General features: G+C 39.5%; 2 protein-coding genes across 6 annotated transcripts in view; both read right to left on the bottom strand.

The window, feature by feature from the left end:
- Positions 1–3,170, bottom strand: part of cbfb (core-binding factor subunit beta) — an 18,145-nt gene extending 14,975 nt beyond the window's left edge. Inside the window, exons 1-2 of one of the 2 annotated variants that reach the window (XM_085914594.1) lie at positions 2,741–3,170; positions 2,198–2,284 (exon numbers count right to left, since the gene is read on the bottom strand). In XM_085914594.1, coding sequence (XP_085770720.1) covers positions 2,198–2,284; positions 2,741–2,818 — 165 coding nt within the window. In that variant the 5' untranslated portion in view covers positions 2,819–3,170. The remainder of the gene's footprint in view (positions 1–2,197; positions 2,285–2,740) is intronic. The other variant, XM_085914593.1, reaches the window with a different exon arrangement.
- Positions 3,171–17,594: 14,424 nt separating this feature from the next.
- Positions 17,595–71,314, bottom strand: LOC147056043 (guanine nucleotide-binding protein G(o) subunit alpha). 4 transcript variants are annotated; one of them, XM_085913568.1, is made up of 9 exons: positions 71,150–71,300; positions 70,726–70,845; positions 70,172–70,214; positions 59,603–59,744; positions 38,590–38,750; positions 31,960–32,088; positions 29,642–29,771; positions 18,902–19,055; positions 17,595–18,047 (listed from the first exon to the last, which is right to left on the bottom strand). In XM_085913568.1, exons 2-9 carry the CDS (start codon positions 70,841–70,843, stop codon positions 17,860–17,862), a joined length of 1,065 nt encoding a protein of 354 aa, XP_085769694.1. In that variant the 5' UTR covers positions 70,844–70,845; positions 71,150–71,300; the 3' UTR covers positions 17,595–17,859. The 4 variants fall into 4 exon arrangements, with proteins under 4 accessions (XP_085769694.1, XP_085769698.1, XP_085769696.1 ...); XM_085913572.1 differs by lacking the exon at positions 18,902–19,055 and adding an exon at positions 24,230–24,383 and having other exon boundaries at positions 70,726–71,314; XM_085913569.1 differs by lacking the exons at positions 17,595–18,047; positions 18,902–19,055 and adding exons at positions 20,807–22,987; positions 24,230–24,383 and having other exon boundaries at positions 70,726–71,314.
- Positions 71,315–72,089: the final 775 nt, after the last annotated feature.

The raw sequence follows: 72,089 nt of genomic DNA, 5'->3' as shown, positions 1-72,089 counted from the left end.
GAAAGTCTGAATTTAAAAGACAGGGTGAACATGTCATGAAAACATTGAAAATAAAATCATAAAGAATGACACACAAACGCACACACAAGCGTCACACACGTGAGGGTGCGCACACACACACATTTAGAGAATCTAAGAGCACCCAAGTCCTAATTTCTACCCTATTGGATTACAACATCTGACAGTAATTTGCTGCCTACTACTGCGAGAGACAAGGAGGCAAAGGAGTGACTGCTTGAGACCAAAGAGAGGGAGGGAAAGACAGATGGAGTGGGTAGAAGGAGGAACAGAGAGAAAGATGAGAAAGAAAAATGGAGGGAACATGGGCAACGGCAGCAAGGAGGAAGAAAGACAAGTTCAACGGAAAAAGGAAGCGAAATGGAAATAAGATGGCAAGCACGGCATGAAAGTCAATAGTTGTTTAAACGCTTACTGAATGTAACTTTGAATAACTGGAATAATAACTTCCCGTCTATCGGGACCATCAACATTTTAAGATTTCTTATCGCATTCAAGCTTGGTATATGTACCTTTATGGCAAAAGGCGACGAGACTTATTATTCGTTCGAATACATCAAATGTAGTAATATGAGACTTTGAGACACAGTACTTCATTTTTTGTCTTCAATATATTTGACATTGTTTTTTAACTGAAACAATACAATGCAATTGCCTTTTATTTTAAATGTTAACCTTTTGATATGCTCCTTGTATTGGATATACTTGGTTGGTTGTGCCTAGTGTAACTAAACAATTGGCCAGTGGGTGTTCTTCAAAAGCATCCACTTGATGAAGATCTAGCTGTGTCTTTGTATCTGCTAGTTGTTCACACTGATCGTGAAAATAGCAGGGAGTCTTTTAGAGATATAGATATAACAAATCAGCCACATGATGTCACGGCTGCCGTTGACTAAAACGTCGCCGTCAATTTTCACAGCAATGAGGGCGTTTATAAATACAGCGAGGACAGACAGCCAGACGCATCCGTGGATGAGGAAAGATGGCAAAACTAGACGGGCTCTTTTACTCTCTCCCTGTTGTGATGATGATGTGAAAATACAGAGGGAATGTCATCGTGTGGTTTTGCCAAACTTCACAACATTTTTAGGACATAATTGATTGGACATGATTTTAACAGGCTCAATCAGACTGGTGGCATAACAAAATGAATGAATGTGAGTGTTATAAAGTTATAAACCTATGGAAAGCCACATTTATGTTTTAAGAGGTTGTTCTTTTCCCTTCATGAAATGATCCATATGATTACACTTAGATTTGACTAATTAACAGTGATACAGTTTGAAACTGTTTGGTGTTACCATTCCAATTTTTAATTATCCTCACTTCTTTATTTAGACCATGTGCAAGCAGTAGCTGTTTTTCAGCTTCTTCCAGACTACAAGTGAAAAATATAATAATAATAATAATAACCATGACAACAAATTTGTCAAACCATGACTGGCAAAAGCAGCACACATTACAAAAATCATCCTCAATCATTGAACTGTGTGAGCTCACACACTTTTGCACTTTCCAATACAACACACACAAAAGCAACTGCAGATTTGAGTCAGGTCTTCAACACTAAAATTTCAATATTAACAATGGTGTTTTGCATAGTGTTTTTTTTGGGGGGGTCAGGTGTATTTATGCCAATCTGCAGATTGTTCACTCTTCCACAAAAAACTTTAAAATTTAGAGTACCTACAAAAGTGATACAAAGTTAATCAAATGAGATTTCAAATGGAAAAATATAATTAATTCCAAATCAGGGAACCAATTTCAAACTCTGTAAGAAGATGTATATATTTTTATACAGCAAACGAATGCTTCTTTTCCTGTTACCGTGTTTACAAAGACATAACACGATACTTATTAAGAGCAATATTAGTCCAATTTGTTGCCCAGACAGTGTGATGCAACCATAATCTGTCGGAGTAATCACGTGTTTGATGTCTGGGTGTGCTTTTGCACAAAGCTGACACCCTCATGATTGCTGGGAGAAATAATGTAGCAAGAAGTAGCTGTCAAACCTGATGACATGATGGACAACTTGACTACTTCCTGGTGCAACACTATGCAATTATTCTCAAAATAGTTGGACTTTTTTGGTACATTTATCATGACATTCCATTAATTCTTAACAAATACAAACAAACAAAGAACATCAGACTGTGTTTTGATTTGTGCTACTTACTACTTCTGACCGTCCATCTCTGCAGGCGTTCTGGAATCGGGCTTGTCTCTCCTCATGGGGTCTGTCCCTGAAGCCAGTGTATTTAATCTGAAAACAAAATATCGCAATCTTGAAAATCCCGGCGACAATGTACGCTTTCAGATAGGCAAAGTCAACACCTAACCTGCTTTTTCAAGATAAACCACGGGAATTTTGATTTAACACCACCGTGCTTTGGGTCCAAAAGAAAAAGAAAGGAACAAAAGCTGAAGCAACGTTCATAACTCTTCATTTGTAGGTAACGTTTATGTAGATGAATTTTCAAGAGGGTCAAATCGCACGTATAGCACGTATAGTAATTTTATATATATATATATATATATATATATATATATATATATATATATATATATATATATATATATATATATATATATATATATATATATATATATATATATATATATCAACTTGAGGCCGTAATTACCTGCGTTTGCAGAGCATCAGACTTAGTACAAATAAATTTAATATCAGCCAGTGTTTATTTCCGCCGTGCGCGCTCACCTCACACTCCCTGCTCAACTTGCGGAAAAACTCCTCATTCTCAAACTTGCTCCTCTGGTCCGGAACTACCCGCGGCATCTTTCCCACTGTGGATTCCTCACTTTTTCCCCGCTTTGTCCCCCCCTCACCATCAACCAAAAACGCGCCCGCGCAGTCAAACTTTTTTATGCTGTTGTTTCTTCGAGTCTTTTAACTTCCCTTCCGTGTGTTAGTCGGCTTGTGTCTCCTTCCTCGTGTGGAGAAATTTGTATCCTTCTTTCCACGCGCGCGTGACTAATGATTTTTGCTGCCCCTATCGCGCCCTCCTTCTCCTTGCCTCCGAGTGCGCCTTATTAAGTGACCCACGTAGACAGAAAAAAAAGCTCAAGATCAATTTGACCGCGTCTCTCTCTCTCTCTCTCTCTCTCTCTCTCTCTCTCTCTCTCTCTCTCTCTCTCTCTCTCTCTCTCTCTCTCTCTCTCTCTCTCTCTCTCTCTCTCTCTCTCTCTCTCTCTCTCTCTCTCTCTCTCTCCTCCCTCTTAATGTCTCTTGACTAATCTTTCTCCCCGAGCGTCTTTCTCTACCTGCAACTTTCAAATGCTCCTCCCTCCGTGGGCCTGGCCAAACTTCACACATTAAAGACCCCACTTCTTCCATTATTATTATTATTATTATATTATCATTATTATTATTATTATTATTATACAGTATGATAGAAGCCGCCTATTCAATAAATGAATGATCACGTGACACCGAGCTATTTTATCACTATAAGGGCATTATTATCAGTCGTGCTCGTACGTTTTGCTTACTATGGTAGTCCACAATGTTTAGTTGTGATCATCAAAATGTTTCCAAAAGTCAAAATGACTACGCGCAGTCACTACGAAAATAGGAAGTCAGCAAAAGAAGAGCCCATCATTTCGTCATGATGACTTCTCAAATTTCCGCATGGCCGTGAAGGCACCCAACGCAAGTCTACTTCCTGGCTCCGCGGAGTCGCTCTTGTGACTGAACACCCAAAATACCAGCCGCCATTCACAACAATAATACGACACACGCTGCTCAGCTGGTCACTGCGCATGCGTGCGGTCCCGAACCGCAAACTTTATGGGATCCATATGTGAGGGGCGCGCCAAGCAGGGACACTATTTAAAGGCTCCCCCACAGCAGAGTAGAACAGACTTTTTGAGATGGGACGTTTTTCAACTGTCTATTTAAAAATTAAAACTGTCAACTGCAGAAATTGTGTTTCTTGTGGAAATGTTCAAATGTGCTCAGAACACGGGGTTTTTATAATGAGTCGGTGGAGTTATGGTATGAAAGATCTGAAGAATAAGCTGTCAAAAGCAAGAAGTGCATTTATCAAACTTAAAAAGACCTGGAGCTCCAATGACATCTCAACAAGAACCAAGCTCAAGCTTTATAAGACATTAGTAGTGCCAGTATTGCTGTATTAATGTAAAACGTGGAAAATGAATAAAGGGGACAGCAAGGCAATTGATGTGTTTCACAACTGATGCCTACGAAAAATACTTTGCATACATTGGCAAGACCACATCAGCACTAAAGAACTACTAGAGAGAGCTGAAATGTAACCATTGAGTGAAGAAGTTAGGATCCTTAGATGGTACCAGAAGGAAAAAGAAGTAAAGGAAGACCAAAGACCACCTGGAGGCGTACTGTCGAGAAAGAAAGGAAAGAAGCAGGATGGAAGTCATGGTCTGAAGCGAGGACTGACAAGTGGAAGCGCTCAGTGAAGGCCTTATGTGCCACAAGGCACGAAGTGAATAGATAGATAGAATGTGATGGGCCAGTGCAATAATTTAAAAATATAGAATGGAGAAGCTATTTAGACTAAACATAATAATAATAATAATAATAATTCATTCATTCATTTTCTGAACCGCTTTGTCCCAACGGGGGTCGCGGGCGTGCTGGAGCCTATCCCAGCCCTCATCGGGCAGTAGGCGGGGGACACCCTGAACCGGTTGCCAGCCAATCGCAGGGCACACAGAGACGAACAACCATCCGCACTCGCACTCATACCTAGGGACAATTTAGAGTCTTCCATCGGCCTACCAAGCATGTTTTTGGGAGGAAACCGGAGTGCCCGGAGAAAACCCACGCAGGCTCGGGGAGAACACGCAAACTCCACACAGGGAGGGCCGGATGTGGAATCGAACCCGCACCCTCCTAACTGTGAGGCGGACGTGCTACCCACTGCTCCACCGAGCCGCCATAATAATAATAATAATACATTAAATGTATTGATATCTGTGGCGGCACGGTGACGCACTGGTTACCACGTCCGCCTCGCAGTTCAGCCATTGCAGGTTCACACGAAACTAAAATGACTAAAAGTTTGTCCATCCATATTTTACTTTTTAAACATCCTGTACCGACAACATTCTTTCTCGATCTAAAGCCGTATGAAAGTTTTGAAACACTCCACCCTCAAACACACAAAAGTGTATGGAAGTGAGTTGTGTCCAGTCAACTGTGTGAATATGAGACCAGACTGCATGCACATTGGAATTGTTCACAATGGCAACCGCAGATTATCTGACTAATTGATGAACCTCTTACTGCATCACCAGCTAGAGCTGTTAAATCACTCATGCACTGTTTGGCCTCCAGCAAACATGGGCACAAATGGCCACTTTGAGGAACTAAAGTAGTCCGCTTTGTAAGCGTGATCAAGTAATTGAAAGATGAATTACTGGGAATCATGACACGAGTCTTTCTTTTTGTAGAACTATTGGGAGCATATGCTCCACCCTCAGGCCGAAATCCCCTGAAAAGTGCTTGTCAGCTGCTCACTCCTTACAGATGTGCTCCAAGTAGGACAATTCCCCCGGCTTAAAAAAAAATAGATTTATTTTATTTCTCTGCCATGATTAATGGGTTCATGTCAGGTACCCACAATTTACGTGTGTATTTTTTCACAAATCTGAATATTGGTGCAATTACTCCTACGACTATTAGCCCGGCTTCTGTGTTAACACAAAACAACAATGGGACACGAAACTCATGTAGCCTGGAGGCCTAGTAAAATTGGTGTCAAAGGATCTAGAAGCCAGATGAGGTTTTCATTGACTGAATGGCTTTCATTCATCTCCAGTTGTGTATTTTTCACTAAAAAACAAAATCACATGTTATTGTAATTAAAAAACACACATATCTCAATCGCATCTCATACAGTAGCTGTTAGCTATAGCAGAGTAGGGAGTAGAATGCTATGATAATTGGAATAGTAAAGTCCAGTCCTGTGCCATGGCCAACTGTTTACAGAAGTTTAAAAATAAACAGCTGCACTTCTGTTTTAGTTGAGGTTTGTTTATGTTTATGATAGATGATATGAGATGTTACAAATAGATACAGGGTGGCACAACAGTGAGTAGTAAGTGAAAAATCGTCAGTTCGTCCGTCCATCCGTCCATCCGTTGGTCGGTCCGTCAGTGTGTCCATCCATCCATCCATCCATCCATCCATCCATCCATCCATCCATCCATCCATCCATCCATCCATCCATCCATCCATCCATCCATCCATCCATCCATCCATATCTGTACATTTATGTACATGTGCTGGCTCCAGGTTGCAGGGCAACGAGTCTGAGCCCAGACTTCACAGTTTCTGAAACTGTCTCTGGATCCAAAGGAAAGACATAAGGCCAGGTCAGGTCTGAGACATTGTTCCTAGGTTTTCCCCAAGGTCTTCTCCGAAGGTTTGACATGCATGGAATATCTCACAGGGGAGGAGGAGTCAGGGTCACCACAGCTGGTCACCCTTGATGTGGAGGAGGAGCTGCTCACTTTCGGCTCAGTTTAACGACCAGAAAATAGCAATCCAAACACCATACCATTGTGCTTGGCAGATATAATAAAGGGACAGATTGCCTCTAACAGCTGTTGAAATTATGATTGTCTACGTAGAGTAGGATGTCAGATGGCATCACAAGAAACAGAACTTTGAGCCGTAGGAGGATTCAGTAAGCCGAATGGTGACTCACATGTCTTAAAAAAAAATTTACATTTATTTTCAAACATTATCATTTGAAAATTGTGCCCGTTGTGTTTACTTAGACCTCTAGATGGCACTCTCTGTTCACTGAAGAGCTGAAAGCCCACCAACTTGCCATTTCTTAAAACCCTCACTTTAAACATTGCCATCCAGAGAAGCCAAAGAATACAACTGGTTCATGAAGCTTCATTTTCCCATCACTACCCATCAGTATAGGCTTGTTCGTCTTTCTTGATTTGTGCATGACTGCCACCTTTTTCAGCTATGCTACCTGATTCCCGGTTTGCTTATTCGTTGTGTAGCGAAAGCCGTTTTTTTTTTGTGATCTGCTCTGGACTCTGGCCCGAACCTCTGCGTGTCACCGACCATGAGCTTGCAATATCCCTGTCTGCATCGACGACGCTCACTTGCTGACCCACTCGTCAGCTTGTCTCGTACTCCTGCTCTGCCGGCATTCCAGCCCTCCTTTTCCCCCTTTCCCTAAATAAAAAGGCCGTGTTGCACTTGCTTGTCCTGCCTCGTTCGTGACAAAACATTTAATATGATTGTTGTATTCGATTGTGCAAAGATGTCATAGCGCTGTATACAGTAAATGTATTGAGGACGCCTAAATGTCGATTTTACTCGCTTCGATCCTACCCGACTTTCTGATAATGCGGTTAGGTCATGGACCTCAATTTTTTTTGGTCTTAAATACATTTTTAAGGACTTTAAATGGATGATACAAGGACCGTACGAAGCTAAATATAACTAAACCTTAGCGCTAGTGATTTGAATTTCCGTGACCGATTCAAAGATGTTTGATCATAAGAATTTGGTCTGTTTGATCTTTTTGGCTGCTTTATTACAGTGTTATGGATAGCTAGAGCTGTAAATGATTCAGAAAGAGGGGAAGTTCGCAGAAGCACCTCATCAACACAGTCACTCATAGGTCAAAAAATGTGGCCGGACACACAGTTGAAGAATAAGTGGCTTCTTTATTCTCTCTTCCATCCAATTCACATAGCATCAATTCAAAGATTCCCAAATTCTGGACCCCAAAATCTGCGTAAAATCGAGATTTGGGTGTATTTGGCTTTGGAACACAAGAATGTGCTATGTCTCTGAAGTCGCCATACAGTACATAATTTATTTCACAACTAGCATTGGCCGTTGAACATTAAACATGTGTCAGATGTTTGTTGTTCCCCTCATTGTTATTCGAGGACACACAGCAAAATTTGGCCTTTGTTTTCCAGTGCGGATTATTCTGCGTCCCTGGAAATGGCCTAATAAATATTTAAAATGCATCAATAACACAGAAAAGCTAATGACGCTACAGTGGCAAGGAGCTGACTCGGGATAACGTTCTTGAATCAGTTCTTTGAGGTCGGAGCGTGTGTTCACTTATTGTTATGCTAGGTGTCATTTGCTCGCGCTGTCTATACCTCTGTCAACTCAAGCGAGACTGAAAACTGTCGCCTGAGATATCTGTACGACTATTTCTGCTCTTGCTGCATTAAAGCCTTAAGTAAATAATTAATGAGCCCAAAATATTTCAAAGATATTGACAATGCAGTACTTTCACTATACCGCTGCTGCTTGTCGGAAGGCCTTTGACAACTTTTCTTGTTTTTCTCCTTAGTCGATGAAATGGAAAACTCAGAAATTGTTTCTACTCCAAAAAATAAATAAATAAAAATACGACAAGCAAAACACACCCAAAGAGTTCCTTTTAAAATGTTATTGTTTATTAAGAAAAAGGAGACTGGATCTCGTTACTTAGGCAACATCCATCACTTACTGACATCATTCCCACACACAAAAACGCAGACATATCAGAGCAGGGCAGGGGAGCCGTGTGGATGTATGTATGTTTATTCTTGGTGTCAGACGGTGGCATCTCGTGGCTGACAGACTAATTTGGAATGGCGCATGGTCTAGTAATTTAGTGTATCAGTTTCAATGTTTGGTCAGCCAGTCTGTCTGTCTGTCTGTCTGTAAATTTGGCTGGCTGACTGTCCACTTTTTATTCATGTCTGGAACCGAGAAACACACACACGCACGCACGCACATACTGAAAAACACAAACAGATGTTGATATCGTTAGATTCAAAACAAACTAAATGCGAGACAGAAATCACCAAAAACATCCAATCAAGTCATCCATTTTGCAACATTATTATGAAACTTCGAATTAGACACCCTGCAACGATGCATTTACTGAAATTTGTTTCGTATTCCTGTAATTACTAAAGAATATGTATGAGAGGCCTTCAGGGTCTGAATTCAGGATCTCACACATTACTGTATGATCTCATATTACACACTGCTGAAACGTTTTTACAAATACAATTTTTTTTTTCCCTCACATACATGACTGAATTCCCTACACTCACTACTGAACAACACACAATGGAAATGCATATTCGCACTGTCACCTGTCGCTCCCCCCACAGGAGATCATCCGGCTCACATGTATATGTAATGACTTGCTGTCGTGACTCCTGACGATACAAACCGCACATTATAGCTACACTTGTAAAACACTCTCACGCGCACTAATTGACACGCACTAATTTGTGTACACCTAGAGTATATGCACAAATACAAGAAATATGCAAATTCAATTTGAAAACAAGAGCCGTCCCTCTTTACTCCCTTAGCTTCATCCTGTAAACTCACTCACATCTTTTTTTCAAACAATGATAAATCCTAACGATGGATACGGACGGTTTCGTAAAAAGGTGCAACATTTAACTTCTAAAACAGCAAAAGTAGCTCCGTCTCCTTTAGTTTGACAGACGCTGAGTTTAAGGTTAACTTTATCGCCCTCATGTGGCGATATATAAAAAGACACCCTACAAAGCATGGTAAATTGACGTAAAAGGCAACAATTAAGAACATCCTCACACATGACCTGTAAGCACAGAAAAATAAAATGACTTCAATTATAATTCATACACTCAGACACTTTTTAGTTTACAAGACCAGTGCATGAACAAGAAGCGGAGAAATTATTTTATTATTTTGAACGTGACCCAGATTTAATGCCGTTTAATCACCCTTCCACCAGAAAAAAAGTAATTTGAAAAAAAAAAATCAAGTAATCAATTTTGCCTACTTATCCTGTTCAGGGTCAGGAGTGCATCAATCTGTCTGTCCATCTATCCCATGCTGGATTTGTCATCAGTCGAGCACATATGCACAGACATCATTTACCCTTAAAGCTGTTAGTTTATAAATTGGACCCTGAAAATTGGGTACATTTGACCCAATTTTGGTATATGTGTGTGTTTGTGTATGTTTCTGTGTGTGGTACGTGACTTGGGTGAATCATCAAATGCGTGTTCAATTTTACAAACAAATTAAAGTGCAGTGTCTGAGAATTCTGAGCTGGCTGGTATCCTAGCAACAGAAGGTTAGTGCTGTGGTGCTATAAATATCCATTTGATGTGTGTGTGTGTGTGTGTGTGTGTGTGTGTGTGTGTGTGTGTGTGTGTGTGTGTGTGTGTGTCTATGTGGGTGGTGCCGATGTGTGTGAGTTAGCTGCACAGACAGTATTTTTTTTCTGCAAGAACAATATTCATTGAGTCTTGAAGCTAACTATCTGTCTGGTTAATTAAGTGCCACCGGTGTTTCTCCTCGTCCAGAATGAGAAGGACTAATAGAGCGGGGTGACAGAATGAGAATGAAACAGGCACGGTGGTGTCAAAAAGGACAGGCCTGCAGCAGACAGCAAAAAAGATGAAATACACTGAGTTTTTTTATATTAATCTACTCCATGTACAGATTGGCTTGTGTAACATTTGTCTCTTTAAAATGGATGTGGGATTAGATGTCTTCTGTTCAATTATTAATGTTGTCCTTTTCTGCTTTTAATTTTCTTTAGGGCTTCAGAGAGAGCCTGGCTAACTCACGACACATTCACATGCACAGTAATAAAATGTGACCAAACATGCATGTCTTGATGTTGTTTCTTGTCTTTACATGTGAGGCATGGCATAAAACAATACAGACAAGAAAAAAAAAAACTGGGCGTGGTGGTGCTATATCCACGTTCCACCACTAGATAGAGCGCATCATCTATAAGAAAAGGCAGATAGGCCGACAGAAAAAGAGGACAGGAAGTGCAGAGGCCTGGAGGAAAAATTTAAACCGTAACATCCATCCATCCATCCATCGCATATTCTGCCTGTGTGGTGTTCCACAACAGTCATATTAGGAGGACAGAATGGCCATTACGTGTGAATGAGTGTGAATTGTCGTCCATTCCAGTGTTCTTGCTGCTGGGTTCATCATCATCATCATCATCATCATCATCATCATCATCATCATCATCATCATCATCATCATCATCATCACGGCTATAAAGACATTTCAAAAATGATTTGGAATACCACCCTTTAGGTTTTGAAATGAATGTTGACTGTATTGCACTGTCAACAGGATCAATTAACTGTGATATTACAATTGGAATGATAATAATAGTGTAAAATGTTTTTGTGGTGAGTTTCAGCAACGTAATGTGATTAAAAATGTTCAAGCAACAGACAACAGGATAACATTTCCCAAGTAATTAGAAAGAACATGCAATGCGATGGAAATCTCTTCTTTCCACCAGCACTAATTTGGTCACTGTCACTCACATTTTCTCTTGAACCCAGTGAACCGACCTTTTCCTTGCAGCAAGTGTTCCACCATTGACAATGAAAGGCTCCTATTTTGTCAGACACATCCGCCCAGTTCTGCCTCCCATTGCTCCACATTATCTGCATTTGTGTCTGTCAGGCCTCAGCTTCTTTCTTTTCTGTGGGTTACACTTCATATCGTATGATCTGGAGAAAAACAGGGTTTTGTTTCAAGTCTCATCTCAGTTCTTGCCTTTGCATGCTTCTCCTCTGCTTGGGTTGCTTAGGGGGAACTGCACTCCAACAATTTTACTTATCTTGGGTTCACTGAAAACTAACTGGGGAGCAGAAATGAATGTCAGGGTGATTGGTGGTTGCATCCACTTTTCATTCCGACGAATGTGCAACTCCATAATGAGGACATGCTGGAGAGAAAACAGACACTGAAGATCTTATCCGTACATTCTACTGATTCTCTGCATTTGAGAAAGTTGATCTGATGTAAAGCAAAACTACGTTTCAGAACACAAGTTTGAATCACTACAGTAAAATAGAGAGAGACACCTGTATGAATATTATTGCCCTGGATTTGACAACTGACGTAAATGAAAGTTTTTATTTTGTTTTATTTTGATACACAAGATACAGTAACTTCTGAACCACTCCAGCAAAATGAAATCCATCAGCAAATACAAAATACAAAGAAGAAAAAAACCCTCAATCTGCCACTCAGCCGGTAACTTTCATTCGCAGCCACGCCCCATCAATCACGCTAATCACTGTCACCAGCTCCCGGCGAGTTAACGTCGCTACTTAAGCCCTGGACTCCCAGAACACCCTATCAGTTTGTCCGTGATGCCACCCGTATGCTCCTGCACTTTACCCAACTGACTCCTGTTATCAATCTTGCCCGCAAACTGACCAAATTAGCCCTGAATGCTGCCTGTCCTGATCATAGTTACAAACAATTGAAACAATATACCGTATTTTCCGTACTATAAGGCGCACCTAAAAACCTCAAATTTTCTCAAAAGCCGACAGTGCGCCTTATAGTCCGGTGCGCCTTATATATGAACCAAATTCCTAAATTTAAACTGGCCCGAAGCATTGAATAATAAAATCAATCATAAGTGGCCCGCTGAAGACTATGACTCATGAATCAAAAAGACTATGGATCATTATTTTTTTATTATAAAGTAATTTGTTGCGTCTGAAGTTGAATAGAAAAGATAAAATGGAGAATGATTTGATTTGGATTAAAAATCTGACATGATGTATTAATGGTGCGCCTCATAATCCGGTGCGCCTTATATAAGGACACAGTTTTAAAATGGGCCATTCATTGAAGGTGCGCCTGGAAAATACGGTAGGTGACACATTATTTGGACAAAGCTGGATTCAACCGACCACTGACCCTCTGGTTACCGAACGACCTACTCTACCGCCTGAGACATGGCCGTCACACAATATACAAGGTTGAAAAGAATTTGCAAGTCATTGTGTTCTATTTTAATTCACGTTCCAACTTTGTTGGAATAAGGGTTTCTTCTTCAAACTTCTATCTCCTGTTTTTGCAGTTCTTCCGTAGCAGTTTGTTTGTGACGATTGTATCGTGCAGGCTGCCACAATGGCCAACTAGGGTGAACAATAACACCAGCGCTCATTTGGAGTTCATGAAAGATGTGGAGAAGAACCTGCAGCACTCTGAAAAAACACCAGCCATCCATTTTATGCTCTGCTTGTCCTCATTAAGGTCACGGGTGAGCTGGACTCGATCCCAGATGCCTTTGGGTGAGAGGCAGTGTATGCCCTGGATTGGTTGCCATTTCCTACAGGGCACAACCATTCACATTCATGTTCACACCTACAGTGTCTGGATGGAGAAAAATAGTTTGCTCACACTGCTCTTGAAATAGCATCAATTTGCTTCTGCTGTCAACAAAATAAACATGAATAAAGCGTTATTCTGCTATATTGACCAAGTAACACATAGTCACAACTTTGTTTGGGTTGGACTAAATGGACGTCAATTGTTTGAGTTGACGCAAACTTGACACAAACCCTAAGGCAGGACTGGAAAGGACTGTAAGTGGAAAGAACCACCCCCACTCAGATTCATGTGGGGCTGAAACTTACGTTGTCTACATACAATTCAGTCAGACAAGAGGACTGCTTGACCACAGGTTTCAAACTCAAGGCCCGGGGGCCAGATACGGCCGGCCACATCATTTTATGTGGCCCGCGAAGACAAATTGTGCATCAAATGCGTGTGTCATTAATAGAATTGCAAATTGTCTTCATTTATAATATCATTTTTAAAATATTTGACCAGTTTTTACTCATCTGATTTGAAAAAGAGGTATTTGTCAGTTTGTTTTGTTGCTTTTACTGTATATATGAGGTGCCCATGCATTTATTTGGATTGACCGTCATAATGGCCCTCCGAAAGAATCTATGACTACATTGCGGCCCGCCAAAAAATGTTAGTTTGACACCCCTGTCCTAGACCGTCACTGACTTACATTATTTCTAGTATTTCCCAAATCACTGGTAAGATAAATGATTCTCCCGTCGTCATTGCAGCAGGTTTAGGCTGCCTACTGTCGGGCGCCCTCTGGAAAGCAACGAGCGCTCATTAAAATGCAATTAATGAGCAGCAGTGTTTCATTAATGTGATGTGGCTTGAACCTCAATCTTATTTCAGACATGGTGCCAAAGGTAATTGTTATCTTGAAGGGTTTTGGTTCACAAATGATGGTGCTACCAACCCATCACACATTCTAGTATTTATTTACAGCTTTACAAAAGGAGTACCAATCTACCATAAACAAAATGGGCACGCTGCTGAGGAAATGGTCCCAGTTGACCTCAATCATGGTCAACCAAAGCACTTCCACTCATTCTCTCTAAATGCGCCGAGCTAGTCTCGTACTACAGTCTTGACATAGAGAGAGTATATCTGCACTGCCAAGTGGCCACTTGGAGACTGCCTCCAGCCATGCCAGTCAGTGGGATGATTCTAAAAATATAATATTGACAACAATACTAATAATGCGATCAATATAGTGATCTGTTCAACAATTTCAAGGTTTTGATGTCAAATTTAGATATTTACAAATGAAAGCCATCCGACCTCCTCCACAAATATTGGCCAGCTTGGTATTTGTGGTTTTGGGTAGGCGTAAGTTTAGCTTGACTTTTTGCTCTTTTGGACACATCTCCAATGACGCATTCTCTGCTGCTCCAACATGACCAGCTGTACAAAAACATCTATGGCTCCATTCACATGAGAAGGTTCAATCGGCAAAATGTGACATGTTGTTTACATGAGCCAAAATACTTTACTACAGCATTTTTTCCACACAGCATTTTTCACTTTCACAAGAAGTCATTTGCTGGCCTGTTAGATCTTCTGGTTTTTATGGTGATGAAAATTGTTCTTGCCTTTGACCCTGTCCTTGGTGTCTCACCTGCATGAGAAATGGCCACCTTCACCAACAGGCTAATTTCAGTAAGACAAGAAATAGGATGTGCAAATGTATAATTCCTGATCTCTGCTGTATGTTAAGTTTTAAATAGTGGAAAAAGTGCTGTATTTTTCACTTTCTCATACCTGATCTCATCAGTGTCGTCATGACCTCAACGCCATCAAGACACTCTTGGGAACCTGTTGCAGGTGCAAAGGGGGTCCCAATTCTACCCCCCCCCCCTAATTTTAGCTCCTGTACAGTACACAGTATGCATAACCAGCTGTCACAAACTTACTAGGACAGTTGGCTATGTTTGTGCATAACAGTGAAACATTGAGAGGGTTTTATACACAAAAGACAAATCAGTGAGTTTTTCTTGTAGTCATGAAAACAGTGGCTTTTAATGTAAACACTACATTCGATTGTTTTTTCCATCACGGACATCCCACATGAAATAACAACCATTCACTAAGAGGAGGGAGAGAGAGAGAGAATAAGCTGCACAGAAAAAAAGCATTCACTGATTTGAGAAGAGAAATCAGAAAACAAAAAAAAACAAATGAAAGTATCAAGAACAGAATGCAAAAAAAGCTATATAATGTCATTATACACACTTGCTTTCTCTTTTAAAAACTTTAAATCAAGCCAAGAAAAAGAGGGCTACATTGAAAGACTGATGAAGGCTAACATAGACATGGATAGGTAAGAAATTTTGATATTCATGTAATGCGTGTGAGTGTAAGTCTGCATGTGCATGTGTGTGTGTGTGTGTGTGTGTGTGTGTGTGTGTGTGTGTGGCAACTGTGCTTTTCTTTGTAGACCTGAAAGGTGTGTCAAATGAACAGGGGGAGGAGGAAAAAGAGGATGGTTTTACATAACCATGTGAGAACATGCGGCATCACTAACAAGCGGACGCAGCAAGAAACGTGTTTCCCGTGAAAGAACAGTATTTTTTTTCTGAAATAATAAAAAATAGATATTGTTATCATATAATTTAATCGTTCTGAGTCAGGCTAAATGCGTTCTAATGCAGGGAAACAGGCAAAACAGTAACGATAGAGAGGGTAATGGGGTACAGTTCCAAGCAAATACAAATTGTTTTTTGAGATCACTGTGGCTCCTAATCAGCTTGTTGTCTACATAGCTGGAACAAATTGCAAAATGTGTTTTATTTTACAAAAAGGAGATATATAGAGGGGAAAAAAAATCTGTAGCTACAAAGCACAGGAAATATTGTAGAATATCACAGGACCATGGTGACAAATTATGTAATACTCATGTTCATTTCTGTCACAGGTGTGATTTTTAAAAATCCAGATTTTTTTTTCTTCAACACTTTGACATTGATGTTGCTGCAAGAATTTCAAAAATCTATAACAGTGTCTTTCCAACGGTGACTTATCCAGCTTTCAAACAGTCCGTCCGGTTGCCTTGACAATGAAATGACCCCCGATGAATGAGAATCTTCGCAGCTATCTCTCTCCCTAAATCACTGCACTTATCTTGCCAATTAATTTTAATAAATATATTTTTTCCAAAGTGCTTTTCTTCGGTTTTCCATTTTTAATGACTTTTTAAAAAATATGAACAATATGCATGTGAATCTTATTTTCTTCCAGTTTTGGAGTAACTGGTCACTTTATACAAAGGCTGGAGTAATATCATGCTATACATGTCAAGAGCGGGGAGGGAGAGAAGGTTTTTGACCCCCTTATGACAACCTCACCCCCACCTCACCTCCAATAATAGCCGTATGCCAAGGGTGCCATGCATGGATGGATGTGAAAGACGTAAAGGCAAGACGGTGCATACTGTAAATGTGGAGAAAGAGAGACCCATAGATAGAGTATGTCTGGGATAGAATGTGATAATCAATAAATTAATTCATTAACCATTTTCAAACCAAGACCAAACTTCCTTACATCGAGAATATTAGTAGAGGTTATAATAGTGAGAAAGGTAGTTATAACGTGTACTCACTTCTAAAGGCATTACTATCTACAGTACAGTACAGTACCTGCATGTGTCACCTGGCACTGCTTCCCATTGGCTGTCAGGCTAAAACCAGCTTAGGAAACACTTCCTGTCCATGCCAGGACTCCTTGTGGAACAGTAAAGTCATACTAGTTGGACAGAAAATGTCCAACAAAGGTCTACAAAGTGTCTCTGCTAATGTAAACAAAAGACCAATGTTAAATTAATCTGTGTTTGACAGCTTCATTAGGTCTTGGGTGTTTTTCAAAGGTTTTGATTGGCTGACCTGTTTGATATCGTGATAGACATTTTCACATATTTATTTAAAATCGTTCCTACATAAGCACTACTGTTGCAAGAAACAAAATAATATACAACAAATGTGTCAGGTGAGACAAACTGTGGATACAAATCTGTGTACAGGCTGTTGATGTAATAAATATAGACATTATCAACAAAAACAAAAGACAATCCATATCCAAGGTCATAAAAAAAGATGTTTTGTTAGCAACATAAGACACCACAGGAAAATAAAATTTGATTAGAACAGAGACTTTCATCAAATTTGTTCAAGACGGTTTCAAGGCTGCAGAGTTTTGTGTTTTCTTCCAAAACACATTGGTTTGTTTGCTTGTCAGCAGGCCAGAGAACATTGGTGGGGAAGCAAGGGACAAGACTAAAAACATTATATATATATATATATATATATATATATATGTACACACACACACATATATATATATATATATATATATATATATATATATATATATATATATATATATATATATATATATATATATATATATATATATATATATATATATATATATATATATATAGTGTATTTATATATGTATGTCTAATATACTTTTTATTATCCTCATTAATATGTACCTAGCTGCATTTTTCTTCATGTTTTTTTTTTAAATAATCAGCATCGTTAGCATCATTTCCACAGCAGTGTCAGAGGAGACGGGCTGAGCAGGAGGACGAAGTGGAAGAGGACAGGTAAGGAAAAAGGAAGGGACGGGTAGGTGGGGGTATTACATGGATGTGCTTAGTACAAGCCACATCCTCGGAGGTTGTTGGCGATGATGATATCGGTCACGGCATCAAACACCACCTGGATGTTCCCTGTATCTGTGGCGCAGGTCATGTGACAGTAGATTTCCTTATTTGGGGAGCGATTTTTGCTCTCAAATTGTGCTTGGATATAAGCTGCTGCATCGTCGTAGGTGTTTGGTCCTGGGGAAATACAGGGAAAGCAAGGAACATGATGATCCTTAAATCTCAGATCTTTGTCATTTTGGTTGTAAGAGACAGTTTGCAATTTTCAAACAAATCACTTTGGTTTTTAACTTTTGTGAAACTGACTCAAGCTTTGCTGAACCTATCGTGGAATGCTTAATTCTGCTTGGCATTAAAAGAATAAGGATAACTCAAGTGTAAAGAAAATAATTGGATAACTCTTGAGACAAGAGTAAAAATTGAAGCTACCTTTCGAAGGTGAAGAACCCACAAGAAATTTTAACTGAAAGTAAACAAGTCACGACTAAGTACAAAAGTGAAAGCTGCAAGTTGCCAAATCATGATTTACGTAACAATCTATGCTAGCTTTCCGTTTACAGATATTACTACACACACCTCAACATTGCACCCACAACATGACAGCAGGTTACCTATTGTTTACCGACCCTACCACTGCTCAGGCGGTGATGAATATTCACGGGCCAAATTTTGGTCCCAGTAAGTCTCTGGTCTTGTTGCAGCTAGTCAGTGCAATTTTGTTTGTATGGTCATTGTTTAGAATAAAGTGAGATACTTGAGAAAAAAATACTGCAGTTTTGGATACAGCAAACCCTAACCCAGTTTTAATTTTAATGAGCAATAAAAAATCTAACTATATGTAACTTCACTAACTGTAATAATTGAACAACACTTTACCTACCATGTGTGATTTTTTCACACTACACCATTAAGTTAGAATATAGATCTTATCTTATCAAACCATGTCTTATTTTGGTTGGATTTTGTGCACGTTAAAGTTGTTTGCTACCAAGATGTTCTATCCCCATGCATTCGGTGAAAATGACTCTTACCTGTGTATTCAGGGAAACAGATGCTGAGCGCTGACTTCTTGATCTTCTCTGCAAACAGATCTTTCTTATTGAGGAAGAGGATGATGGAGGTATCGATGAAGAATTTGTTGTTGCAGATTGAGTCAAACAGCATCAGAGACTCATGCATGCGATTCTGTGGAAGAGAAGACAAAGTTGAGTTTCCCATATGTATACAAAGATTTGTAAGACAATGGAGGAAGGATACTCTTTTTGGTTTAAAAAAAGACAAAAATATTCACACATGACATTAAAAAAAAGGCAAAAAATAATATTCACTCATCAAATTACTCAAGTTGTGCTTTATTATGATATCAATGCATTTCCAATACAATATCAATAAATTCCATCACAAGGCATACAGTATTAGTGGTAGTTAAGTATCCATTTAGACTATAGTACGACTTCCCCATCCATCCATTGTCTGAACCGCTTCTCCTCACGACGGTCGCAGCCGTCATCAGGCCGCAGGCTGGGGACACCCTAAACTGGTTGCCAGATAATCGCAGGGCACAAATAGAGAAACACTCAGGCACTCAGTGTTCAATTAGCCTACCATGCATGTTTTTGGGATGTAGGAGGAAACCGGGGTACCCGGAAGAAACGTACGCAGGCACGGCGAGAACATGCAAACTCCACACCGAAAGGCAGGAGCTGGAATTGGATCTGCGACCTCTGCATTGTGAGGCGGATGTGCTAACTAGTCAACCGTGCCACCAGTACTACTTCTTTCTCCTTTAATCACGCTTCTTGAAGTAAAACACTATTTTTCTTGCAAAGAGATGTGAGAGTGCAGAAGAGGTTTTGAGAACATCAAGCGCCACCAGTACCACTTCTTTCTCCTTTAATCACGCTTCTTGAAGTAAAGCACTATTTTTTTTTTGCAAAGAGATGTGAGAGAGCAGAATATGAGAACATCAAGCGCAAGGATGACAACTAGCAAATACTCACACTGCTGAAGTGTACTACAACCTGAGGGCTAATTTGAACAATTGTGAAGGAATAAGGAGTAAGAACCTGAGCAAAGACTGACAGCACGTTTTCCATCCATCCATCCATCCATCCATCCATCCATCCATCCATCCATCCATCCATCCATCCATCCATCCATCCATCCATCCATCCATCCATCCATCCATCCATCCATCCATCCATCCATCCATCCATCCATCCATCCATCCATCCATCCATCCATCCATCCATCCATCCATCCATCCATCCATCCATCCATCCATCCATCCATCCATCCATCCACCCACCCACCCATCCATCCATCCATCTTCTATAACGTTTACCCTGTTGAGATCCTTGGGAAGAAATCCCATACACACATTACAAGGGACCTGACAAACATTCCCACTGACACCTATGGAAATTTGGAGTCTATGAGAGTGGAGTCAAGAAGGTTGGTGAGGACACCCGCAATCGCTCTCATGATACTGCTTAATGATTGTGTAGTGTTTAATAACTTAACAACACAAAATCAACAAGGAAAATAGGTTAATATCTAGCAATTGATAGAAAATTGTTTCGTAATAAACTTTATGGGATCAGCAAGTTTTATCCGATTATTTGATTAATCGAATAGCTAGAACAATCAAAAAATGTTCTTTAGTGACAGGCTGGTAGCCCTCATATAAAAAAAAAAAACACTCGTAACTTTTGGGGAGAGTTTTCTCTCAAACCTTTGGTGTCATGATTACTGTATTCTCAAATTGTAGGATCCATCTAATTGTATGGTTGTATTACATGGATCACGTTTACTATGTCATGTACAGAAGAAACATGACTGTATTGCTTTCGACAAACAAAGTAAGAAGCAAGACAAAACAGTGGGTTGCCTCCCACCATGAAAAATTGAATTGTAGGCAAGAAAATTTCACTGACTCATCAACTGTGATTTATCTTCTTAGACATTTAAAAGATAGAACGGCAAAGTAAGGGATGCACAGGCAACACAGAATGAATCAGAGAACAATGAAGCCAACAATAACAACAGCTGCACATACAAAACGAGGAGGAGCCAATTGCATTGCAATATCAGGTCACATTTCCAAGGCAGCGCACATGTCTATGAAATGAACTGTTTCACATCTTGATTTATTTTTATCATGAACATTGTCATGACATTTTGAAATCACATAGCTGTGTTCAAGGCTTTGTGTGTTGACAGCCAGTGTGTGGACAAGTGCCTTCTGGGTTGTTAATCTACTCATATTATTGGCTCCACCCGCTACACCCGTGGGCTCACATTGTCTCTCACACAACACTTTCTAGTGCTTCATAATCACCAGCATATACAAAAACACACTTTGCTACATTATTCACGCACACACACACACTGGAAGAGCAAACACATCCACAAAGCAAGCTGATCAACAGCCTGAGGCTGCTCAGTGACTCTAATTAGGACGCACCATGTATGGGAGCGGGAGATGTCATCTACCTGGTTCTTAAAATAGAAATTTCAATCTAAGCAGGCAGGCCTTTAAATAAAATGATTAAAATAAAATGTATACTTTTAATATGAAAGTTAATAAGAGATATAAAATCTGCTATATTCTAGGTGTGACATGCATGTTAATGTCATGCACACTGGGCTTTTTAAATGAAAATGTCATGCATGTTTGTCAGTAGGTTGGGAACGAAGCAGCAGAAGCAGCAGAGCTCCAATCTATTGTAAAATTAGATTCGATAGAATTTTATTCATCCCACAGTGAGGAAGTCCCACTTGACGATGTAAGCACAAATGCAATATTTTTTTTTTCGCAGCTTATGTTGGACTTATTAGAGCAAGGTTGCGGACAATAAGGAAAAAAAAACAACCCACTTTCAGCAGCACACAATATGGTAGAAGATGCCTCCGGTGGGCCTATAAAGTCATTTTCCACTGAAGTATTCTCTGAGAAGTGTCAGGTTGAGTTGGCACTATTCTTTCGGCCCATACAAGAAGATGATGGTTCCCATAAGTACAATATAAAGAGCAACAATAAAGGCACTTTTTATCCAGTGCAGGAAAATATACATAAAATAGCAATAATAATAAAAAAAATTGCTGCAAACTAAATGTTGAACAATGCAATGTGTTGCAGATTATCCAATTTGAGTATTTTCATAAAAAACCGTAGAAGATTTACCAAAATGAAATAATCAAAAAATTCGTGCAGCTATGTTCCTCTAATCTATTATGACCCAATTTCGAAAAATATCCAGTAACATTAGGAATCCATTGATGGTGATATCACAGGTAACTTTAAGGTTCCATCTATCTATTCAGCCGTCCAAGCTATTGATGATATCTACATTCACGCCCAGGGCCAATCAAATCAGATACGGTGAAACCTTTACTGACGAACTTAATTCGTTCCCTGATCGGGTTCATAGGTAGAAAAGATTGTAGGTTGGTAGAAGCGATTTTCCCATAAGAATGCAAAATGTATAATTCATTTTAAGTGCTTTATCTTGAATGACATGATGACTTGATATAGGACTCGGCGCTTGCGAGACGGATCATGTACGGTTTGCTTAACTTCTACGTTCGCTTCACCCTCTTCTGCCTACGCTCGCTGCTATTTGCACTCGCTTTCTTCGGAGCCCTGATTGACTATAAAACTACGGACGAACTACGAATGAACTTGTTGATATGCTAATGTGCTAAATGGCAGAGTGAAAGATAGAGACACGCACACACACGTCACTTGACATGCTCTGACAGAGTCCTTCACGGGTTCGGATGTCGAATTTGGTTCGTAAGAGGAGGCAAAAAATGTAACTCGAAATTTTCATAAGAATAGACGTTCGTAAGTAGAGGTTTCACTGTACATGTGTTTGGATTGAACCCACAAGCTGCTTTATATCAGTTGACCTTGAGGTCACAATATGATCAGGTTAGGAAAGCGCGTTGGAGGTTGTCGGCGATGATGACATCAGTGACAGCGTTAAAGACAAACTGGATGTTGCTGGTGTCTGTTGCGCAGGTCACATGGGAGTAAATCTTCTTCGATGACTCGCTCTTGCTGTTGAACTGAGATGTAATGAAGGAGATTCCTTCCACATATGTGTTTGTCCCTGTGGAAACAGAGTTGACAGACATTATTGACATCATTATGTCATAACTATCATTATAGTAGCATTCTGCGGGTTGCATTTTATTAATATGCTGCTATGATTCCACCAAATCTAAAATTAGACAACATGTGTTATTATGGTTTTAGGCCTGAGCAATGTACCTGAACGGTTCAGTCTATAAAGAAAGAACACTGCCTTCGTAATTAGTATGTGTTATTTTTGGCAGCACAGTCTCGGACTGCTGCAGATGAACGAGAGCTCAAAGGTAGCAATCGTAATTCACGGCACGTATCGATTCATTTCACAAATCTATTGCGTGCCCCGTACTTCACATCCATAATCGACCGTGACACTAAGAACTGGGATTTGCAACTTTTCGCTTGTTAAAATGCTGTTAGATTGAGTCAGATGGTGATGAGTAGAGTCATCTGTGGGCCAAGTGTCAGCCACATATCTGGCACTCAGTTTTTGGCAGCACTGTGGCTTCTCTGTCTGTTTCAGATGCAACACCATCAGAACATGCACTGAGTCCTTCCTTGCCAAGAGATGAAGAAAGGAAAGGGGGGAATGATTGGAATATGAATTTTCTCTTTCTCACACTCATGCTGTTCTGGTCCCTCTCCACACTGTGTTCCCACAATCTTGATTTCTCTGTTTCTAATGTTTTCCCATTTACACATGCTTTCTATCTTTCTCACTTTCTGTTGTTTTTTTTTTTTCCCTTTTGTCATCTCTTCAATATGAGCCTGTCAGCTGCTCTCTATTCATCACAGACATCTACAGTTAGACCATTCTGCAGTCACAGCAAGTATTGGGGGTAAATCAGTACTAATGATCAGTTTTTGGTTTAACAGAGTAAAGCATTATGAATGCAGTTGTCAATAATATTTTTAGATTGTGGGCCTGTTTTGTGTTCTTGTAACATGTCTGAAAGCGCCACTTGGTGGAGTGGGATTAGGGGCTTTCAATAGGTGCATATAGTTTGATTAGGATGTAAACTGCTTCCTGTTTGGATGGCGGTGTTAACTGTGTTTACGTATTTTGAAATTAATAAGTTAGTCTTGTATCTCAGAGCGGATCTGTAAAAACATTAGACTGAACTGAAATGAGTGATGACTCGATGACACTTCCGTAATTTGAATTGAATAGATTTAGATTACCGTAATTCAAGTGTCCCATTCAAAGAGGGAAACAGAATGAAAGGTTAAAACGGAATAGTTTCGTTGTCACATGTGGACCTACCAGTGTATTCGTTGAAACAGATGGACAATGGCGATTTGTTGATTTTGTTCTTAAAAATGTCCTTTTTGTTAAGGAAGAGGATGATGGAAGTCTCTCGAAACCACTTGCTGTTACTGATGGAATCAAACATCTTCAGAGACTCGTGCATACGATTCTGCAGAGGAAACAAACACTTTTAAAATGGTTTGTAATGCAAACGCATGTAGGTGGACACAAACCAAAAGACTCATCCAGCAAATGAGAATATGTGCATGCAGGAAAAAACATTTAAAAAAAAAAACTAACAGTAAAAACGGCGTGACGTAAATTATGTAATTACATAATTATCGTGTTATTTAAAGCCATGCATTGTTAGCTTTTTAGCGTTGAGTCACTGCCCAGTCTAATTGTATGATGCCATAGATCACCACTTAAGGTACACTATGGGGTTTTGCTATAATGACAGCACATTTGAAAATGACTTTAATTATAAAACCAGATATTTGATTACGTAGGTAAAAAAACAGAACAGAAAATAAACATTGCATAGTCCTAAATTAGAGAAACTGTTGGATTAGCTAAAGGGAACCAATGCATGAAAATATAGATCTACATGATAACATCTATCACTTAAATAATAGAGCGTAAGTCATTCGAACATTTCATGCAAGTATAAGACACGATTAATAAACAGCATTTCATTGCCATAAATTTGGAACCTTTTTTGTTACCCATTGCAACACATTAAGCGGGTGAAGCAGTGATTTTAGATATATGAAGCTGATTGAGGACAATGAATAGAGAGCATGAAATAAACACGCACATATGAAAGGAAATCATGCGATGCTTATCCACTTTTCCTCATACCTGTAGGTGGGCGGAGCGTCTGTGGAACATCTGACTGCTGATTGCATCAAGAGGTCAGCCGAGGGTGAGAGTAACAAGTGAACAAGTGAAGTGGAAGGCACCAAAGATGCTGCGAGGAGGAGCATAAAGCAGGAAGCGAGGGACTCACTTCCCCGGAACACACCCTTTAAAGAGTCTTTCGCTCTCTTTCTCTCTCAAACACACATGCGCTCGCACAAGCACACACGTATGCACGCAATCTATTAGCTTTAGATTAATTCACTTCATGCTGCACTGTTACCCACCAGCAAATTTACCTGGCAACAGTTTAATAAGGGGAGTTAGCCTATCAACACTTTTTTTTCCCATTATCCATCCATCCATCCATCCATCCATCCATCCATCCATCCATCCATCCATCCATCCATCCATCCATCCATCCATCCATCCATCCATCCATCCATCCATCCATCCATCCATCCATCCATCCATCCATTTTCTGAACCGCTTTGTCCCCACGGGGGTCGCGGGCGTGCTGGAGCCTATCCCAGCAGTCATCGGGCAGTAGGCGGGGGACACCTTGAACCGGTTGCCAGCCAATCGCAGGGCACACAGAGACAAACAACCATTCACACTCGCACTCACACCTAGGGGCAATTTGGAGTGCTTTATCGGCCTGCCGAGCATGTTTTTGGGATGTGGGAGGAAAACGGCGAGAACATGCAAACTCCACACAGGGAGGGTCGGAGGTAGAATCGATCCTCCTAACTGTGAGGCGGACGTGCTAACCAGTGCGCCACCGAGCCGCCTCCCCATTATTATTATTATTTTTGTTTAATTGAAATTATCTGAGTACCAACTAATGGGTGACAGGTTGGGATTAATGTTGTTTTACTTCACAAGTCTTTAACTGTCTTTAATGCGACAAGATAGGAGCTCTGGTAAGCATAACTGCAAGAGGATTGAATTGAATACAGTCAAACTCTAATTAACCAACAACCTAAAAAAAAAAAAAACTGAGTACGGATTTGATGGATGGATAGATTACATGAAGTAAACCGCAATTCTATTGTATAAGGTCCTGTTGATTGATTTCCTTTTTCAAACACAATGCGAGTGTAGATAGGTTTGCACAACTATTTATAATCGTTCAGTTCCACACACACACACACACACACACACACACACACACACACACACACACACACACACACACACACACACACACACACACACACACACACACACACACACACACACACACACACACACACACACACACCCAAAAGAATGTCCACCCAAAAACAATTGGCATTTCAATGATCCAATTTGAACAGGAGCGGTATAAAATGCTAGCAGCAAAACGTTTTGACCCGTGTAGTTGTGAAACAGTCACCGTCCCTTTCATATGTTCTGCTTCACCCAAAGGAGAACTGTAACTCCTTTCTGTGACAGAGTTCTCACTTCTCTTCCTCATACTGTCATTATAAATTCACTCTAGCGTAATAATTGCACATCTTAGATCAGCACACTGTCTCATTAAAGTAGGCCGTGCCATACGTCAGTCTCATGAGTAACCACATGCTTAATTAAAGCACTGGAGGTGCAGCACTGCAGACAGAGCTGCTGAAGTGACTTTTCTGGGAAAACTGTCCCAATGCGGTTGTTTTTTTCATGACTGGACAATTTGAGTAGTGAGCGCCTGACATTTGGAGATAATAGTGGCATATCACAAACACTGTCTTTTATCAAATGTGATCACAGTTGTGTTAAAAAATGGCACAGAGGTAGACATCTGCACAGATTGCAACTGTCAACATCAGCCCTATGACACATCATCACACAAGAGCAGACAAAGCGGCGCTCCCAAATCACAAGGAGGCATGAAGACATCTGCGTAAATAGAGCAGCTACTGAGCACTCATTCTCAGTGGATACACTTTAGGCCTATAAATATCAACCAGCAAAGGTAATATTCAAATGATCCTCTTTGTTTTAGGTCATATGACAACAGCTTGACTTTCAATGTCGACATTTACCATCAACGACATACATTTGAGGGCATAAGCATGTCATGGCAACACAGGCTTTCCATAACCTCACGTTTGAATACAGAAAATCACGTTTGATGTAAAAATACAATGACAGTATATTATTATAATATTCCAGGGGCGGGCTGACAATTGGGACGTTTGGGACAACTCCCAAGCAGCCCCTAAATCCAGGCTTACTTGGTCTATCATTGTTTCTCTCTCCTTTTTTGAATATGCCTTAATTTCTTTGTCGTGTGTATCTTCGAATGGCGCACTGCGCGTCGTCACACGGCACAAGCGTTTTATTCCCCCTCACACGGGCCACTGTCACAGACTGTGTACTCTTGTTGGGTGGGTGGTGAAGTGAGCCAATGACGGTTTGTTTACCCGAAGGCATTTGCGGCTTGCTCCAACGATCTAAAAGCAGACTCGGAACACAGAGTTTTTCAAAACGAATGGGCACACCCGTACTTTTCTATTTTTCCAGAAGATTCTATTTTTCCAAAGGCCAAGCCACATTTCTCATTTGTTACAAGACTGTAACTTTAATAACGTTATGTGTAATATAAGAAACGTTCATGAGAACAAACACATTTCCCAATTATCTGTAAACTTTAGCGGTAGAACAACAATATGGGGTTTATGATCCCAAAGCACTAAGACAGACCCCGATCTCCTATGACAACAAGACTTTGACAGAGTCCACCCCCTCAGCAACAGGGGACAACACCGGTGAGCGGAAAGAAAGGGGAAACACATCCATGTAAGTAATATTGATTGATTGATGGTTTGATAATGACACCCGTGGTTGAATTAGATGTTTTATACTTTGGTACAATTTCATGTTCTTGGTTGATGGTAGTAAACTCTCGCTATGGACCTCTTTATGGCCCACGTCACAATGACATCACAGTGATAGATGCAGGCAATAGAAAGGAAGCCAGCAGTAAAAAATGTCATCTTGTACTTTTGGTATCCAAACCCATAAAAGCAAAAACAAAAACTTGAAATGATATTATATCCCAGCCTCTTCCAGTCATTTCTGTTACCTCTGTCTGCTTTCTTTCATAAGTCACTGAGATACGCAAACATATTGTGATACGAGAGGCTTTTCGTGAGATGAGTTGTTCATAGGTTGTTAAATTTTCCATTGAAATCTATAAGGGTGAATTTGAAGTCTGTTAGGGTTGATAGATTAGATTGATTCTATTATTATGTTGGAATGTAACCTGTAAAAATTAACCTAGCTTGTCCTGTCTTAACAAAGTAGTAGAACAAAGTGCTAAGATCCTTTGAACTGATTGACCAGCTGCAGAGGACGCAATCAAAGTTGTTCTGTCTACTCAACATCGTAAAACAACCCCTGTTATGATTTGATCAGAGGCCAGGGGGTTCACCCCATCCTGCGCACTCACACCCCCAACCTGTTTTTCTCAATAAAAAGGCTCTTGCAAGAGGCCTGAGTCAGACCTCATTCGATCATCGCTGTATGCATAGCGACGAATGACTCTCCACTTGCAAGTGCTTAAAAAGGGCATACTGTCTCCCGTTGTGGTTCTTGCAAAAATAAGTTAGAGTGAGCACCACTCTAACAAAGTCCCCTGAAGTCCACATAGAGACTTCCTTGGAGTGAAAAGTGAATGAAAGTCCTAACCCATAAATAACATTAAAAAAGAATTAAAAGTGTTTTAGGACGTTTGAGTATATACATAAGTATTTCATGAATTATATAGTCAAACCATCTTATAAAACTTATAAAAATGATTTTGTGTCGATGTGTGTCCAGCATCAATGTGTACTAGTCCAACAGCTTCCAATGTAGCTGACATACATTGATTAAATAGATGTATCATTAAACCCCGATTAAATGCTGTATGTACCTTGTGGTGGTTGCTCTTAAAATCTGTTATAGAATCACCATTTAGGGTGGATTTTTAATGCAGGTCTTAAATCAGTTTTTATGTCGTTAATGTATTATTTTAACTGTCTTTGTTTTCATATGTCAGATTTTTATGTACAGCACTTTGTATGCATCTGCACTTGTTTTTAAAATGTTCTGTAAATGAAGTTGAGACTCCTTGGACTCAATTGAATTGCAGGGCATGTGCAGAAACACTATATAATAATACATCCCGGCGAGTTTGAGCTACATTGACTTACCCCCCATGGGTCAAAAGACACATAACAAAACAGTAATGGCAAATAAACGGTTGACTTTTGTTTTCCCTTGTTATTGGTCTGTGTAACCACTGAGTTTATGGTGTAGTTTTTAATTTGTTTTGGTAGATACCGAATATATAGTATATTGTATATATCGTACTATATTGCTAGATACATTTCAATCATTGAGAAGATTGATCCCATCTGTTCTACAGTTGCACTGTCAGATCTTCAATTCCCTGACATACGCACAAATATTTGTGGTCTGATTTGACTCTCACAACACTGCCATGACATATACTGTATCTGAGGAAACTGGGTCACTTGTAGGAGGTGTACTGTAAATCCATCATTCAATGTAAAGAGAGACATTCAGGCTAGCGTGTTTCCTTACCGTGGTCTCGTCCTCATGCAACACCTGGTCGTATCCACTGAGTGCGACGCAGAAAATGATGGCAGTGACGTCCTCAAAACAATGGATCCACTTCTTCCTCTCTGACCTCTGGCCTCCGACATCAAACAGCCTGACAGATGTAAAGCACATTCCCACATTTACAGACAAGCTTTTAAAAACATCATCTGACTCAGTTAACGGTCACGTTGCATTATAGAAATATCTGACAGCTCTGCTTAATTATAGCGTTGTCAATCAAATATTGGAAAGGGCTGTTCATTTACGTAACCTCAGAGAGTACCATGCTTGTTCAAAGTAAAATATGTTTATTATATGTTATTATGTTTAATGAGGCAGCATAATGCGGTCATTTTTAATAAGTCCGCATCGCAGTTCTGAGTGCTTTACTACTGTGGAGTTTGCATGGTCCTGCAGAGCACTTGCAGGACATTTTGTTTCATTGAATCTGGCAAGATTGATCAGTTTTCTAATGAGTGCAACTGGAGACATTTGAACACTGAAAGTCATTCAGTCTTTTGGTGAATTGTTTTGAGTTTTGTGTATTTTGTCACTTTTTTTGCGAACCGTACATGTTAATGCTGCGATGGTACTATTATGAAACTTAAAAGTGGACTGAACTGAACTCAAAATAGAAGCTTACTTGTATTGAATTTGTTCAAAACAAATGTAAAAAATAAAATGAAAATTTAATAAAACAATATCGTCTTAAATTAAGGAGTTGAAGAAAAATGGCTTGATAACCAAAACTTCACATGACAAAAGAGAGCAATTATTTTCAATTAACATTGAGCTTCAGGTTAAATTGTATGTCAAATTGTGTGGCAATTTTACATCAACCATTTTGTACATCATTTGATCATTTTACTACATCAACTAAAATAAGACGGCAGTTTGAATTCAACCTGTGTAGTCATTTATTTGGTTCATGATATCCCTCTACCACTACTTTTAAACTTGACTTTAGTACTGATTCTGGATTATAATTTACTATAATCACTCTAGAACTGTTGCACTCGCATCAGTGATCTTTAAATTTGCATTCTTAATATTTGTTGTCATTTACCAGTGCTGTGAGTGGCACGTTTTTTTTAATACTGGTTATTTTCTGTGTTCAGAAAATCAAGTGGAAGGTCCCAATTTGATGTGCAGAATAATGGGGAAAGTAGATCTCATAACGTATTGAGTAAGGGATGCCTAATTGAGAGTTTAGGCTATTCTCTGCCTCAAAGCACTCCACCATCTTTTCTTGAACCATTTTGCATCGATTGTAACACTCAAGATCCACTTAAGATATTTCAGATTCCTTTCTCACTTCTGATTCTTGAGACAGTAATGGAACGTAGGCTTCAGTAGGTTACCTGAAGTCTAATTTGGGAAGAAGGATCACTCCCATCTATTTTGTGCTTCAAGTACGGTTTTAAGTGTCTTCCAAGAGAGGAAATGAATCCCTGGTGAATGCAACCAGGTTCTTTATTCCATGAATAGAATGATAAGAAGGGTTACAGATCAGTACAGTAATACCAAGGCTTGCCATTCGGTGTGATAGTGCCCAGTAATAGCAACTGAGTCGAAACTATTTAAGCACGGTAACGGAATGCGACAGCATTGAGTTGATTTTATTGCCTAAATATCAAAACCTTGTGTTCTAATCGAGCGTTTAGATGTGACAACATGATTCGGATAATGTGTGTAAACAGACAGTGTATTCATCCCATTATAGCCCTGTGCAATGTTGAAGTACACTGAGTGGCCAGAACATAAGGAACCTATAAAATATGTCGTATTTTTGAAGATTTCAAAATTCATAATTTTGGTTTTAAAGTGTATGGATGAAATGATATGATCTTTAATGCAATGCATCATATTAATAATTGTCTCTAACTTTTTGATATCTTCATGCTCGAAATAGATCAAGTCTCTCTCACGTAAGAAGCTTTGCAGTCCTACCACCATTTTCGAGCCAGAATAATTTTTATTCCCCAAGTAGTTGTGTAGATCTCATTAGATTGTGTAATATGTGGGGCTTCTGAGTGTACACCCAGAATATATGCACAAAGGCAAGAAATATGCAAATTGGATTTGAAAACTAAAGCCGACTGTCTTCAGTGACACAGCTCCATTCTGTAATTCAAACGATGACCAATCATAAACATGGATCCTACAGTCTTTTTTTTTTTTTTATACAATTACCATAAAGACATTTAAAGGCAGTAATAGCAGAGTTGCAAGGAATATGCCATAAAGTCCCTGTATTTGTGAGTGCGTTGAGTCATTATTTCATTAAATTGTACTCATACCTGAAGTGGAGGTTTTTGAAGGTAAAGTGTGTTTCCACAATGCCAGTGGTCTTCACCCGCGTCCTCAGAATGTCCTGCTCTGTTGGCTGGTAGTCTGCAGCACCGATCCGATCTAGGCTGTCGAGGTAGCTTCACAATAAAGAAGATACATATTGCCTTACTTTAGATGGCAGTATTAATCTGCTTTAATGTGTATTGAAATGAGGATGTCAAACAAAGGACTTATTATTTATTCAGTTTATCACAAGTAGGGAAATTGGTTTTACAAAACAAACTGAAGTATTCACTGAAGCAATATTTCACTATAATTTAGATACAGATTCGAGGACCAAACAATATTACGTGACAAAAAGACAATGAATTCAAACTAGTGAATGAATGCGCTTCAACATCTGCAACTCTGAATCGTCTTATCTTTTAAAAATGATCTGACCCTCAACAATTATTCAATGAAGGAATAAGTAATTTAACTAGAGCGGTAGAGCGCACACATCCGCTATCCGAACTATATAAAAAAAACTACCTGGTTGAAATTAAAGTTTCAAAGCAGTGGATCAAGTGATTGAACTATATCTTCCGTACAAACTTTAAGTATGTGATATAATACTATTGGTATCAATAAAATCCATCTTATTCTTCCCATAAATTGTCATTGAAGATCGTCCGGCGAATATAGCCATTTGCATCCAGCTTGTGTGATACGGCTATAAATGTATTTAGTAAAGATGGTGTGGCTTAATATTTTTACATGGATGGGGACTTAGCCTCCTATGAATAGAAGAACATTTAAGTGGGGATTTGTGTGTGCAGAAAGACACACACACACACACACACACACACACACACACACACACACACACACACACACACACACACACACACACACACACACACACACACACACACACACACACACACACACACAGAACACAAACAGGTCCACAATGGTTAGATTTTGCGCAATAAAGCATGAAGATAATGTAAGAATCGAGATGGTGATTTCGTTGTGAACCCACTCTGAATTTATGACTAATTAACAGCAGACTAATTTTCTCCTAAGATTGCTGAAAAGATGAAGGACAATAAAATGTTTGGTAAAATATCAAAAAGCCTCTTGCGTGACACTAAAAATACTACATAATGCTTTTCTGCTCCTTGTTTGTTATGTTTGAAGATAAAAATAACTAGAAACAATTCAGAGTCTCCTTCCTGCTCGCCACAATTTATTCACCAGTATGAAGGATGGCAACAAATTTTGCTGTCTGGAAGAGCTCATTCAACACTTAGTTAAAAACGGTTATGTACTTGCAAGCCATTATGTGCTAAACTGAAGTTGCTTTTACATGTTAGCCAACATTATTTGTGCAGCAAGATGCTGCACAGTCATCAAGCAGACTCAAATCTATGACCTTCGGCGTGGGAGGATAGTGTGATTTGTTCTCTGAAGGTGTCACACATGGCAATGTAATTTCAATCGACAGGCAACCAGATAAAATGGTTTGCTGTGAAGTGATATTGATGTATATATATGTCCATGTCTTTCTACAAAAGTCTGCGTGTGGCATCAAAACGTTATCTGGACAAGCTGTCAGCATCATCCTCAGAATATATACTACGCGTTATACTGAGTCCCTGTTTTCAAAAGCTTGCATTACTCTTGCTGAGTATGGAGGCAGTTTTAGGAAGGTACTGGGAAGGTAATGGGGCCATAGAGGATGAGGGAAGGCAATCTAATGGATATGCAGGTCAGAGTCATTCATCCAAGATGGGGGCTTGAGCCTAACACTGCTGAGTGGATGGAAGGTTGATGACATCCTTGATTGGTAGCCAATCAATCACAGAGCACTGAGGGCTGATATAAAGACAGATAACCAATCATTCACGCTCACATTCACATCTCCGATCACCGAACACTTATTGACTGTCCGTTTGAAAGACAACTGTGTGAGCCACAACACCACAAGTAACCTCGTTAGTGTTGACATATTGAAAAGCAATAACGATGAGGTGTTGATGACATGACGAATCATTTATAGTATTCCTTAAATTATAAGAATGACATGCAAGAAAATAGTGTTATTAGAAATGCACAGAAAAATGTCTCAATTTGTTTATTAATGTTAATAAGGTGCTACTGATAAATGCTGCTGAAATAAGCAGTGAAAAGCACCTCATGAGGAAAGAAACATGAAATGATGGCTTTACCTGAATCGGTTTTAATCTCATCTGATTATTAATTTTGATATGACAGTCACGCCTTATCAACAACGCTCTGTCTGTTTGATCAGCGACACAAACACAAACAAAATCCCACAGTGAATTCCACCAACGCTAGCTAACTTGCAGCACATTTAGTTGCATAAGCGCACTTTGTGTTGCCACATAAAATCATACATAATGATCCTGGTGTTGTGATAACATTTAAATGAAGTAATTGATTTGAACATAATGTATATTTTTTTTCAGTAAATGTCAGTCATGAGCAATCTCGACAAGTGCAGTTTCACTATCAGCAAAAAAGGAATGATATTATTTGCAAGAGCAGGAACCGATGAGGAACCAATGGATTTAGGTTTTATTCACCGATAATTCTTGTTTATTTGTATTATTTAGTGATAAAAAAAAAACACAGCAATGAAGCAAGTGAGATTGTAGAGGGAGAATCACAACTGTCATGCTTCTACACAATAATTTTATTATCAAAATAGTTGTCAATTAATTTGATAATGGATTAGCTATCAAGTAATTGACAAAATTTGACACCGCTACCTTTAATTATATACAGAATCTGTATCAGTGATGAAAACTAAGGCCAACTTCGTGGTTGTGCGTCATTTCACGAATGAGAAGCTTCTCATTTATCAGAGGTATTGCGTGGCAGTGAAAAAAAAAACAACAAAAACATCTTCAGAAGAGGCAAATTATTGAATTGAATCAAAGAAAATGTCAAAACAAATTTCCGAAGTGAATTGAATTGCCAACACTGAACTGAAAACCTGCACGAATGTTGTATTGCAGTCTAGTGTATCACCAACAACTTTATATTTACAAATACAGCGAAAACATTTCCAAACTTCACATTCTCATTTTAAGAGAGTGAGACTGCTGGGAGATTTCATTTTGTTCTTTTCATGCTAAAATAGAAAAAGGAAGCACGGGAAATTATCTCCATATATTGATTGAAAGCTTAACCCTGCTGAGAGTCTCTGGAAATGAGGACGAGGTTGTGACCCAACTGTCATCAGTATAACAACATCGAGTAAACATGAAGTAACCATACACTTGATGGATAGGAAGAAAAGTAGGCTGGATACAGTTATCGAAATATTTCGATGATGTAAATTATAGGTAAATTAGTTGCATTCAAATGTAAAAGCTTGAGTGTTAGTTGAACAGGACACTTTACGTTCAAGAGATTCTTCAGTCCATGGATGGTCTCCTTCCCTATCTCACCCCATCAACACTATAAAGTTAAATGACGCCATACTTACACATAAGTATATGTGCATTGTGGTAAATAGGTCAACATGCAAGCATTTTAGAAAGGGCTTAAGGCATCGCTCTTAGAATACGTCTTTCTGCTTTTGACAGTGTGACGTAACATACATTACACACCCTTGGGAATTTAGAACACATCTGTAAACATTACTTAATGCACATGACGACAGAAGTTAACCTATCTGTGGTTGGATGTGAGTCACACACACACACGCACACAAACACACACACTCCACAGGCCAGAACACAACAGGAAGCTGCTATCAATCTTTAATGTGACATTTAGCACACACAAATGGTGTGCATGCATGCACACACACTAGTGCAGATGTTGTTCCAGTCGAACACTGGCCACGTATAACTGTTACGTCACCTAGATGATAAAACAAATGCTGAAAATCGCCTTTTCCCTATATGCAGCCTTCACATCATTCGTCTTGACGACACCAGGCACAGGTTTTTCCAAAGTTCTTTTTTTTTTCACTTCTTCAAATGTCTTGCATCTGTTCTCGTATGCTCTGCCCTATTCCCTGTAATTTATTCTACTTGATGAGGCCCTCAAACGTGCTTTGTTTTAACCTCCACATTCTTGTTCATTGATTTTATCCAGTGACTGTCTTTCCAGAAGATGTGTTTGGTCTGATCACTCATCGACGTTCCAAAGCTGCCTCTTTCTGTAAGCGGAATTTACTGCACATTATGTTGCCGCGAGGCTTCAATCAGCTTCAAATGTCAATGATCTAGCACACAAGAGCCTGCTGGAGCTCGACGTGGCCGTTAGAGGGCCTTCAAGAGCAACTAAGCATAAGACCCTTAAACTTCAACAGTGCAATTTGAGCATTGATTGCATGACCTCTCGAAAGGAGAGAAGTAGCTGCGGGGTGAAAACTTTGATTGACAAGAAGTGGAGCTCACCATCTTTTTTCCGGAGACCAGCGTTGGTATTTCTCAGCTACTGACATCTATCATTTTCCATTCTGCTTCTTCTGTTTACAGTCACAGGGAGATGAAGCCTCTACCTCTGAATTGAGGTAATGGAAACTACACTGGTCCCTTGTCGATTACAGGGCACATGCAAAGTCAGGCAATAATTCACCACAATGACACCACGACTGAGTGGGTCCTGAAGCCATGCTGCCTGTACCGTCAAGCAAGTAAACCACTACACCGTCACTGACTCCAGTCAAAACTGCATAGTCAATTATTACATCGTTGTCGACTTGTCATTTTACACATGAGCTAAGTTCAAATGAAAGGATCGCTGGGACATGACATACTTTGTGGTTAACAAACTACGTGGTTAAGCTCAAGCCCCTCATGATAGTAAAGGGCAAGTACTCTGCAGCAAAAAAAATCTGAACTACAATAATATCTCAACATTTTGTATCACGATGTAATGATAATGTGTGTAGTATCACACAATCATTCATTAAATCATATTTACCCACCACCTCATAACTTGATGGCAACCACTAGCAGAAATGGACTTGTTTATTTGGCTACTTATGCTTGCTTCTTGGTTGGATTACTTCTGCAGTAATAGTTATGCAATAGAATTAGCTCGCCAAAGTCTAAATTAGACCGGATAAAAGAGTAAAGAAAGTTCATCTATTAGTCCAATGTTACTTGTCATTTTTTTCTTCACTCTTGATGGACACATTACATTTTCTGACTCAGTGTTGATTTTCACGTTTTTTTTCTATTGGAAGATATGAAAAGTGTTTTTTTCCCCTTTATAAATCAAAACAGTCAAAACAAACAAATATTGTATGGATATGCTGCATAAGTCACATTATGGTTGGAATCTTCCGTCTACATACTGTATTATAGAAGAAAGACTCCCTCCAATGTGCTCAATCCATGTTCTTCATGTCACTGCATGCAATTTCGCAGGATCTATGGTGTACAGTTGACCAAGGACTACATGCACAAACATGCCACTTAACGTAAAAGGCCTCCCTCCCTCCTTTTTGTTGTCTTTTCTCCTGCTGTCTCCATCTCCCCCCACGCACAGCCACTCAGCATAAATCAGGCCCGGCACTGGTAATGATAATTGACTGTGTGCGGTAATAGCTTGTGTATGATCACATTGAGAAAATTAGAAATAATTAGTCATGTGTGTTTGAGTGCACACTGCCCTTGCTTTTTTTGGGAATAATTTGGATTTATACAAGAGATTGTACTCAAACATCAATCTGTTTTATCAGATTCAGCTAGGCCCGGACAATAGCTTGTTTTTTTTATTTGTTTTTTTATGAATTAGTTGTTGTTGTTTTTTTGCGATGGAAAATTTCCAAAACAATTAACTAGATTTTTTGTTCCGTATTGCTGCAGTGCACGTTTTCTCCCCAGGGGCTTCCGTAGGTTCTGCCCTCCCAGACTATGACAATATGGCTAACGCTAAGAAAGGAGTTGTATCACCAGTGGTTTGAAACCAGTTTGGGTTTGTTGGGACCGATGAGGAACAAGTGACTGAACAGTGCAAAATTTTGCTACGCTCATTGCAACAAAAGCCGGTCACACATCTTATTCCAGCATTCCGATTACATTCATACTGTAGGACTTTTCCCAATTCGTAATTTGGGTTTTAAATCTTTGGTATGCAGCTAGAATCGGCAAAGTTGTTTTGAGCAACAGTTAACATTTGACTTTAATCTCACTTGAAACATAACACCTGAAAGACATTTCGGGTTCAAGATGCAAAGATTACATGCAAGAATTATGTGACGTCATGTCTTTTTTGTTTGGGTGCACGTAACTTGACCCCGTGGTTTGTGCGCAAGGGAGTCACATCATACACGCATTAGGTCCGCATAAGAAGCTTTGTAATGTGAACGAGTACACAAAAAAAGCGGATTTAGTAAAAATATCCGAAAGGGGCATTGAGCTCCTAGCCTTATATTCATGTATAAAATAGGCTCAGGTCAGCAGATAATTTCCCTTCAAATTGTTTAAAGACATTTTGTCAACTCCCCATCCTTTGATGTACGAACAGCAAACTCATTAGAATAGAGAATGCAGGTGAATGAAGCGATGCAGACATTTGGAAATGAGAAATAGCTGTCAAGAGGAAGATCAGTGAGGGAACAAGCTGGAACGCACGCACTCCTACACACACACACACAGACTTACTACTGCGCTGAATCGTTGAGCTGGTACTCCCGAGCCCGACTGAAACATTCCTGGATACCTGAGTCGGACCAGAGACGCATCATGGAAGAGAGCAGCTCGCTGGAGTAAGGCTCTGTGTCCTCCATACGACTAACTACATCACACACCATCTTGGCATCTGCCTAAAGAGAAACAAAAGAGGGGGAAATAATGTTATGCAAAAGTCTCACGAGGATGAAATTGCTCCAACATTAACAAACTTGGTCAATTTTCTCACCATGTCATATGTGGTCTAAAATAGACTACCTTTGTCTAATATAGTTTTAATGCAGCAATAAAAGACAATAAGAAAAAAAAAAACTCTTTTGCCTCATAACATATTGGCCAAAATTGAGTTCTACGTTTTCTCTCCACAATTGTCGCAGACTTTCAAATTGCTGCTAAGCTTTGACGTGGTCACCGTAAAAACGTACAAGCCGCCTCCCTCTTTCCGTTCCTAGTATCCTCTAATTTCTAAAGTTGAACTTGGTCTTGGATGTGAGACAACGATTACTAAAAATTGAATCATATTTGATGAGCACAGTCATGCTTTGTCATTACTGCTGAAGAGCCAGTTATGTTACTCCCTGCTTCTTTACCACAGCCTCGTTTCCTCACAAGGATCTCTGGTAAGCTGATGCATATGCTTCCAGACTTTGGGTGAGAGGCAAGGTAGGCCGGCCGCCATTCACTGTTTTTGTTATTTTTCTGCAATTTAGTATTTACATCCCCACTGCTGTCTGGATATATGCCAAGTTTAACCCTCACTCCTCACTCAAATATGAGCTCTGCGTGTTGAAGAACTGACTCCACTTCTACTTAGACTTTGGATAGACAATCATCATCATCTTTATTCTACCTCTGCTATCGTCCACATCTTCTCTTCATTTTTCCTGTTCAATGGACAAGCTGTAGCATTCACTGTAAGCAATTTCGCCAAAGTGACAATAAGGAGTAATTCTTGCAGTGATGTGTCATTCACTGAGTGCAAGTCTGGATGGTTGTTGGTCTCAGTGTGCCCTGCGATTGGCTGGCAAGCGGTTTAGGGTGTCCCCCGCCTACTCCCCGATGACTGCTGGGATAGGCTCCAGCACGAGAGTCAAATTCAAACTTGTCCTTCCTATTCTTCTTGTTAGTGAGGGGTTTACCTCTTTTGGTACAGGGTTTGCTAACTTTTATTGGGCCCAGTCACATTCCAAAAATCAACACACCAAACACAAAAAGGATACAAACTTGATATCTCAATTCACTCAATTTGATTGAACACAAAGGTCACAAAATAGGATACAAACTTGATATCTTATTTCACTCAATTTGATTGAATACAAAGGTCACAACATAGTTCCAGAAATTAAAGTAACACACACAAAGATCTATAAAAAATTCCAACCAATTCATATTGTTCCAATTCTTTTGGTGAGGTATTATGGTATTGTACACTCCTGCAAGTGTTATTATTTGTGGTCAAAAGACAGCACAAAAACGAGCACAAGAAATGCCCACCTCCTAAACTTTAACCAAATCAAATGTCTATCCGCTGCTTCTTCGAAATACTGAACAGCTTCTGGCTGCTTCTACTCAGCAACTATCCCACTGGAATGGATTTAATTTGATATAAACATTTTGTTGTTGTTTTAGTGCCGGTTAAAGCTGAGCTTCAACTTTCCCCCCGGTGATTGATGCTTCAACACTCTCCTCATAGCCACACAGCGCCTGATATGGAGTGTGTGTGTGCGTGTGTGTGCTAATGATGTTCAGTGCAAAGTGAAACCCAGTCTGTTTTCTATTTGTACACTTTAAAGTGCTGGGCAGTCGGCCACAGACACACTTAGAATCAGTGAGCAGACAAAGGGTACCATCTAAACTGATCATATTGAACAGTAGTGTGAATGTGAATGCATTGTGTGTGATGATGATGATGATCATGACGATGGACTTTTTGCACAGTCTATGTTTGGCATTCACTTCCCTTATAATTCTTCTTTATGTCACACTGACACAAACGCACACACACACACAATGTAAAAACTATCGAGGGCCAAATATTAATCTATCTACCTAACCACTCAGATCACTTTATGAACAAGTGTAATTGATTATATTAAACTGACAATTCCTTTTTTTATTTACAATTATTCGAGTTAACGTATTTAAACAAGCGGGTCAATCAAGCTGATGATGTCAGTATCATCTATTACCTGTCCTCTGTAAAGGTCAGAACACTGACCCTTGAATAGTCGTGTCCTTAAAAATGATGTATGGATAAAATTCCAATAGCATTTATCCTGCTGGGATCACAACGAAATTTCATGGTACACCGCGTTTTAATTTTTGGATTTGTTTCAGTCTGAACAGATACAGAATAAGGGTTGTTATGGTTCGAGTTCACACACTTATATTCATCATTCTCCATGGCCTTAGAGAGCTTTAAAACAATGCAAGACTTTACAATGTGATTCTAAGACACTACAGCAATTATATTAACCATGAACTGTGTAATGAAACACATCTGTCTTTTGCAATTTTGCAGAATTTAGGAAATATAGCAGACAAACCTCCTCAGACATCAACATCTGATTTCTTGGTACATATTTTGAAAGCATTTTTACAATAGCAAACAATAAAAAAAAAGTAAATAAAATGTGCCAGTCACACTCACTGCACACATTCTTAACTGCTAAAAAAAAGTGTGAACTATTATTATTTTTGTTTTTTCCCTTCCATTATCCAAAACACTATACGCTCACAATTATTATTATTATTATTATTACACAATGAAATATATGAAAAGTGATAAATAGTGAGAGCACAATGTGCCGTTAACAGTCTGTTGCTGCTCTTCTCTTCATCGCCCGCCCCCACCCTTTCTTTCTATTTTTGGACAAGCATTGACTCTGTCAATCATCTCTTTCATCATTCTGTACAATCTACAGTCTTTTTGTCATCTCACGTTCCCTTTCTTTCATGGAATGACTGAGATCAAAGGACAATTCCACACAATTTATTGAATCATTTCTCAATAACATCCTTTTCCCCCCCACTGTCTCTAGGCATGCCCCACCCTTTCACTCCACCTCTCTTTTTCACTCTCAACTATCCTCATCCCTGACTCCTCTGCATCATGTGACTCTCACATGCAGTTGCCATGGTGACATCCTCATCTCCCAAGAATGCAATCTTGTCTGTTTTGCTCTCTCTTGTGCCCTTTCCATTCCTTCTGCAGCACTCTTCTCCTTTACCGTTATCATCCTTCCATCTACACTTCAATCCTAATCACATGAAATACAAACAATGTTTCCAAAGGGATATGAGGATTTCTGAGTGGGTCGGATTTGTTTGTATTCCTGTATCAGTACCTGATAAACAAATACCATCTCCTTGTCTCTTGTAGCCCCCCCTCTGCCTCCTATGGAACAAACTGCCGAATGCTAGAAGTGATTAAATATTTAATTGTTGCTAAGCCCCCCTATGGCCTGCCTTGCAGAAGCATTGACACACACGTGTCAGACAAATGTGTGGGTGTACATGTGTGCGCGTGCTATCTGTGTGTGTGTGTGTGTGTGTGTGTGTGTGTGGCCGCGGCTTTGCACCGCTGGGGCTTCCGTCAGCACACTGGCAGGGTGTCCTGCTACCACCCTCAGAGGAAGGAACCAGTGAATATGAAACATACACAGTCTGTGGTATTATATGAGCAAATCGTCAAAACACACTTGTTGGTGGCAAACACATCATCTCATAAGTGTGGTCAAAATCAATTTGATGATTTGTGAGGATTAAAACGGTTCAGACAATGGATGGATAATGATTAGTATTCCTTCAATGTGAATTTTATTTCTATAGATTCAGAAGGACTGTCCCATACTGGTGTGACACTTCTGAACGAAACGTTACATCACACAGATTTGCAGAGCGCCTAAACTATCGAGGCATAAACAGTGTACCCTAAATAAAACCAAGACGACTCCGTAGAGATAAGGCCAGCCACCTACTGTGTCTTGAGACCTTTATCAATCAAAGTTGATTATACTAGTAAACATAGAAAAACACACAAGCGGTATTGAAAACATTCAGATGCATTCATAGGAAGGATCTTCTTTTTGGATCCGTGTTAGCCATTAACACTTCTACCTCTTGTGTGTGGATCCTCTCTGGGTATCCCAGCTTTCTCACACAGGCCACTGGTAAGGTTAATTGAAGAATCCAAATCCTATGTTTAAGACTACAAACAGGTATGTTCTTAACTCTGACTGCTATGCTCAAAATTTGCTAGGGCAATTATACAGTATATACACAAGAGACACAACCACCCACTGTTACCAACTCGGTATTGGAAAGAGAAAAAAAAAAGCTAGAGGATGTAACAATTAAAAACGTCATCCTTCTAAGAATCTCCCTAAATTGCAATATGTGTTGTGTCTGTAGAAACTAATAGAAGAACATTTGGCACAAGCAAATAAATGTTGGGCCTGCAATGCACCTCAAATTATGCGTTAAGGCGGTTATTCTAGTTGTCGGGCAGACTGACTGTACATTTCTGCGAAATACTCTTCAAACATTGTTGAAGGCTGAGCTGAATGTTTTTTTTCCATCTGAAGTAAAACTTTAAACAGGAAATCAGAACCCTAGTTACAAGGAGCAAGACCAGACATTAAAGAGTAGAAATGAAACAGGCCTAATTCTTAACTGAAGTCATTACTGAAGCCCATTGGTTATGTAATGTGACTTGGAAACTCACATCATGGAAAACTTAAGGTGTGAGATTTGAACTTCAACACAAAGGAAATATATATTTAATGCACAACTCTTTAGAGCTGTTGTGTTGAAAATAATGCGTATACTAAGGTTGAAGGCTAATTGTGATTCAGTTCCGTTTCAAAGACACACGCAATAGCGGTTCCCTTATTTGTATGCTTTTGGATGGTAAGTCCTGTTCTTTTGCGCTATGATCTGGCTGTCTGCTATTAGCGCGCTTGCTCCATTTTGCTGCTCTTATTTGTCTATTTATTTATTTATTGTTTATTATTTGGGTTATTTGCTTATTACTTATTTGTTGCTCTTGTCTGTTCGTTTTTACTCTTTGTGCTGTTTGATGTGCGTGTTGTGTACTGTCTAGTCACCGTGGGACGGTGGGAAACGTAATTTCAATCTCTTTGTGTGCCTGGCATGTGAAGAAATTGACAATAAAGCGGACTTTGACTTTGTAATGTTTCAATGTATTTTTTGGCCCTTGGCAGGTCATAAGTCAGTTTTACAATAAGCAGTTCCTAGTAACTGATACACACACGGTTAGGAGGATGCATACATGCAACGGCTGTAGTATTATGCTGATGCAATACAAAGCCTGTTTTCTGAGCGAGGCAGACAGAGGTGGAGGAAATGCAGATATATACAGATACATAGTAGCGGGGGGAAAAAAAACATAAAAAGGAGAGGGTGAAAATAAAATGATGCAATGAAGGTCAAGACAGGGAATCTGTTGAACTAATCAGATACAAATAATCACGGCCAAAGTAATATCCAATTGGGTAAGAGCTAAGTGATTAGGTGACATGAGTGCTCCATAAAAGTGGCTGTTGAGTCTGGTTGCTATGGTAACTGGATAGTGACCTGGTGACAGTTTTTTTTTTTTTTTAAATAGAAAACTGATAGGATACAAAGAGATGAGAGAGGAGGAACTTGATCAAATCGCACACACAACTTGAAAATTGTCATTATCATAAATGCACAACCAGGAGAAACCTTGATATTTCCTTCCAAGAATAAAACAAAACATTTGGCTGTTGAGCTGACAGTGGGTTTCAGCATACAGTCATGCTGAGAAAAGATTTCACTGCTAATTATTTGCAAAATTTACTTTAAAATTCCTGCATTGGATCATCTTTCTTGAGAATAATGAGAATTTACGCAATAATGCGTATTGTGTTACTGCAATGTTTTCTCAACCTTGATTTTGCCATTTGACCATTTGACATTACGTCAGAAAGAAAAAGTCATAAATAGTATGAATGATGATCTGATCTCAATTTAATAGCAAACTTACTTACACGCCATGATATCTAGTGATGTTTAATTAAATAGAAAGCTGAAATACTCATGTGACTTACTCTGTTGTATGAATAGAAAAAGTGGAAACAGATTTAGTTCACCCTCTGCCAGCAAATGTGAGACCATTTGTTTGTTCTGCTTGACACACAAGCAAATGAAGTGAAATAGCATCATTTTCTGCAGTATTCCTGATGATGTCTCATGGCAAAGTAGTGTTTGACGACACCTTCGTTGGATTGGGAATTATTGGCACAGAGGAGCAAGACAGTGTAACTATTTTAGTACACGTCAACTCAAGTATGCTTTTTTTGTTCAATTGTCTAAATGTGTAGTTTTCTAAATATAGGTTAAATGGGAGATTTTCATTCCAAAATTTCACAAAAGGATATTATGGAGATGTGTGTGTCCAAAGAGCCTGTCTGGGTCAAAAATTCACTACAACGTCAAATGTATTGTGTGCGTGTTTCTGTTTTTTTTTTTTTTTGTATGGCCCTGGGCAGAATCTTTACACTGGGCCTAGAAAGCAGCAGATACACTGTCACAGCCTGGCTGACTCGATGCTTTGGGAACACACACATGCATACACACACACACTTGCCTTTGTCTCTGAGCCACTCCGCCTGTTACTAGTCTATTCAAGCTGCTCCGCTCTTCCCTCCCTGAGAACTGTCAGCTTGCAAAGTGGAGCAGCTATGGGCAGGGAGATGCACACGCACCCACGAGGGGCTGGGGGCACTGAGGCATATTATGATATGCATGACAGGACTCATACAAGATTGGCCATATAGCACCAGGCTCACTAAGAACACATGCAAGTGTACAGTTATTAAATCTTGTTATGTCCTGCAGCATTTCCTCCAATCTGTGTCACCCTCTTAAGAAAGAAATGCCAGGTACTTCAGTGTTTATTGCCTGTACAGTACTTTGGCTCAGCAGCACATCGACTGTCATAAACCTTTTGTGAGAGAGCGTGACATAAATAAATACACAATAATATTAAATTGCAACACTAAATACTGTGTAATATACACTGATCAAAACCAAAGCTGGGTATTATGTCCCAGTGATAAGGATAGACTGACAACGACCGAAGGGTCCCAAGGTCGAGGCCGAAGGAGACCTTTCATCGAAAATACGTCACCGCCAGATTTAACTACGTTATCTTTAATAGTGACTTAACACCTCAACAATGGCAAGTGTACTTACTCTTCTTATAGTGTGTGGTGTAGTTGACCTTGCACAGCGCACCGCAGATAATGAAATGTGTTCCGACAATAGCAAGTCTCTACCCACAAACCAGTTCAACTATTGTCAGTCCAGAACTCTTTCCGAGCAGAACGGAGAGGAAACAAAATCAACGATAACATACTCTAAACTCGTTAATCAGTATGTGTGTAACCCGCTTGAGCATCGTATTCTAGGTAAAACTAAAGCACAGCAAGAATTTAACTAAATCGGACGAAATATTAATTAATCAATCAGCAATGTATTTCATTTGACCACTCAATTATCGCCGATTATTAATCGTTCCACATACAAATGTCATTAAACGCTCCCTCAAATCCAATCCGCTACTCTGGACACTCAGATTGTGCTGATCTGACCCTAAGGTCATCAAAAGGGGACAAACAAAAAGATTGTTCCACAAACAGACAGGCGCCAAAAGCATTGATGGATGAAGGAGCAGAAAACTGTCAGTATAGTTAAGAGAACATCCTATAAAGGTGGGGAAGAAAAAAAAAAAAAAAAAGTCGGAGCACCAGAGCTCCTGCAAAGGGGCTCACTCTCCAGCCGGGTGTGGCTGAGGGCGCATGTATCCCCTGCAGGTGGAAAAAAAGTAAGTCATGCTACCCCTTCAAGGTTAAAATGTAATATATAACAACCTGTGAACCATTCAGTTTACAGTTTGTAGTTCAGGACATAAAAAAAAAAGAAACAGATCCGAAATGGGAGAATAAATGCTCATTTCCTTATTCTCTGATATGTGAGCCAGTTAGAGACTAATCTGTGTGCTATATTTTGTAGAGATGCCCACATAAATTTGGGTGCTGATTGAAAGATGTTTCTTTACATCATTAGTGATGTATGCACAATGATTTTGAATGGACAAATTCCTCCAGCAACTCCCACCAAGGCTCAGGAAGAGGGAGGGGTGGCTATTTTGCTGCCTAAAAAGGGGCATTTTGAGAGTAGTTAGTTATTTACTGATTCCACCAAAACATCTATTAGAACATTAGTTCAAAAACAAACTCTGTGTTTGTGTGTGTGTCATTTTGACCCGTTTCGTTTGGGGCACCGAACGACCTTGTTTGATTTTGTCAAAAGTGAGGAGAGAGAGAAAAACATCAAGAGTGAATATTGTACTGTTTTCTTAGAATTTAGCCTTTAGCGGTGGGTTCCGTAAACAATCTCATATAAAGACATCATTGAATAAAATCTGATTCACAACAAATATCAGTCTGTCTTCATATGATTAAACTAAGAATAAACACTATCTGCAAACAGATACGGCAAAAGGACAGACAGTACAAAGAGCATAGAACTGTTTAGAATGATATACATAAAAAACTGAATAACGCTACGCTGGACAAATAAAATGGACAAATATAGGTCAAGTGAGCTCATTAATGTAAAAGGCAGATCAGAAGGAAGAAGAACAGGACAGGAAGATGGTTGTATTTTCTCCAAACGGCCTCCTATCGAAACCGCCCTGCTTGCACACAGGGGACACCCCATTTGAGCCTAAATTATTTATGAACATGCAGAGAGATTGCAGCTTTTTATGAAGTGAATAATTAAAGACAAATGACAGTCAAGAGTAGAAGGTAACGATTATTGATATACAAAATTCGGAAAACGTAAGCACTATAGTCTCATTGTGTTGCTGTATATTCCTTAACCCATCTCTTTTGTATTTCCAATATCTGCCCTTCATTTTCTCTCCAGCATGTGTCCCCTCCCCTTGCATCCTTTTTCCCAGGTGTCTCTGTTACCGTAGCAACAGCGGGCTGAAGCACTGTTTCATTTTTTCCTTTCATACAAAACAGGACACACGTGCACGTTGACAAAGCCTGACATTGTGACAATGCGACTGAAACATTTGCGCTTTAGCCCTCCAAATTACACAAAAAGATAACAATAGATAATGCGTAGCTGGCTGTACAATCATAATCACCGACTGACTGGACAATGAATGTGATGTATTGTGTGCATAAAATTGAATTCAATAATCCTAAATGTGTGTGTGATACACAAATGTCTTAAAAATAGCTCATCAATCTACGACGGTATCTCGTTATGTTGTTTCTTGTTTACGGCACACGTCTCATATATTTAAAGCCTTTTTTCGACCCAAGCAGTTTTACGTCGTAAGTCTCGTAAAGCACGCAGAGAGGCTGTGGATCGAGGAAGATGGTGTTACCCACTCACACGGTATACGCCATTTTGGACTGGTTCGTCGTCTCTCTCTCTTTCGCATGTGTTATGATTTTTGTGAACTTTATACCTTTTATTATGGTCAAATAGGTCACCTATAGTTTTGATCACGGGATACAGCATATGTAATGCCTAATTGTCATGTTGCTTAAAATACAGCAGAAATGCAACAATGACAGCAAGAGGGAAAAGAGTGAAGGAGATAGTGTCATGCTGATGGTTATCTGCTAACCTTCAATTAGCAGCGGTAGTCAGAAGGACATTGATTGGCTTTTAAATGCCACAATACCGCCACAAACAAAAACACAAACCCATACATATAGGCTACACAATAGAGTTGGGAAGATTCAGCGATACGCATCGTAAAATCGATACGACCTGTAAGATGCAGTTGCATCGTATCGTATCGCACTGGATCGCATTGTTTTGAAATTAAATTGTACTGTATCGCAGGAGATGGGAGAATCGTATCACATCTTATCATCGGCAATTCCATGAATCGTGAATGCATCGAATCGTTGGCAGTGCATCGAGATGTGTATCGTATCGCTTTGATGGTGAAGATTCCCATCCTTACTACACACTCACACACACACACACACACACACACACACACACACACACACACACACACACACACTCACACACACACACACACACACACACACACACACACACACACACACACACACCAGATGAACTTTTCATGGACTATTGTTTTGAGTTTAGTTCTTTTTACAATGCGTCATTGTGTTCTATAGTTCAGAAACTCAAGTTACACGTCCACTTCAGAAGAGGACCATGTTGGTGATATCTTTGCAGCTGAATGAGATGATGTATTGTCTATTGTTCAGTTATGATTAGATTAATGATTGATTGTTTTGATTTATGAAATATATAAACATCATGGGAGGTGGCAGGGTAATATTGGTTAGCACATCCGCCTCAGATTGCAGAGGTTGCGGATCGATTCCAGCTCTGGCCTTCCTGTGTGGAGTTTGTATGTTCTCCCCGTGCCTGCGTGGGTTTCCTCCGGGTATACTACGGTTTTCTCCCACATTCCAAAAACATGCATGGTAGGCCAATTGGCCAATCATAATTGAAAACATTAGAAAACAAAATTAATAGATGACCTATAGATGTTTTAGTTCAACTTAGTTTACATTTTCAACAGGAGTAGGAATCAGTGCAAGAACTGAGTTTGGCTTGTGGTCAAAAGCATGATGCAGGATTTGTTTACAATATGCCATTTTTTTATTTTTATTTTGACAACAGCACTTCTATGGCCTTAATACAAAATGTCATCTTTTTTTCCACTATAAACCAAATTTTAGAATAAAATCAATTGTTTTTCATTCTTCTAAACACAACTTCAAAAATGACAATGAAATGATTAGAAATTAGTCCTCATGGTATGGATTTCCCCCTTCTAACTGTTTTGAAACAGTGAGATAATATTTGCATACTGACTAATACAAAGATTGATACACACTTCTGAAATAACAAATCTCTTCAAATAATGTTTAATTGGTTGTTGTAATTGATATTTAAGGGCATTCATCTGTGTGAAGACACTCATCACATATAAAGAAATTGACACAAAATTACCAACAAATAATACCATTATGTCACACTATTTCTATAAATCCCTGCAAATATTTACATTCCCAAATGATCAACATTGCTAAGAAATCACAATCTCATTACTGATAAGCTATTTTAGGAACTGGCTACATGTGTGAGCCCTTCGGGGCTACCTGGTGCCCATGGGCAACACCACACAAGTATTCTACGGGTACGGTGTTTAGTTGTAATTTACACATAAATAAATATACGAGGAAAATAAGCTAAAATTGGCTTTATGTATTGAATTTAGGTTGTTAAGTTTAGTTATGGCTTGCTAACCAATCATTTGTAATTTGCAAAGAGGTCCTAATGAGAACAAGCACTCGTTCCCAACAGACACAGTCGCAATTTAAGTAATTGTGCCTTTCTGTTCCTTTTAAGAAAAAAGACAGGGACAGACATGGATACACAACCATTCACACACATGACCCTCTTTGCCAAATGACTGGTGTCTAAGTAAGAGGTAGCCATCAAATATGGATTAAAATGTCCTTTATAATTTAGATCGAGAGGCCGTTGCAGGAACACTAAACATACAGAGCAAACTCATACATTGCCATCTTGCTATTTAAATACCACATGTGACTGTGCGCACAGGGAAATTTGTACGTCACTAGGAAGGAAAAATAGAACACTGGAAAAAAAAATGGAAAGGGGAACAGTTGCAAAAAAGATGTAAACTAACCATGTGCACTTTTGTGATCAGGTGCCGCTATCTTTTTGAAAGGGCTATTCACTGAAGCAATCCAAAAGCTTCACTTTTCTTTTCTCACATGAACAGGTGACTCAATTTTCACTTGATCTATTTAGTCCGTTGTCTGTTGTGCTGTAATCATTGGAGTTCACTGTATACTGTTCCCTGGCATTGAGGTTGAGGCTTAAAGACCGTGTGCGTGTAATGATGGTACAACTGGGTTAATGCTTGGTGAGTGCAACAACAAAGCCATTCTCCGTCTTCCCATTTACCGTCAAGTTAGTGCGCAGTTGTGATGGGTCGGTCGGGAGCTATGACAGTATTGTGGAGCGTGTGGTTAAGGCGTTTACTGTAGGGAAATGTACAAACCTCAGCGTTAGTTTACAGTAGCTACTGTTAAGTCTGTGGAGAAAACAATGGTAAGACTGCAGAATGTGGTATACAAACATTGCAAAAATGTTTGGTAAGGCTGACAACAAATGCTTGGTTTGCCACAGAATTAATATTTATTCAGAACTAAGGCAATGAGCCCAACCCCTAACTGAATGATTCCCAGGCACGACATTTACATATGTAGTATCGTACATTTGCTCCTAAGGGGATGAATTCAGGTGCGAAGCTTTGCCATGACAGAAGGACAAATTAATTTGTTTCTGTCTACGAGCAACATCGAATACAAAGCGCAACAAATGACTGACACCTCATAGGTCACACCTATTGTCTGTCTTGCTTGTTTTTAATCAAGCATGATGGTTTCCTGTATATAGAAGGAGAAGCAGAAAATTAGGCCAGAAACTGTTTTTTTCTTTTTTTGGGGGATAGATTATACCTATAAAAAATATTTTGGTTCCATTTGATTTACCAGTTCAGGGTTATTTCTACCATGTGCATTGACTGTGCATGATCAAAATGTAATACTAATATATCATTTGAATATTTTGAAGTGTAAGAACAGAAAGTTACGTCAGCTGACCACACTTTGATCACGGGCAACTGAAAGTTGAATATTTTGTTTCAGTGTAGCACTGTAGTAGTACGACTACCACCATAATAACTGTTTATAAAAATATGACAATTTCTTTAAATATCATGCACCACATAATAGGCAGTTTAATTCTTGATTTCCAGAAAGTCTCCTTTATCAGTTAACTTTGCTTGTAAATGACATTTTTTTCCTATCACAACAGAATCAGATTCTCCTCATTAGTTGAATTGACACTGACTTGACACGTAATACTCGTGATCATTGAAGCTTTTAAGGGTTTTGGATTCATTCATTCATTCATTCATTCATTCATTCATTCATTCATTCATGCCATTCATTTTCAACACGGCCTATCGCAGGGGATGCTGAAGCCTGTCCCAGCAGACATTGGACGAAAAGCAGACTACACCCTGAATTGGTCGCCAGCCAGTCGCAGGGCACACATAAAGACAAACAACCGGTCACACCCACATGCACTGAGCGGAAATCGATCCCACGGTGCTCACACACAAGTCAGGCGAGTGTACCCCTACACCATCAGCAACTTACATATTAAATTACCCACACGGTAAAAAATGGTAATTCAAATTTATTTCAAAATTTGTTCATTAAAAAAAAATAAAAAGCTCAAGTACTGAGGGGCGAATGAATGACCTTCAATTGGGGGGGGGGGGGGGGGTCACTTTAACACCTGCACGATTCCACAAATACTGCATGTCTGTCTATTGCTCCAGGAGAAGACCAAAATGGGTTTTGCGGTTTCAAGGACTATGTGGATTCAACCTTCCAGCAGCAATCAGGCGACAGACAGCATGGGGTATGTGATGAAAGTGGTAGAGTTGCCTGGGTGTTGTGCGATCAATCCTCAACACTGACCTTTCTTTATACACGAGCAACATTGACTCAAAATCTCCCCTTGTAAAATTTACAGAGAATTTCTGAGTGGAAAACTTTATGAGTACATTTTTTATCGTGCAACAAGTCTGTGAATCCCTGACTAAATGTGTATGCAGGTTTTTTTTTTGTAAGAAAGGTTTGGCACACCAGCAGTGATGTTCACGGGCATCGGGGCGACTGGAGCAAGGCCTCGTGGTCTTGTTCTTAGCATAGAGGCTTGGCAGGTCCACGTGCCAGTCATATGACGCTGGCAGCACCAGTCTGCTAAACACAGTGAGGGAAGTAAACGAGACTATTTGTGTGTGTGTGTCTTTGTGCATGTGTGAGGAAGTTTCAGTGGGTTTATGGGTGTGCAGCGTGAGTTATGCATGGGTTGAGATTGTTTGTTCCCCAAAAGCTTTTCTGATGTTATGCACAGTGACATGATGAACAGGCTCACTCCTGCTCACGTACGCCCGCATGCATGCACACACACACGCAGCTGTCACCCTGTATAAAAAAAAAAAAACAATCCCTCAAATCCATTTTACATTAACTATCATGCTATGTTACTAAATAGAATCAACACCAAACTGTCACTCAATTCACTTATCATCATGTATATATAGGAAAGGTTTCTAATTATAATCTAAAGGTTTTAGCAGATCACATCTTTTTTTTGTGCTATGAGCAAAGTCATGGGATGAGTGACGTTCTACACTTTTTTTTTTTTTTTGCCTCCAATGGCTCAGCTTTTAGAAATTCCAGGGCTTTGTATGTACCTAGTAATTATTGTGGGATTTCATCCTGAACAAAAGACTTGACCAAAGCCAGAGAACCTGTGATAGTGTCATGCACTGAGTGAGTGCAGTCATCAATTAAATCATTTTCTATTCTGCTTCTACTGCACAAAGTCACAGCGGTGACAAAACAGACATTCCCTGGCAGGCAATCAATCAAAGTGCAATTGCAATTGATCCTAAGTTGCTGAGGTGAAACAAAACTTACTAATGGCCTTTCCACAGGTAGACCATAAGCAAACGAGAAAGGCCTGAACAGTGATTGGAACGGTTTTCCCTTTTTCTTGTGCCGAAACAGGACAAAACAATGAATCATTGTGGTGCCACGCTGCAGGCATACAACCCTTAACCAGAGTCTAAATGTCACAGATAGGTATTCAAAGAAATTCATATTGTCAGGCATTCATCCTGTTCTCTGAACAATTTATCCTATCTAGGTCACTGGATCTTGGAACTTCTCCCAGTTTCTTCTGCTGCCAGTTGATCTCAATGCTGGGCAGAAATGCACAAACACACATCCACATCCACAAACAAGAAGGCACAAAGAAGAAACACATCCAGCTTGACATGACGAGGTCCACAGTTAAGAATACAACCAAAGAATGGCTGTGAAAAAAAGCAATCAAACCAATCCAGTGTTTCAGAAGCAACCTACAGTAGAATGGTGAACTGTATTTGACAGTTTTGTGTATTGTAGTCTGTTTTTGTACAAGGCCAAACCAAAAACCCCTTCACTAATTATTACTTGTCATGTAGCATGTGATGTATGTGAGTAAAAACAGACATAAATCTTTAACCCTGAACTATGTAAACTCTAACACACACCAACTAAAATCAGTAAATCTCAGGTCACAGTTCTTTCTGTTGCTAGGATACACTTCAGTCTCACTCAGATTTATGAAGCTGAATTTCTTTGGTTTACTATATTTATCCTGGTCTCGCTGTGGATGCCCTTAACGCCCAAAACTGCTTTAATATTCCACAATAATTTTAAGGACGTGTTTCAAGATGGGATATGGTCATGAAAATACGTAACCAACTTTGTTTGTAGCGTAGGCATGAATAGAATAAAATGTCTACAGAAAAATCAAAGTCTGTATAGAAATAGGAAAGTACAGACTGTGAAGTCATGGGAGATGAGAACCATGAAGAATAAAGTAACAAAGAGATGAGGAAGTAAGTGATGAAGCGTTTCATGCTTTGATCAGTGCAGAGGGAAGGGGAAGCGATAGAGAGGAAGCTGGAAATAGCAAGAGGTGAGAGAGCAAAAAGGCACAGAGTCGATTTAAGATTGTTCATCTGCCATGGACGTCATAAAATGCAGTTCTATTGGGGGTGGGGTTGGGGGGGGGTCTTTATAACTCTGCACCCAAACCCATTCCTTGAGAAACATGAAATGACATCTGCGGCTGCTTCCGGGAAACAAACAAAAAAAGTAAAATAAATTAGTACTCATGATGATTTACCATTTACAGTTAGACCTTCATTGACTTCCCATCAGGGGCTCACCACAGCGAGTCATGTTTCCAACTTTGCAGATTTTGTGGCCCAGTTTTTATTTGGATGCCCTTACTGACACCACCCTGCTATTTATTTGAGCTTACATCATGAGTGGAAGCGTCGGGTGAAGTTGAGTCTGAACTAGCTGCTTCAAAAGTAGCAATGTGGATCTTTCTTTATTATTTTGTCTACCTCAAGTCCATAAACACACTGAAAATAATTAACATAGACCCCAAATGGAGCAGTTTTTAGAGATTGAGAAATGAGAATAAACTTGGTGCATCTGGCTATGTATTTTCAAATGTATTTATAAAAACAGTGAAGGAAACCTGTTAGTTGTGTCGACTAAACTTTCCACATGCAGGTTGCTTCATTCTTTAATGAGCAGAGGGAAAATGGTAATCTCAGGGGCGTTGTTCATATGCTCAGCGTGCAAGCGCGACATATGAAGGTGCACACAAACTAGCCCCTGAGGAATCCCAGCATCCACCTGCTGGCCAGCTCTCCAAGCTCTTTTGCCTTTTCTTTTTTCAACTTCTACAGCAGGTGCACTGCCTATACCTTCCATGCATCTCTGAATTCGGACTCCCTTTCTTCTTCTTGTCAAGTGTTTTTATGATGTCTCATTCTGCGTGCTTGCATGCAGACGTGCAGCTGCGTCCTTTCCCAACCTTCTTCAGTTGAGTCAAGATTACATTTGCATTTCATCTGAAATGGGATGACCAAATAGGGATGTCTTGTAAATATTGGTTTTGCTTTTAAAATGATTTGCTCATGAACATTTTTAGAGGTGACAGTTAATAACGCGATTAATCCAACTCCCTTTTAATGGCACAAATTCTTTTAATTGTGCGATTAAGGCTCAATTTGGCTTAATAAAATGTGTACTTTTTTTCTCGTACTGTTGCCGTAGGAAAACTACGACACCTCACTTGATCTTGCAAGAGCGGAAAGAAACTTCAAGCACGCCACACTGGTGACACTAGTCTTGGCTTATTAAGCAGAGATTTTATCAGTTTTTAGAAATAAAAGCATCATGGGAACTGGTCTGTTCATTCTTTCTTGAGAAATTAGAAAAAGCAGCGGTCCTCGAGTTGATTCTTGGGTAAAATGGTGGGCCCTTGGACAACACCAGTTGAAATCCCCTGCTGAGTCCTTGTTCACATTTGATATGCATGTTGTATTTTTGATATCGCCCAAAATTTGATTTCTTAGAAGGGACTGCTGAGGGGTAGCTTGTGTGACTTTTTATAAATTGAATCCAATTCAATAAAAAAATGTGTCTCCCATGAGAAAATCAATCATCTTTTTCATGTTAAGGGTATCAAAATTTGCTAAAATAATGGCACAGAAAAGAATCAAGGGATTTTTTTTACAGTAAGTCAAATGTAAACTAACTATGAGTTAACAATAAACAAATGGGATAAACCACGATAAAATATTTAACAATAAAAATATGTGATTAATTACGACAAAATATTTTAATCGCTTGACAGCACTAAACATTTGTAACAAAAATAAAGTCCTGCCAGGCACACAGCAATCAAGCATGTTAGTGTCATTAACACTGTTTGTAAAATATTCAGAAATCTCACAAACAAAACGTTCAAGATAAACCTTAACTCTTTCAATCTTTGTTTTTTCAACACCCATGAATGCAGCTTTAGATTGCAGTGACAACACAGTCTAGGTGGTGTGAGATGTGAGGCGCGTGTGCGTGCGTGTGTGTGTGTGTGTGTGTGTGTGTGTGTGTATGCGTGTGTGTGTGTGTGTGTGTGTGTGTGTGTGTGTGTGCGTGTCACACTGCCCTTGGCCACAGGCTTGTGGAATGTGTTACGAGCAAGGCAAAACATCGAGTTGCCACAGCAACTAGCCAAGGCCAGGGACCAGATTTGGGGAGTTATCAGGTTAGGACAGGCTGAATTAAAAATGTATCTCCATAATTGAGGATGATCTATAAATCCAGCTACATTATCCAGACAAGAGGGCCCAGACAATCAAATAATGAAGCAATCAGAAGTTGGCGTCGTCATTTTTCATTTTACTAAGATCTTTAGAACAATCCTATCTCTCGCTCTCGATTGGACCGAATGAATCATATAGGCAATGCACGTTTTATCGAATCATATAGGCAATGCACGTTTTATTATTTATTTATTTATTTTTACTGGGAGCAGGGAGGGAGACCAAGCACAGCAGGCAAAGCGAAGCAGGGGGGAGAATGGAGGGGAAGCGAGCTTGGGGGCCGTGGTGGCAGCTGGAGTGTTGCAAACGCGTACAAAGCACGAAAGAGGAGTGCGCTTATACGAGCCGGGATTCGGGTTAGTGGGGATCCTTCCAGAACAAGCAAAATGAACAGCACGGCTATGTGGGTGCAAATGATTGGTAGATGGACTACCATACCAGCTTTTGCAAGTGAAAACCTTCAAATCAAGTCCTATTTGACATGATGACCTATCTCAGTCCTACCCTTCACCTCTACCAGGAAATGCAATCCTACACGATTATCTCAAAGTATGCACACGCAAACACACACAGGTAGATATTATGTCCAAATCAATACGTGTGCTGTTATTTTAGTCTTCATCGCTCAGCAGCAAAGATCTCATTGCAATTAGAAACAGACAGTGCCTTTCGTTAAGGTTAGAGACAATGACTCAATGACGTACACTGAGATAGAAAGAATGTAAGGAGGTGTACATTACATACACGATCTGCCATCTCTAGTTAAACCGTTATCCAGCTAAAAATAAATCTCTTGATGGATTAGTTTAATTGTATTCAACCATCATCTGTGTTGAGATTGACAAATTATATACGGAAAAGCAAAAATGATAATAAAAAGAAACTGCATGGGCAGATATGACCAGGATTGAAAAACCTATCTGGACATGTGTGGCGTAAATATAAATATTAATGGAGAAAATGTATACCAAAACGCCCAAGATATCTAATAATAAGGGTGATTGATAGGCAACAGGTGTTGCAGAATACCGACAGACCGTAATTCCAAACATAATCTTTTTTATTTTTTTATTTAAATACCTTCATTATGGCACCTTAAAATCAGTTAATGTTTTGTAATCCAGCATTGTGTGTTAGTAGACAAGACAACTCTAATTAACCTTCATCCATTGCTCCCTTGGTCAGGGAACTGGTGCGTTTGTGTGGATTACACTCATAATCCTCAAAGAGTGTATTCATATACAGAAATTGTGTGATATAGGATTTAGCGGTTTGAGAGGCCACACTGACTTAATTGTGATGATGGACTTTTGGCAGGGGCTTCACAGGAGCAGCCTGTAATTCTAGGAAATATGTGGTCTTTGTTTTTAGTACATGTATCAAGAAAAAGGTGATGTACTACGGGGTTTAAAAAGTTGCAGCTTTAATAAACGGCCAGCATTTGTGCAGAAAGCCAGCATTTGTTTGGATGTGTTTCTTTTTATCTTGATCTTTTTCACTTCAGCAGATGAGCAGGAAAAATTACACCGTGTCATGTAAAACTAAGCTATTGCGTTTCTATCCTGCAATACAGTTCTCCCTCAGGATTATCCTTTCGTTTAAACCTTTAAAAAATTTTTTAATTCATTCAGTCCTTTTCACCTAATATTGATCATCTGAAAGTTTTAAGATTCGGCCAAATTTCGATCATGTGATGCAACGCTGTTATCGGTTGAGTAATTTTATTTTATTTGTTTATTTGAGCAGTATGTTTGAGCATTTCTAATGTTTTGAGTCAATTTTTTTACATTTATTATGCTACACTTTGGTCAGTCTGGCAACAAATGTGCATTTACTGCTGCCGTTTTTAATTTACCATTTGCAGCAGGCACACTTGAGAAAAAGAACAGAATTTGCTTCTTCAGCTTAAAAATGTCTGTAAAAGGGTAGTATGATAAAACAAATACCTCACTTTCTCCAGCTGATAAACAAAGATGAGTTGGTTAGGGAAGCAAAAGGGTTCAGCCTCGTTTATCGGTCACATTGCAAATGCGAGTAAAAGATAAAGAGTCCTTGAATCATGCAGTAGCTGTGAGTCTGTGGTGAGTGGTGACGGCACTGGAAGTGTACCTTCCCATCTGCTACACTGCTGCAAGTGAGGAGATGATTGAATCTAATTCGATAAAAAGCAAACCAAAAGTTACTTTGCAAAGCATTTGTCCTCCTTGTGTTAAGCGGGCATACATTTCACAGTGCAATATGTCCTCATAACAAACTGCACATGTCTTTAGAATGGAACAGCCCAGATTTATAAAATTTTTGAGCATGAAACACCAAACATCCAAATGATACGGCACGTGAAACAGAAAACATGCTGACGTGAAGGTTAACCTTAGTTTTCTTTACATCGACAGTTCTGTGGAACCTCGACAACTCATACCACATGTCAAAATATCTGGGACTAGTAGAATCAACCTTCCACAATTAGAAACTAGTCAAACTATGCCTCTGTCCTTATTCTATGCTTCTCATCCTCATTAGGGTAGACCCTTGAAAGGTCATACGTCAATTGCAAGGCACATATGGACAAACAACCTTTCACACTCGTGATTCATTTAGAGTTGTCATGTAACAACAGAAGAAGCACATATTTTATATGTGGAAGAAAGCCAGAGTACAAAGAGAGAGTCCACACCGGTATGAGGAGGCTGCCTTATTTGGTGAATGATTCGATTATCAGCTGCATCGTCAAAGTTCATAAATTATTATTTGTCAGAAGAAGAAGACTAATAATGCTGGTTCCTGAGCACAGGTTTTTGTTAGCAAGCTACCATTTTCATTTGGTGTTGACTGTGATGTGTTCTATTTCTGGTAATGAACTTAACCCGAGGAAAGAACTCTCTGCCAATAATGCTCTTCAGCACTTGCAGTGGACTATGATAATGAAGGCTGATCAATTTCTCCATTTAGCTTGCTACAATATTAGGTTTAAATTCCGCACTCAATTATGTGTGACAAAGGCACACAATTTTAGACAGCAAATTGTATATTGATAAATGGTGCATATTAAGAAGATGCACAAGGACTCACCTTCCTCTCTTTATCTCCATAATCAAGGCCCAGTGTATCCATGGCACGAACAATGGCAGCTAGAGATTGGATGGTGTTGCTGTAAACAACAGGCTTGTATTGCTTTACATCATCACCAGAGAAACCGTCCTCGTGGATGATCCTAAACACAAACATATAAAATTGTCAGTGGGAACATACTTGATGTTAATGCAATGTAACATATTTGATAAGATGAAAACGGTTTGTGTGTACTGGCATGAATATAATAATACTACTACTACTAATAATTAATAATAATAATCATCATCATCATAATGTAGAACAACACGAGTGAATAAAATACAATTTAAAAACAGCCTGGAGGAAGATGACATTTAGTCACAGTCGCAGCAGCCTGGTCTATTGTTTTAAATGTCATGCAGTCTTTCCCTTCCAGGAAGACAAGGACAAACGGTGAAAAGATCGTTTTCCAGGAAGACAAACAGTTGCGAGGAGACATACAGGATAAGACCAATCAGACAGTCAAATAGGTAAAGAAAAACAATTGTGGTGATTTAAAGATTCAGAGCAATATTTGCAGGGTAACCAGTTGATATGGAGAGAATTGATATTTTTAGTATTTGCTTTTTGAAAAAAGATTCACTTGATCATGTCACAAAGTATCTGGAGCAAAACTTAGGGACGCTGTAAACCAATCAGATATATTTAGCTTTGTCTGTATTGTCAATGACAGTTACAATGATAGCTACAAGATAGAAAGTATCTATCCATTCGTCCGTCCATCCATCCATCCATTTTCTGAGCTACTCTATCCTCACAAGGGTCGTGGGAGTGGTGGAGCCGAAGAATATACATTTTTCTCTAGATATTGACAAACATTTGCATTGTAACTTCACATCACAAAACAAGGTTTTAATGTGATCTTAAAATGCATCCCATCAATTCCAGCAGAATGGAAAATACTGACCATTTCTAGGAAGCAAGCAATGGCTTATGTTGTGTGTGCTTCTGCAAGTGTGTGTGCGTGAGAATCTGGCCTGCTGATGTGTGTTTTCATGCATGAGGACCTTTTCTCATTGCCCACCCTCCAAGCCCTTCTGTCAGCAAAGAGCTGCATGTACGAGTGTCAGTGTGTGTGTGTGTGTGTGTGTGTGTGTGTGTGTGTGTGTGTGTGTGTGTGTGTGTGTGTGTGTGTGGCAAATTTTCTCTTTGCCTTGGCTAATCTGTGACCTGAAAACATAGTTTAATTTCACACCGAGCCAGACAGATGGACAGACATGCTGACATATGGGCAATTTAACCATGATATTACACCATGATAGGCGAAGGGTGTCTGTCAACTTGACGCAAGTAATCCTTTGGTCTTTGGGTTAATACGTTGTACATTTTGGTGAGATATAGAGAGAAAGAGAGCAAGAGAGAGAAAGACAGAGAGATGATGATTTACCATGTAATAAAGTTTAGTTCAGTTTCAACAAAATGATTACATATTTTAATTACCGTATTTTCCCCACTATAAGGTGCACTTAAAACACAGTGCCTTATATATGGATCAATTAATGAATTTGTTGATCCATACTGGTTCTACACAGCGCTCTGACAAAATGTTTCAGCATGATGAGTAAATTACAAGGTCGCATCGCTTTCAGCATTACGCCAATCGTGGTCAGGGGCGTAACTGAAGTAAGCTACTACTGGTCGATCACATGACATTTAAAAAAAAAAGCAAACATTCTTTCTATAGGCTCCGCCCTCCCTCACTGCTGCGTTTTGGCTGCGCATACACAAGCCCCGCACCAAAGTGAACAAGCTAATCAATGCATTACGCATCAACACATGCACTTACTTTTTTCTTTTAAAATAAAGAAAGTTTATGACCAGGAAAAATGAGTCAGGTTGCTGGACCAAGTATGAAGCCAAACCGTATAACTTTAATCCCATCTCTTGATAGACATATCGGGGTGAACCGCCCCTTCCGCACCGCAGCTTTTTGGCTGCGTATACACAAGCCCAGCACCAAAACTAACAAGCTAATCAACGCTTTACGCATCAACGCACGCAAACTCGTTTTTTTTGTACCTTTTAAATGTCCGACTATTGCCAAGCTATGTATTTAGCAGAAATGGAAGGACTGTGGGTGATAGATATTTGATGTTTTCATGAATTAAATAATTCTCAGAACCGTTTGATTTTGAAATCTACCGGCTCCATCTCCTATGCCGATACCCGATTTCTTGTCTGAGCCGTGTTACTTCTACACCTTCATGAGAATACGCTTGTAGCATCCGGAAGAAATAGGTTTGTGAAAGGCAAGCAAACGGCGGCAACACAGCCAGTGTGAGTTGACTTGTCGACTCCAATGCTTAGTATTCCTTGCAGCGTTCGGCGGAATACCGCACCGCAGCCGTTCCGCACCGCAGCCGTTCTGCACCCGGTGTGAGTTCGGCCTTTAGCTGCGCTTTGCGTTAGACTTATGCCAGGCACGAAAATAGAGCCCATGGACTTGAAAAAACCCACACAATGAGTGGTGCCTGTTGTAAATGGAAAAACAAAGGAGGCCAGGCCAGGCCAAGCGAACCTGGATCTGATCGTTCTGGAACTTGGAAAAATGCCATATTTTGTTTTATCACCCCGCCACTCTTTTCTCACACATAGTCATGTGAAGATGCACGTTCAAAGACACAAATCCTGCACACCACATTGTGCAATAAGGTCTTTATCTTCACCATTATCCAAATCCAAGGACACACAACTCTTAGAGGTTGTCTCTTTATCACTCTGTTGCACATCCAGTCCATTTGCAGTCTTTGTCGACAAGGTGCATGCTGACCAGCTCCTGTCAACACTTCTGGACAGTGTTACTGACACCTTTAAAGTGTGTCTGTGTTTATGGGGGAGAATTAACTTTAATGGGCATAATCTTGATCACAGTAGAAGAAAATTATTACAAAAGAATCTAAGAATAAGTGTCATTAAGATGGCCTCGACCTTAATAGACTCCAACACACTACCAGACGCGTTACTGGAAATGCATCACTTTGTAATCTGCCGTTGCTCACTGGCATCACACATTAAGGTCAAGCAGCAACATCCTGACGGCACATACTGTACTCTGACTGCAGTATCTATTGTAAGTATTCTTTTAAAGACCAAAAACCAATTTATTATAGGTAGAGAATGACATAAGCTTGAGCTATGACGTGTTCCAACCCTTCAGCAAAAGCCTTATTAAGCATATGTTCAGTTTTTATAAGAAAAGGTTTACACCTTAGGTAGGCAGGACCATACAATATCTTCTATTAATGTTTGATGGAGCTCACCATTGAATACCATACTGTAGGTCATGATTCATTATCAAACTGAATTCAAAGTGGAGAGGTTCACTTAATGCACTTGGAAGTGGAGAGCATAGAACAAAACAAATATCTGGTACGTTAAATGCATTTTGTTCATACACGACTGTTCAAAAGTTTGGAGTCAAGTAGGAATTTCCTTATTTTTAAAATAAAATTGCTCTTTTTTTTTCAACGAGGATAACATTAAACTAATCAAGAAAATACTCTATATTGTTAATGTGGTAAAGAACTATTCTCGCTGCAAATGTCTGGTTTTTAATGCAATATCTACATAGGTGTATAAAGACCCATTTCCAGCAACCATCTCATGGTCCATAGTGTTTGCTATAATGATTAGAAAACTCTTGAAAACCCAAGTGGAATTATGTTAGTTTTCATGGAAAACACTAAATTACCTGGGTGACCTCAAACTTTTAAACGGTAGTGTTGCTCATCAGGTTTACTGCGCCAGATGGTTGGCAACGGTTATAACGGTCACAAACAGTATTTCTTGTCGCAAACAAATTTGGAATATCTGTCAGGCGTAATTTGTGACCATTTGTGACCTTGAGCGGACCATGAAAAAATCATCATTCATTACCATCGCAAACGTTCAAACTTACTTTCTTTTTTTCTTTTTTACTAAATCAAAGTATTTAGTTGAGGGGGGGGGGGGTTGTCACAGAAAATCATTTAAAAATAATGTTAAAAAACGGATCATCTTTGCTTTCTCAACAGTCTTTGATATTGTCATCTACGTATATCTATCTTAGCTGCGCATGATCACGGGAAGCTAGGTCCAATGTGAAGCCCCACAACCAGATGCGCAAGTCGCACTAACAAATCTTTTTTATTATGAGCAAAGTGGGTCACTGTAAAATAAATAAGGAAAATCAATATTGAGAAGCAGACATTATGCCAATGATTTTATCTCGGTTGTCCCAGATGCAAGGTCAAACTTTAATTATTCAGTTCATCTGCCATCCCCTGTGTAAAAGTCAGTTACTTACTTTAAACATGTATAATAAAAGTTGATCATGAGAACCAAAGAGAGCTTAATCATACTGTAAATCATAAGAGCAAAACACAGTGTACTCAATGGGATAAAAACATAAACGATTGAGTATCAAATGATGAGTATCAAATGATCATCAATGCACATTTTTCAGCAGTTCAATCCATAACTCATGCAGACATTAACAAATAGATTAAAAAAAAATCGCCTTCCAGCTGTTTGGTTTAGGTTGTCAAATAAAAACAAACTCACACATACATGAGATACATTGGACAGCTGCAAGCACACAGGTCACATTAGAATAGCCACAGAGGTGTCATGGGGTCAATCCTCAGTCGATGCCTTATTCAGAAACACCTTGCGATTGACTAATCAGTCTGGGGTGTCTGGTTTTCACCATAAATGAGAGTTTGACTCCAGCTCCCTCTGAGCTCAGTATATAAACCTGGATGGACAGCTCAATGAATAACTAATATAAAGCTTTATCAAGTGAGTTCAAATTTAATTCAGTCAATTCATTTGTATAAATTACAGTCAATATTTTCTTGTATAAAATCCCACTGAAGAAAAGCTGAATGTTTTCCATGGTTTGATGGAAATTATTAAAATGAGAAACGAAGACACAGATATGGTGTAACACAGTGCAATTCTAGGCAATAGAGAATTAAGACTTCAAGACAGTCCTGGACTACATCACTGCATTATCTTCAGCTTCTCTCCCCTCACTTCAAATGACTTATGTAAAGTTTGACTTAAGAGCCTTACGCAATGTTTTTTTTTTTTAATTAATTTTGTTTTGATCAATACATTAACATTATCTGCATCTTTATATTTACATGAGAGTTAGGGATTTATTAATATCATTAAGTGTTTACAAGTACACACATTCTCTTTGCACATGTTAAATGTAACAATGTTTGTTTATTTCAAAATCCCAAACAAAAATGTTGCCTGATCAGTTGAGTGTACTTCATCTCTGCTACATGAGATGCAACGAAATAAACAAGCATATGTACATACAAATGCTCATCCAGCCACAAACCACATAGCCACTTCTGTCAGCTGACCATTATAATAAAGACTACATTGTCTCGCAGCGTGACTGATGTTAAATCAGGCAAATGGTCCAAGGCAGTAGCCCCAAAAGACCACAATCACATGGTTACACCAACAGTTGCACAAAAATAAAAACATAGGCAGGAAGGAACACATATAATCTGATTGTATAATTCTGGTGCATACCCCCAAAATAAACCAACAAAATAATACCAAAATTGTCTCATTGAGCCACAAAATTGGGATGAAAGAACTGCTGAAAGACTATCAGAACTTTCAAAAAAAGTTTTGCACACATAGAAAAACAGCAGGAGACAACGATGTACAAAAAAATTGACAGCAAGGGAATAACCATAGTATGTTTTATCAGATTAATAAATAGGGAGGACTCAAACTATCGTGTGTGTAGAGAGAAAAATAAGCCACAGTCCAAGTAAACATCCAACTACAAAGCCAATTTGGATTGATAGTTCAAAACATTAAAACCCCACCCCATGAACATTTAGTGATAAACCCAACCCTGCAAAGCAAAAACTTTTTCTCTTTTGTCTCATGTATAAATGAGCGACTGCTGAGCCCGCTAATTGTCAATCCCAACGACCAATGTCGGTGTACGCCTTTCATTACCATGGCAACTTGGGTGTTGCCAGGGTAATTTAGGTTTAAAAAAAAAAAGATAATGAGAACAGCAAGGATTAACCAAAAATGGTGTTTTCACTTGTGGAGTCAGCGTTTCATCATCGAGCCACTAGACTGCACTTGTCAGTAAGTACGCAGCCGCAGATCTATAACATCAGGCTGTGAGCAGACTGCAGGTCTTAATGCTCGATTGGGATTTTCGAGTGAAATGTGTGTGTGTGTGTGTGTGTGTGTGTGTGTGTGTGTGTGTGTGTGTGTGTGTGTGTGTGTGTGTGTGTGTGTGTGTGTGTGTGTGTGTGTGTGTGTGTCGAGGATGAAAAAAAAATAAAAAAATCACAGGTCACATTTTGGAAAAAAATTCTAAATCTGGGTCGCATTTGCCTGCAATGTGAACCTGATCTGAAATCCCAATGATTTTCTCACTTACACATTTTTTAAATATAAAATAGAACAAAATTTTAATGAAATTTGAAAGATACAAGCACATACAAGCAATTGAATTTTAAGACGCACAAATACACGCACACACACGGCCACACACACACACAAGTACACACAAACATTGAAAACAAGCTGTTATTTCACAGCCCACTCAGGCAGCCAATCAAATCATTCCGGAGATGAGCACGCCCGCGGCTATATTTAACCAATGAAGGATGACTATCTGGCTGACAGACTTCTTCAGATGACCAGTTAGCTAGATTAACAGTTGGTTCCAACATATCCCCCTCTATCCCTCTCTTCCATTTCCGACCGTGACTTCGTTGGGTTGAGCTTTTCCACAGGTCAGGCGGCTAATAATTATCAGAAGAGAGCAGAGTCCACCGAAGGCGTGGCCTTGCAAGCTTGGCTGACAACACTGTTCTTGTTTATGTGTGTCATTTCTCCCTGCTTACCTAATGAACAAAGACTTGTTATTGTACTTGCCAAACTTTATTCCTCTTGCTCAAAGGAGGTTTTTGCCCCCCCCCCCAGTACTGCACAGCCATAATTCATTCATATGTTCTTTTCGTTTTATATTGCACATCTTTTTTTTTGTTGAAAAAATACATTTCCACATCAAGTTGTTTTAGTTCGGTGCTTTAACAACCCACTCCATTGTTTTTCAGACCCAAGTGATCTTTCTCAAGCCCTCTTGCAACTTCAGCTCTCAAACAACTGCTTGCTTGTCCCTGGAACCTGGACCATTTCTGTGCAAACTTGCTCGTCTCACTCGTTCTGGACAGTTGGCATTAAAACTCTTTCCCAGACTCCCTAATCTATCCCCTCTTTGCCTCTTGTCTCTACCCCCCCATCCTTTCAGTACAAAACACAGTCCCGTTTTTTTCCTCCAACCCCCCCACCTCTCCTTTTCTGAGGATCAGACCTAATTATCGCCTGGTCTAGAGAAACCGCACACACACAACTTCACAACTTCACAGGAGGGGGATGACTGAAGGAAGCATTGCAGCCGTAAAGGACCAACTTAATACACATTTAGATTGGAAAGAAAAACTTAAAGAGCAAGTCAAGTAAAAAAAAAAAAAATCACATTGGCCTCAACCTAAGGTGGTGATGGCTTAGGTCACCTATTGTCTGGGTTTGATCAAGTAACATAAGCAAGGCAAACCCTTGAGCACTGATGTCATTTTCAGTCGACAGCAAGTGTGAGTACAAGGCAAACTTGAAGCTTCCTGAGACGGGTGGATTTTTATTCATATTCCACAAACACAATATTAATCAGAATACCACGTTTAGACTTATAGGGGTGCACAGTACATATTGTAAAGAATTCTTTTGACTTGACTTCCCCTTTAAAACGTAAATAACTAAACAATTTTGTCAAGTGTACTCGTTGTCTGCTATAGCTACCATATCAGAAATACGTTCTAAAATATCTTAATGGCAGTTACTGATAGCTAAACGGCTACGGAGATTTGTGATCGACGATAGCTGAGATAAAAAGCTTGTTCTAGGAGCGTGTTTAACATTTTGGTGAAGATTCCAATCTTCCCTGGGGAAAAGAAACGTAACACGTGACTGTGTCAGGTAAATAAATGTATGTCGGTTTATGTATCACTAAAATCTGTTTGGAAGCTTTATACAATGATTTAAAAAATATAAACAGCACTGTGAACTTGAGTTACCCTTGACCATCTCATTCCAACGCACTTGATTGTTTTGTATTCAAAGTACAGTACAGTAAATGATTGAAGAGGGTACGGCTATATGAGCCTTCATGAATCATGTACTGCGAAAATGTTTTGAAAAAAACAAAAATATGATCAAAGTAACAGGGGCAATCGTTTCCTTCTGGCTTTGTGAGAAATGACCAGCAGTCCAGGTTATATACGTTTGTGTACTCGTCCACTTTCTAGATTGATTTTACAATACAATTCATCATATCAACTGGTTATCTAGGTCTGTTTGTGTCCCACAGTCTCCATTGTGGTTGCTTTGTTTCTTTTTTTCAGTAAAAACAGTGACTGGAATTGGCCATAAAATGCAAAGTAAACAGTGGTGTCCCAGCCAATATCAGCTCCACGACTTGGAGTGAAACTGCAGCACATTTTCAAAAAGGCAAACTGCGCGTGGCATTGTCGCAATGACGTCCTTGCACAGACGATAAAGAAGCCTGAAGAAAACATTTCAACCCAGTTTTACAACATTCTTTAAACACACAAAATAATCACAATGACAGTGGTCATGTCCTTTCACAGAACATTTACAAACGTGACCATACAGACGACTTCAAACAGCAACTCTCACACACATTTGGGCACGTGCACGTACATAACTCTTAGAATACTGGTCCATATATTCGAAATCATATCCTGGGAACTCGTGCGTCCTCTAACATGTTTCCACAGGCGATGCAATAGCTTTACTTCATTACCTTAATAAGTTTCCCTCTTTAAACTGTATCACCTGATGAGCAGTATTGAGAATCATATTTCATTTGTGGTCCACTGCAGAGATATTATCACAGCTTTGTCACAATGTTCTCGTCATTTATCACTAACCCAGTGATTGCATTAATCCAGGAGTCGATACCTTCCCAAAACGGCATAACATGCAGTAAGAGAAAAGCTTTAAACTTGAAAAATTGACATTTTCTGCGGTTATAATAAAAACCTCTAAACTATCGGTGACGGTATTCTGGTCGATTTGCACTCAAACAGATTGCAACGCACAGTGCCGCTCGATAGAGAGACACGATCAAATCTGAGCCCAAATCTAACCAAATCATCTCACCGTAATGCTCGCTGAATGTAACACATCCACACACTCCCACATGCAGACATGCCCAGAATGGGCTACTCAAGTGCACGGCAGCTGTTCAAATCCCAGCAACACAAAATGCAGTCCAGATAGTCGAACCAAATGCAATACTGAGGAAATCACTGAGACTGTGAGAAAGAAAATGTAAGGAGGGCATAACACATCACAGTGTCGCCCACCTTTCTCTTTATGACAAAAGCCCATCAAACCCAGAAAACTGACTCCGTCACGAGAATCATTTTTAAATCCTTGTCCGACATGGGTACGTAATGAGTGCAAATTGACAATACGACACAGTGAACGTAATCTATCTATTGAGACCACCATTCATTTGTTCCAGTGATTTATTAGAGACAAAGTGTATACTGTATATTCAATGAACCTACTGGGAGTTTGAGTCAGTGTGCACAATGTGCTGCACTGCGAGAACGACCATTAACAGCTGAGTAACAGACTCATCCGGATTCACTGAATCACATATTCATGTGATACGTATTCATATGTCACTATGGCCGAAGCCTATTATCAGCTGAAGTGCACTGAACCATCTATAAAGTGATGCAATGCTAGAGATTACATCACGACAGGATTACTGGAAATTGCTAATAAATCAATATCGGCAGCTGCATGTGGGAAAAAAAAAGAAAATACAGGTAAATCCTGAGGGCAAAATATATTGGATGATGAGTGCAATGATATTGTAAATATCACAATACTATTATTAAAAAAAAAAAATCGGCGAAAAAACACCAAGAGTAAAGACAATTACATACTGGAGTTTTGTGTGAACATTAAAATTGGAAAAAAAAATACAACTTGAATATTTTCACATACATATATGTCTTTGGGGAGTGAGAAGACAAAGCAGTCGAGCAAAACGTATGTGGTCAAACACAATGAATGATTTGTTTTGATTTTAAAACAATTCCCCCCCCCCAATTATAGAAATACAAACAATATGTGTATTTTTGCACCTTTTATTAATCTAAAGTGACCCTGAGTGTCTTTTTAAATTTGAAATATTGCTCCATGGAAGTGGCAAAACATTGGTTGCATGTGACGCAAATATGGCTTTTGAATTCCTAATTATAATTTTGGGGTCAAATTTTTTTTGTGTTGACCAATTTTTCCCCTCTTAGCCCGAGTGTCTATCTTTACAATCACAGCTCAATGCCTGCAGTACATGTTGGTCTCTGTGATACGTTCCTGTAAGAGAGAAGCCCTGCCATCTTATTCATACACTGTAGATTTATTAAGACCACGAGACCAATTGAGACTTACTTCATCTGTTTTACGATGGTGCTTTTCCCTGACTCTCCAGCCCCTGCAAGGATGAGAGAAAAGACAATATCAACTGGGTAGATTTGAGCACCTTTGTGGATGCATGAATGTGTGAGAGTGCAAGATGGAGAGAGTGAAAAAGGGGGAGGGCGTGGGTGGAGAGAGCCAGCGAGAGAGGAAGAGAATGATCCTCTTCACTGAAAAAACTGGGGTGGAGATGGCAGAAGGAGGACGCACCCATTCCTGCCAAACATCCTTTACGTCCCCATGAACCTGGCCGCCATGAATAATTAAGACGTCAATCAATGATTCAATCTCCAATCTAAAGAGACGCTGTGGGACCCCCCCCCATCCTCACCTATATCTGCATGGATGGATGTGTGATGTGATATCAAATTAGGGTGTGTTCACGATGCAGTTCTCAAATTCCCTTTTAGTGGGACTATATTAAAAAGGATTTAGATTTGAATCCTCTATCTCTTCTGAATCTCTCATGACGCCCACCCGCGCGTCGTAGTTCTGCAGAAGCCCCCGCGGCGCAGTGGTTCTCTTACCGAGTAGCAACAGCTTGACATCTTTGGCCGCGGTGAGCCCGTCTTCCTTGAGGTTCTTCTCGATGGCTTTGCTCCGATCCAGAGCAGCCCTCTCCTCTGCGCTCAAAGTACATCCCATGGCTAAAGAACACAGCTTGAAAGCGTTACCAGTGACAAGCACCCACGGAAATAAATGCACTTAAAACTGGTTGCAATTCCTGGTTTTCGATCCCGATGTCGTTTCTCTCACTTCCTCTCTCAAGTGCTCTCAAAGCGGCGGTGGGACCGTTAAAACATTTAAACTCGGCTCCACTCGGTTTTGGTCCACGGAACAACAGTACGCAGCCTCCGCACCTATTAGGCTTCCAAACGTGGGCTGCAATGGATCCGTTTGTCCGTCCGTCTGTCTTTTTTTTTTTGGGAGGAGGAGGGGGTGTTTTCTCACTTTTAGAACACGTCTGGTTCTGTTCGTCTCCACTCCGTTACTGGGTAGCTCGCATTGTTTCGCGTCGACCTTCCTCCGTTCCGGTCCTCTGGTGACAGGGACTCTTGACTGTGTGCAAAGCGACAGCCTCCCGGTATCTCCCGTAGGGGGCTCAGTCAATGCTTCATTACTTCATTCGTTGACTTGGAGGTTGCTAACGTCATAAGGGGGGCGGAATTGGTAGATGAGGGTTGAGGGAAGCATGAAAAGAAGAGGCAAAAGTGGTTCTCGTTGGCGCGGCTTAGTGGCGCAGTGATGTAGTTTGAAGAGCGTTGCCATCCAAAACACATATAGGCAAATGATACACAACCAGTTTGCCTTGACAAAACATCTTAAGTACAGTGGGACATTATCTAATTTAACCAAAAATATAGACTGTATAAAATAAATTTCAAGCGCGTATAGTAACAGGCAAAACAATCAAATGTTCTTCCACTTGATGAGAGAAGGTCCGTCCACAAGTAACCTTTATATCCACTTTTGGAGAATCGTTAAGTGGTGTGCCGTGAGTTTTTTTTTTTCCGATGTGAAATGGCTCAATGTTGAAAAACAATGATTTAAGATAATGAATAGGATGGAGTGCTTTATTTACAGACTCATTCAAGGGCTGCACTGTTGAAGAAGGCTCATGCCCACCTGACAGGTTTGAATCTCAACTCCAAAACCAGTTGGGTTTGTTGAAAACGATGTGAATGATTATATAGATGAGATTCCAAAATTTGAGGATAGGATACCAGTCACCACCCATACAACCTAAAGAGACTGTGACTTTTCAATATTCATTCATTTTAAAACCCCAATCAACGATAACAACATGCAAAACAAATATGTTCTATCACATCAACATACTCTTCTAAATATGATCATTCAGTAATTGATAACTATATCACATGGGTTGGGT

The sequence above is a fragment of the Syngnathus leptorhynchus genome, chromosome 6 (assembly GCF_054491065.1).
Source record: "Syngnathus leptorhynchus isolate UIUO chromosome 6, UIUO_Slep, whole genome shotgun sequence".
NCBI lineage: Eukaryota > Metazoa > Chordata > Actinopteri > Syngnathiformes > Syngnathidae > Syngnathus > Syngnathus leptorhynchus.
This window is presented reverse-complemented; position numbering and strand designations above follow the sequence as displayed.

What these genes read in the sequence shown, in the direction of transcription:
- LOC147056043 (XM_085913572.1), bottom strand. Translation starts at nt 70,843, where the DNA reads ATGGGATGTACTTTGAGCGCAGAGGAGAGGGCTGCTCTGGATCGGAGC. An exon ending in ATGGAGATAAAGAGAGGAAG is followed by an intron (nt 38,751 to 59,602) that starts GTGAGTCCTTGT and finishes GTTTCTCTTTAG; the next exon opens with GCAGATGCCAAGATGGTGTG. An exon ending in CTCAACGATTCAGCGCAGTA is followed by an intron (nt 32,089 to 38,589) that starts GTAAGTCTGTGT and finishes TTTATTGTGAAG; the next exon opens with CTACCTCGACAGCCTAGATC.